Source organism: Haliotis asinina, chromosome 1, assembly GCF_037392515.1.
Source record: "Haliotis asinina isolate JCU_RB_2024 chromosome 1, JCU_Hal_asi_v2, whole genome shotgun sequence".
Classification (NCBI taxonomy): Eukaryota; Metazoa; Mollusca; class Gastropoda; order Lepetellida; family Haliotidae; genus Haliotis; species Haliotis asinina.
The window spans coordinates 100,406,215-100,471,582 of NC_090280.1; the positions used below are offsets into that span (position 1 = coordinate 100,406,215).

The 65,368-nt window shown below is 41.0% G+C and overlaps 2 protein-coding genes across 2 annotated transcripts; one reads left to right on the forward strand and one right to left on the reverse strand.

The window, feature by feature from the left end:
- The first annotated feature begins 11,624 nt into the window (after nt 1-11,624).
- On the forward strand, nt 11,625-15,017 carry LOC137277528 (oncoprotein-induced transcript 3 protein-like). Its single transcript, XM_067809305.1, is given in 5 exon segments — nt 11,625-11,673; nt 12,099-12,305; nt 13,001-13,135; nt 13,138-13,158; nt 14,953-15,017. Coding segments are annotated over 5 exon segments (477 nt in total).
- Nucleotides 15,018-26,208: 11,191 nt separating this feature from the next.
- On the reverse strand, nt 26,209-50,093 carry LOC137277537 (fibropellin-1-like). Its single transcript, XM_067809318.1, has 17 exons — nt 50,036-50,093; nt 43,884-43,955; nt 43,441-43,486; nt 42,081-42,145; nt 40,614-41,115; nt 38,682-38,719; nt 38,207-38,320; nt 36,046-36,159; nt 34,580-34,693; nt 33,923-34,036; nt 33,394-33,507; nt 32,764-32,877; nt 31,844-31,954; nt 31,452-31,565; nt 30,416-30,529; nt 28,038-28,151; nt 26,209-26,883 (listed from the first exon to the last, which is right to left on the reverse strand). Exons 1-17 carry the CDS (start codon nt 50,091-50,093, stop codon nt 26,309-26,311), a joined length of 2,493 nt encoding a protein of 830 aa, XP_067665419.1. The 3' UTR covers nt 26,209-26,308.
- Between the last annotated feature and the right edge of the window lie 15,275 nt (nt 50,094-65,368).

Sequence of the window (65,368 nt, forward strand, 5' to 3'; positions counted from 1 at the left end):
GGCAGATGATCTGCCGCCTTATATACATACCAGTAAGTGTGTTAGCGAAACACCTGGCGCTGTTGGGTATGTAGTACATTGTTGTAGTCTCCAGCGTCATCTAGCAGAGATCAGACACCTGGGCTACTGATTCTGTAGAGGCAATGCTCATGTTGTACATTGTTGTAGTCGTGTGCGTCAGCTAGCAGAAATCAGATACTAGGGGCAGTGATTATGTTGTACATTGTTGTAGTCTCGAACGTCAGCTAGCAGAGATCAGACAGACACTAGGGATAGTGATTATGTTGTACATGGTTGTAGTCGTGTGCGTCAGGTAGCAGAAATCAGACACTAGGGGTAGTGATTATGTTGTACATTGTTGCAGTCTTGTGCGTCAGAAATGAGACGCCTTGGGGGACGGAGGGTTTAGTGATGCCGTTGTACAGTTTTCTGGTCTGTTGTGTTTCGGCTATTGCTTCAGGAGAGATAAACCGTGTGGCGGCTCTTAGTCAGTCGTGTATTGTCATAGTCGCGCGATTCGGCTAGCAGATATCAAACACCTGCATCTCAGCGTTCCGTAGTACTATGCTGTATTTCAAGGTGTCAGTTTGCCTCCTCAGACATCGAACTCGTGGGACAAGTGCAAATACGCTGATATGACTGAATATCGTGTCCAAACTGGACTGAACTCTTATCAATCTAATATTTGTCTGATTTCTTGCTTGTCTGAGAGTTTACAGACCATCACCGTAAAAGCGAAATGATACCAAATGTGATGTTAACCTACAAAACAAAACGTCCCCAGAAAATACGAGCAACGCAAGGAACAAAACGAAATGCCATGAGCGAGTGAGTGATTGGACCATTGTGTCAATGGGGGAAAACGAACCCAGGTCCTCGGCGTTATTAACGAACGCTTTAACCACTAGGCAACCCCACCACCCGCGAAATGTCATGAAGGAATGGATGTTACCACAGAGGAACAGACTAAAATCACGTCGGTAGTTAGGTACAGATTAACTGTAAACAATGGACATTGCGATGTTCCTTGCCACAGAGTGACATATCTTCCTTGTCACTCAATATCGGCACCATCATGTATAGCAAATAAACAGAGGCTCTCTGATGACTGACTAGACACAACTAACAGCCCTTAATGGATGTTTCACAGAGACGATATCCGTTCTATTAACAATCCTTGTCGTGACAACTTCAGCTTGATATGAACATGCCTTATTAACCGTATCAGCCACACACCGAACAGCTGGCCCTAATGTATTCACACTTTGCAAGTATTATTATATAATATCGAATGAGTTTATTTTGTTTTAGTTGTCATAGCAACCGTTTATCGCATGTTGTTGGCCTGTTATAAAAATCGATATACTTCTATGTCTGAACAGAATAACATGATGTGTCAATATTCTGAATTCAGCTTGCAGGTGTTCAAAAACGAAAGGTCAGGGTGTCCTTTTCAGCAGCTGTTATTACAACTGGTCACTGGCTTTGCTGGCCGGACGGAGATGATTCCCACGTTCAGACATGGCCAGGTCAACCCTTTACGACACACAACTTTAAACCGCCGGAAAAATACAATATTTTTGAACGCCGCACTGAGCAATTTCCAGATATATATGACGGCAGTCTGTAAAAAAAACGATTGTGGACAGGCCTTCAGCAACCCAAGCATCTGCAGAATGCAGATAACATATGTCAAAATACGTAACTGAGCACCCCCTCATCACCCTCTCTCCATTCAACCCGTGAAGGTCCCGGGGTAGAATAGGCCTTCAGCAACCCATGCTTGCCATAAAAGGCGAAAATGCTTGTCTAACGACTAACGAGATCGGGTGGTCAGGCTCGCTGCCTTGGTTGACACGTCATCGGTTCCCAATTGCGCAGATCGATGCTCATGTTGTTGATCACTGGACTGTCTGGTCCAGACTCGATTATTTACAGACCGCAGCCATATAGCTGGAATATTGCTGAGTGCGGCGTAAAACTAAACTCACTCACTCACTCACTCGACATTCAATAATGGTCATGTGACGTGGCATTTTCGGGTCATGTCATGAAATTTCCATTTTCAAAAATCTTTCTTAACAAAAATAAAATACACCGTAACAGCAAATTGAACAGATGTTTATAAGTCCGGTGATCTAACATCTTGGGCTAAGCTAGAAAGTCAAGAAGAATTAACTAAAATGTCCCAACAACAAAACTACCGTCTAGTTTTCAGGTCTACCAATATTTGAAGAAATAATCAGGCCAAATGCATTACATACAGTCACAGAACGGTATCGTGGTTCAGGCTAAAGTTTACAGTGCTGTTTCAGAGACTATGTTAAGGATCTAATGTTCAGCCGTTTCCTTTGTTTTGCCCTGTTTCTCTATGTCCAAAGACTTGTTTCAGATATTTGTCAACACATTCAGAATGCCCAGTGAAGTTCATGTGGTATCAAAGGCGAAAAAACTCTCTGCCATTTTTTTAAGGAAAAACATTTTATACAATTCCAACCTCTGTACCCCTCTGTCAAACGTTCAGTCCCCAACACGTAGTTCTGCAGCTGCTGGCATTCCACAAGAAAATATGGCAAACCGTTACTAGACTTCTAACTTTAAAATGCAGAAATTTCAGTTAACCGACCAGTCGCCCGTTATTGTCAATGGCAATGTATACTCATGTATTACCGTTACCATCCCCATTCGTCTCAGCGTAGTGCGTATTAGTGTAATAATACCATTGATAATGTTTTGTTTGGAACCGTTAGTCTGTGAATGGTCGGACAATTCTCTACGTCTGTCGCACAATGCTCTATGTTATTGCCATGGTTATTACAATTAACTTAGCAAGAGAGTGAGTCATGTTTATCATTGTTGAACAAATTGGCGTTTGCAGATTTGTGATATAAAGTGTCTGATTACAGAAAAGTATGATAAAACAGTGAATAGATCAACCCATGGATGAGAGTTTAAATTCCGGAATGTGACAGTTATCGCTTTAAGCACGGGCTTGGATTCATGAACTGTCCGACCTTGTTCATAATTATCCAGCACAATAAACCATTTACAACCCTTAATGTTAAACATGTCACAAGAGAGATCATAACGCACGGTTCTATAAAGAGTGTGTTTTTAATGCGCCATTTCTATGACCACCAAGCTCAGCACAACGATGATTGTTTTTCAAGAATATTAACTCTGAATGAACCAAGGAACTCCATTATTCAACGTATTCCTAAACCTTTATAGGTGGGGTAGCCTGGTGGCTAAACGTCCGCTCGTCACGTCGAAGACGCGGGGTCGATTCCTCACACGGGTACAATATGTAAAGCCCATTACTGGGGTTCCCGTATGATATTGCTGGAATATTGCTAAGGCAGATTGAAACAACATCACACGCCTTCTAGTTCCGGTGTAGTTTTCGCATGGCCCCAAAGGGAAGATAACTGCGAGAATACGTAGTTGTGATGGGAAACGAGGACTACCGGTCAAGAGAATCAGCACAAAGTATAACTGACATAAAACTCGACTCGGCACCACTTCACCCCCGTCTGATAACGAGGAGATATCGGGTTGGGGACGACTGACAGACAACACAGGAAGCTTGTTTTAGATTGTGTATTGATTTGTCATTCAAGCTAATTATACAACCTGTTGCGTCAGTGCAGATGAAGAAACAGTTCGAGTGTTGAGTTAATCACCAGAATGTTTTCTAACATGTGACCTGTGCTCAGTCATTACGTCATCATATATTTTACTGCAGTATGCTATAGATCCCTGTGTTGTATTGTCTGGCAATATGGCGCTGGGTCCTCTACCTCTGCAGGAGTGGTAGGGCAGACTAGAGGTCAAGGCGTCCCTGCCGTGATATTGCTGGAATATTGCTGTAAAGTTGCTTAAAACTTAACTCACTCACTCACTCACTCAATTCCTCTGCGATGTGTTGGCCTCTGCACCACACTGCCCTCTGCATTGTATTGTCCTCTACACTGTATTGCCCTATTAACTGTGTTGTCCTTTGGCCTCTACACTGCAAAACCCAATGTACTGTATTGTCCCCTATACTGTATTGTCCCTATGAACTGTATTGGCCTCTACACTGCATTACCCTATGTTCTGTTTTGGTCTTTACATTGTATTACCCTATGTTCTGTTTTGGCATCTACACGGTTTTGCCCCATGTATTGCAGTGTCCTCTACACTGTATTGCCCTACGTTCTGTATTGTCCTCTACACCGTATTGCTCTATGTTCTGTATTGGCCACAACACTGTTTTGTCCTATGTTCTGTTTTGGCCTTTACACTGTATTACCCAATGTACTGTATTGTCCTCTAGTCTGTATTTCTTTATGCAGTATATTGTCCTCTACACTGTATTGCCATATGTACTGTATTGGCCTCTACACTGCATTGCCCTATGCACTATGTTATATTTGGGATTACAGTGTCTTAGTAAAGTACACATTCCAGTCCTTTTTTCACAATGATTACACAATGTCATTTAGAAAGTGTGGTCAAATGTAACATGTTTGTTTGGGATTACACTTTCCATTATTGTGGAAGTCGTGGTGGCTGAGGGGGTTAGGCGGCTGACTTTTTATGCCTGACTCTGAGGGTGCGGGTTCGAATCCCGGATGGGACACAACCAGAAAGGTTCTAGAATGTGTACTTTACTAAGAAAGTGTAATCCCAAATATAACACAGGTTACATGTGACCACTTTCTAAGTGGCATTGCGTCATTATATTGGAGTATTCTAGAACAGCGTATTCCTTATTGTCCTGTGTCGCAATAAGCTGTATTTTCCGGTGATTTATGGTCCATATGATGTATCTCGACGCTGTATTGTAACTTATCACAGATGAAATCTTCCAAACATGTTTAATCAGTCATTAACCTATTTCGCGATGCTTTCATTACACAGACATATAAACAATCAATGTGATATTATTCCGGATGTTTTTGAAGAAATTATCATTAGGCTACTGTTATATCCTTCATTTTATCGTCATTTGCTGGGCTGGTGAAGGCCTTATGTATGTCTGTGAAATATGTGGTAATAATTCGTACAGCCGCCTTGAGTAAACACGAGATGGTCAGGCACGGGACGGCCATTAGTCGTGATGTAACCCATATAACGCAAGTGCTTCCTGTCGTCATGGTTACTTGTCCTCATTGTTTAACAGTCATTATTTTGAAGTGACATTACCGCTATCAAGAGCTATTCTTTAGGTTGAAACTGTACTTTGTATTAGGAACAATGTTTAATTTAAATCCTCAATATACGGCTGGTGAGAGTACGGCAATATGTACAATACTGTCAGTATAAAGTCACAAGCTTCTTGTAAGACCGTGCTCGTGGAGCTTCTCCTGCGTCATGAACACGTGGAACATGCTTTTATTGAGTTTTAGATCTATTTTTAGAACCAAGCGTGTCTGTGTGAAGCGGTTGAATAGAGATATTATATACACACGCACACGCGCGCACACAGACACACGCGCGTATATATTCTTAATAACATGTAACTAAGTAACTCCACGTTCATATCAGCTGCAATTGTTACTAGGAACGCGATTTTCGATCATACTAAAATTAACTAGTCATATTCACAGCTTGTATCTGTAAAGCATTTGGAAGTTAAATCTGTAATTTATCGCACTTATCGCACAGTTTGTAATATGTAAAATTTGCAAATACTACGGTTAGTGGTTGCAATGAAATAAAGACTGATTTGAGGTGACACCGTTTTACATGAGTTGAGATAATCTAGGTTAGAGTTTGAAACTCACTGATATTTTGTGGGCAAGTTTGTTGTATGAAAAATATGTTAACTGAAATCGTTGGTTATATATTGGAATAGGCGTTCACCGGTGATTAAAGAGACAACGGTTGGAGATGGTACATTTCTGGTTATATCATGAGGTATTTCGATATACCATCTGGTGTTTTGAGTGTGGCACCACTGGGAACTGTTTCGTTAGAATACGGTACTTTTAAATAGCTGCAATACTGTTAACTAGCTACAGGATGTGAAAGAGCCCCCTTAATGGATAGATAATTTATAAAGAAAACGTACCTCTATTTCATCACTGTACGGATCATAGGTACAGTCGGGAATGTACAGATACTCCGAAGAGGTTCTCCTCAGTCTTTCGTGAACTCTAATTTTCCTTTGGACATCCATTAACCCCGGTGTTCGTCTTGTTTCCTGATTCTGGATATAAATGTTGTTCCTTTAGTTGACCACTGGTTGCTACCTGACACAGGTGTTGTCCCAACACTTGATCGCCATGTCGATGTGTTCAGAATGTGTTCACTGGCACGAAAAGCTTACTGACGTATGTGCTGTCTCAGCACCTGATCTCCAACTGGATGTATGCAGAATGCGTTCAATAACACAAGAAGTTCACTGACGTATGTGTTGTCTCAACATTTGATCGCCAAGCCGATGTGTTCACCATGTGTTCAGCTACATAGCTGGTTGCTCTCTGACAGATTATGTCACAAAAATATCTCCAAGTGTCAACTGTCAGAGGTGGCGGATCAGCGGCATATGTGTTGAAACAACACACTAGAAATGACATGTTCAGTCACAAAGCTGCTCGTCTGCAGTTACGCTTCGCTACCTGCAGGCCTCACAGTTTTAGCACCTTTAAAATTCTTTTGTCAACCGACAGAGTTCAAGGTTTCAAACCCTCACCAGCTCGTCCCCGTCACTGGAGAGATGTCCGAGATCGGTAATCCTAATCACCGACTAGTTGACCGCACACTGAACCTGAGCATCTACTAGCGAGTTAGGTGCCCGCTTGAAAAACGCGATATTTCATAGGACGAGGGAGCTGTCATGGGTCAAGAACTGTGGGAAGTGGCCCTGTGAATATCACAACCCCAGTCTCATAAATTCAATACTGGTGACATAAAGCTAGTAGATTCCTCAAGATAAGCTGGACGAATGAAATGGAACCTCTGGTGATCATTCAGTATTTCAGCTTGAGATAAACCCACAGTTAAACCCACAGTTAAACCCACAGTTAAACCCACAATAGAAATGATTCCAGGTTAGACACTAATGAAGCATGCCGCTTTATGGATGACGACTTTGTTTATTGCATCGAGAGACGATTGGATGTAGATCCGTACACCGTTATCACGCCAAACGCACTTTCAGTACGCTTCGTTACTGACACACCAACCACTAGAATGCCGATTATATGAGCAGGTTTTGTACCGCACTTGACTGCGCTTATGTTATGAAACCCACGCGCGACGAATAAAGTCTACAGTTCAGATTATTTTAGATGCATTTAGAATAGAGTGAACACTATGGCAGGTGTTTATTTGCAGAGGTGGTAATGAGATTTTACAAACGCTTCTCTTAGATCAAGTGGGATGTGTAACGAGTGTGATTCTTGATCGTTAACTCCATGCGGTGTTAGTGGGTTTCAACAAAGTGTTAATGGTCTGGGCCTTTACCGTCTAGCACTGTCCGTTCACGTCAATCGGAGATTACCGTACAGGTTCACCATTGTGCATGTAACGCACGATCGTTGTATGTGCGTGCGTGCCTGCGTGCCTGCGTGCGTGCCTGCTGCCTGCGTGCCTGCGTGCATGCGTGCCTGCGTGCGTGCCTGCTGCCTGCCTGCCTCCTGTGTGTTGTAACGTCCCTCACTGACAAACGACAACTTTCAGAGTTGGTCTGAAACGACCGACCAACCCTGGGCTATGGTATTGTCCCAAAACGCCAACACTGAAAGCGTTGTTTTAACTACCATAGGAGCTGGCTGAAGGCGGAAATATCCGCCTCTTATTTCAGGTGACATTTACAAACAGGAAGAGACAGATTGACCTCATTCACAGAAATCTACACAGAGGGCAAACTAGGATGTATGGTGGTATTACTATCTGGGAAATATTTGAACATTACTAATAAGCATAATTTGCCTCATGTTATACATTAGTCCCGTGATGTATGTAGAACGGGTGATGGGACAGATCAAGGTCGGGAGTCCCATCACCCGGAAACATCATATAACCCCTCTTAAATGATGGTACTCTTTGCCCGTCCTGTACTTGGTCTTAAATGATGAAACTGAGAATGGCCGTCTCTTAGTCCGTGCACTGTGTCCTGGTGCGTTTACGATTTAATTTGGCTCATAAATGTTTTTCTTTTTCATATAGGTAGATGTTCTATGCTGCCACCAAAAGGTTTTACAGGCGTTTCTCTGTGCCATTCTTTCGGTGGAGTAGCCCAGTGGATAAAGCGTCCGATCATTATCCTGAAACATACGGGTTCGTTTCCCACGTGGGTACAACGTGTGAAGCTCCTTTCTAGCAATCAGTAAACCTGACCACACACGTCAATTCGTTGCCTGTTACAACACACGTGGATTGCTGAAGTCCATTTCCAACCATTTATGAGTTACCATTTCTAAACCGGATAGTCTGGTTCAGACTCGATTGTTAGTGAGTGAGTTTCCTATGTGAGGAATCGAACCCGGGTTTTCGGCATGACGAGAGAACACGATACCACCAGGCTACCCCACCGGCCCGACTCGATTATTACCAGGTAGAAGGAACAGTACCGAGTGTGACGTAGACCAACCGACTAACCAACTGATACAAGTAATCATCATGCATTGCCAGGGTGTAAGTTTTGTTTAATTTGACGTGTCCTTTTGACAATTGGCTTTAGCTTACTCATATTAATGATACAAAGTCTCAGGCGAATACTGTGTTGACAACACGCACAACACGAACATGTAATAAGACATACTCACCACAGCAAGACTAAGTTGCTCAGGAATAGCGAATATCAAGACGTCCCGAGAAGCAAACACACTGCCTTTGTCCGACGTCCGGCGTTCCTCAGACGATGGACCGTACAGGAAGTCGACATAATCCACAAGAGAAATTTCAGCCATCTTGACATCTTCCTACAATATAGAATATATATTCAAATACATTTGTAACCTTTACTCGGTTGTCATGGATACTTAGATGTTTATAACACCGTCAACGCATATTTAGACGTTGACGTAACAGTTAACAATAGAAACTATCGCCTTCAATAAATTAACAATCACAAAATGAACCTAATACAAGCTCTGAAATCACAAGCAGGCAGTAAATGGTGTGTCGGGCTCATTCATACATGGAGTGAGCAAAGCTTCACCTCAGTCTCGGGCGTTTTCGAGACGGTCCGTATTTTCACAATTTCAGAATGTCATATATCCATCATTTTGTCGATTTAATCACTGTCAGTATTAATCATAGTTACTGCTGAAAGAAACAATTTTACAAATTGTTAAAACATTTATCAGCGGACGTCTATCATGTAATAAACAATGAAAAATCTTTTGTAAATATCATGTGACAGTACACACTTGTATTGTACTATAGGTCTGTGAGTACCCTCGATAAACAAAAGCCGGCAACAGGAATAGCTATATCATGGCCGTAACAAGTAGTTGAAACCCCAGACTGCCCAATGGAGGACTGTGTAGAAGAAGCCAACAATGACCGGACGAAGAGATAATAGACAGACAAATGGAGGGACGGAAAACAGACCAAGATCACAGAAACTCCGACCACCTGATGGTCTCCAAAGCTTTATCTAAGACATATTCTTGAAAAAAAAACACGACAGTAACCAGATCATTAAACCAAAACACACAAAGAGCTGAAGACGATAATACTGGTTTCTACTGGTTTCTTGCGAGACATTGGCCGCGCCGTGAGACACACGTTTTACCATGACCGTTGATCCTGATATGACTAATGTGTTCACCAAGCGAAAGAAGCTTCACAGTATTTTACAACTGTACCTGCTAACTGCCGTTATGCGTTTCCGGTATGTGGGCGAGGAGTGAAATCTGGTTGTCCGGTAACCATGGCTTGTATTTGACAAGAAGAGTACTCTGTATGGTAGCTTGTATTGAAAAATGATCCATGTGGAAACAATGACAGTATTCTGTAAACTATATAGATACAGAATACTCCAGGTCAACAATGCAACGAAGCAATGGGGTGCCAGAATCACTATCAACAAACCCAAGAAGATCGCAGTTAGATTCAGTAGACGTTTACTTCAGTAACCCATGCTTGTTGTAGGAAACGATTAATGGGATCAGGTGGTCAGAGGCACTGACTGGGTTGACATCGAATTAAAGTTGCGAAGATGGATGTCCATGCTATTGATCACTGAATTGTCTGGTCCAGACCCGATTATTTACAGACCGACGGCACATGGCTTGACTGTTGCTGAGTGCGACGTGCAACTAAACTCCCCCACTCACAAATATCAATAAGATACCTATATGATACCTATACCACACGAATGCATACCAGTACCAACACAATACCAGCACAAAATCAATACATATACTGTTCCCATAATGCATTATTTCGTGATGACCTTACAGTTTCTAATAGCAGATTATACGTATTTTCACGGGTTCATTATTCGAAAAGAGGAACTTGCTTTTTTGTGAGTGAGATACAATTCAATGTGTTTCTTCGACATTTTTTCAGCTTATTGTATTTTCAGTTTCATACAGGTTTGTATATTTGTCGCTAATACAACATTCTGCCATCAAAGGACAGCGCAGTATCAAAAGTCTCACCGATGTGGTTTTAAACTTTACAGTATCATGAATACAGTCTGTTTTTCGTATTGTGATGGGCAAATTAAGTCACACCTTTTAATAAATATTCCTAGGTGTATCTCCAACTGTGTTTGTATTAGATCACTAGTGTAACATCCAGTAGCAGGCTGTATTCGGTGAGGGGTGTGAGAAGTGATGTCACGCACATGTTGAGTGATACCTTTGATGCAGAATCACTTTCTGCCTTTCCAGAAATTCCAACATGGCTGGGTGACCCTTACAAATGATAAACATACCTCGAAGGATATGGAATTCGATGAGGGCTAACATCGCTAACAATGTCAGCTCTTCTGTTGGATGGTGACTCCGATTCCACCTCCTTCCTGAGCACTCTACAAGGTGTGAATTGGGTAGTAACTTCTTGTAAATCGTTGCTTTCTGGATTTATATTTTCCTCTTGATTTCCTTTCATCTTTTTCAACCACCAGGCGTGTTGGATTTGGTAACTGCACACTGATAAACCTTGATGTGCAAATACATTGAATGCACCGAATTTGACTAGTTTAAGTAAAAGCATTTCTAAAACACATAGATATTAACAAGCAATTCAGTGCATTCAATGTATTTCCACCATCAATGTTCATCAGTGATTATGTCTCAGGATAGCAGCGTTCATGAGTAATCCCATCCAAGAACTGATAGAGTGAATAAATCCCCCCTCGCTCCTTTCTGAAAAACGCAATCCCCTCATAGGATGGCACCAGTCCTTCATAATAATAAAAAATGAAAAACAGTGATATAGATGATCAGATTCCGTTCATCGCCTCTTGACCCGAGGAGTCCATGCCAAGGTAAGTCAATTACATGTGAATGCAAGTCAACATACATGGTAACACTAAACGTAATCGACTCTGGCTGTTTATTAAAACCCTTTGTTGAGAGAATACCGCGTGGCAAGGTGTCTCGGTCTGGTACACCGCGCCGTGAAGGAGGTTCCTAGATATGCGTAACACAGGTCCCTCCATGAACGTTACCGACATGGCACTGAAACTTATTGTTAATGTACCCATGACAGCGCCACTTACAGGTGAGGTAGTTAAGGTTTCACCACTCTTCAGTTACTATTTTATTAAATAACAAAACTTATTAATATAAACATCCGTACTACGTTGATTGATTCCACAGTCCCTTCTCGTTCTGAGTCGTGAGGATCCGGTTAGAATTGATCTTTAGCAACCAACGTTTGTCGTAAGAAGTCACTTACCTGGTCGCTAGGCTATCAGGCTATCTGACTTGAGCATTTCCTTACATCCCTTATTGCGTAGATCGATGTCCATGACATATCAGTCACTGGATTGTCCGGTCCAGACTGGACTATTTACAGACAGCCCTAAAATGACCGGAATATTGAGCGGCGTTTGAGACAGCATGCAGACAACCAAAACTATTATATACCATACCGTATATATAAGATATCGATTGTAGATATTTAGGTCCATTAATTTTTGTCAGCGTCAACATCAGACCCCTGCGTCGACCACAGGTACATCTACGACAACGGGGGCCCCAGTCCTAAATGTCCCTACCAGCCGGAGGAGTGTGACCGCTACATCACGGAGAACTGGTAGCAGGTGGTCAACTACCATGGATCTCTGGAGATGCCAACATCCCAGGTGGACATCAACAGCTGCGGTGCCAACTACCCAGGCTGGTTGAATGGTGAGTGAGTGACTGATTGATACAAGAATCACATCGCTAACATTTTAGCCATATTGTGATGAAACCATTTTTTCCTTAAAATTTAGAAAAGATGAATACAGCTATAATTCATAACTTCTAATATGTCATGGACACACAACTTTTGCTACCAGCATGGACCCTGGTATTTGCATCATTTCTTCAGGAGTTCTCGATCTCTGTGCAGATGAACCATATGTGATTAGTAAGAACATGTATTTTGTAATCAAAGTAACAGAAAATGGAATTGTGAATTAAATCCTTTCTGGAAGACAATTACTTTACCTCTTTGAAGATATAACCACAAGCAATCACATTTTATCTTTCATTTTTTCAACATAAAGTCTTACTTACTATCTACAATTATTATTCTTTTCAAATCATTTTTCAGCTAATTCAGTTTCTCTTAAAATTCCTCGTATTCGGGAAGATCCGAATTAGAATGCGTCTAACCTACGGTTGTCGCAAGAGGCGACAAAAGGGATCGGGTGGTCAGACTCGCTGACTTAACAGAAACAACATTTTCTGAAACATGTTTCCGCACAAGTCAGCAACGCATTAATTGTTTAAGGTTAGACGCATTCCACTTTGGTATTCTCTTCGATACTGACTGGATGTATTTTGTCTCTAGTCTGCTTATTGTAAACATACAAACTGCATCACTTCAGCTATTTCAGGGACACACCCGTCAATCAACGACGGCATCGTGAACAGAAGAGTGTGCATCAGCGGCTACAACGACCCATGCAGGAAACATGTAACAATCCTCGTGAAAAACTGTGTACGTTTCTATGTGTATTACCTAATGAAGATCCGAAGCAGAGATATTGCTTTGGTAAGCTACATATCTAATCCGTAGGTGTTGATGGTGTGATGAGCGCAATAGCAGAGAAGTGTAAGTTGCCAAACAAATTGCATAGCTTTAAGAATTAGGCTAATTTACAAAGTATCTTTACAAGGCAGTACTGTTGAGCTCAATAGTGCAGTTGTCTGCAGATCACGTTGAAGGCCAGGGCTTAGATTTTCGAAGCTCTCTTAGCGCTAAGACAGTCGTAAACTGTTAATGTATGGCACATATGACTATCATAGAGCTATGGGATCTTCGAAAATCCAGGTTTCGATCCCCGGTTGAGGCATCCAGTTTCCTGTTCCGAGGCGGGTACACTTGCGTAGTATTCGTGCACATTTTCTTAGACCCACATTGTCTCAGCTCACCCAGCTGTGAAGTGGATACCTGTCAGGCAGTGTGAGGTTTTAGTTCAACATGGCTGTATACCCCCAGGCAGTTGAAAAAGTAACGTGAAGTAAGATAGTGCCCTATGGCCGGGGCTGGTACTGTGCCGAGTGTCCGGAGTAGGCAGTGTGTTTGGACATGAGCGCCATGTAACTATTACTATTACTACTTTAACATTAACTACTTCAAAATCCGTTCCCTATCCATTTCCCACTTTATCCCGAACATGTGGGAGTGAATCATTATCGAATACTGATGTTGGAATGTGATCGTGAAGAGTTGAGCACACATAGGCGCGCGCGCACACACCGCCATCACTAAAACAAGGGAGACTATATAGAGTTGTAGATTATCCCTGATAAAACAACCACTGGCGTCAGCGCATTTAGCACTAACTCTTCTGATGTGTTCTCGCGTTACTCTTTGTAGTGTCAACTTATATCACGCAACACAGTTGCAACTTGAAAACACTCAAATCGTAACGATTCGATATCGAAGCCCTACTACAAGTCGCAAGCTCTCGACCAATGAAATCGTTTAGATGTGTGTCCGCCTCAGGGTGACTTCTGGTGTTTATGCTGACATCATGTCGACGACGCGACTTAAAAACTACCATACCAAAGAAGAAACCGAGAGGTTTATAGGTTTTTAACTGTCACAGTAATGTTTATGAAATGGAACGGGTATACCTTTTCTCGCGGGGTACTTTTCTATTCAATGTATTGTGAAAATCTCTCCAGTTACATGTCAAAATTTGAGAAATTTCTCTATGAAGTCGGATCTCCATGTTTATGTTCTCGAAGAAGTGAGTTATCCGCTCCAGCCTTGTTCCGGGTATGGACCAACTCGTATTTCGGCCTCCCCTTCTTGTTCTAGTGACTGCGATATGGAGACTGACATTAATGTAAACATTTCTTGTTCACTCGACAAATCCATGTTGCTGAGTCGTACGAGAGAATCTCTGCGATATAAACAGTACACCAGTACAAGTGACGTCAGATATTTTCTGTTACTACGACTCCTATGCTACAAGTCGCACGGTGAGAACGCACCTGCTACTGTCAAGACACTGCGACCGTTGCTGGTGTATTATAATTCTGCGCGGCAGGTGTGCTGTATAAAAATAAAACGGCAGAGCAAAACAACTCAGATCAGAATCTCGTTGACGATAAGTGCCACTAACCTGTGAAAATCAAAAGGGTTGGTCTTTCAAGGCCAAACACCAGGATCCAATTCTAAAGGTGATTCTTTACACGATCCCCTCACTGACTCACAACCTGTAAAATTTATGGACCAATGATGTCATTCTTGACGTTCGCTATTACTTGAAAGAAACGGTAAATGTATTTCACATGAAAGCTATGTAATAGTATGTGATTTCCTTAATTTTGACAGGTGACTGCTGCGGTTTTGAGGGCTTGCCTCGGAACGCTAATGGCTTCTACATTGAGATAATTTAAACAAGAATCGTACACCGTGTTTAAATTTTACGTTAGCACTTATGTGCGTTTTATTTTCATGATCGCTAAACAGCTATAGCATCTTTTCTCCTTTCCAAACATGAAATATATATTTCGAGCCAAATACACGACATAGAGAGATCTCAGCTGGTATAGTGTTTACATACGAGCACGTCAGAAAACACAGTCACTCTCAAGGCTATATATCATTGTGGACATTATTCACCTCTTTAACAGCAACCTAACTCTAATTTCACTGGGGCAGTGGGATAACCTATTGGTTAAAGCGTTCGCTTGTCACACCGAAAATCCGGGTTCGACTACCCACGTGCGTAAAATGTGTGGAGACCATTTCTGGTGCCCCCGAGGCGATATCGCTGGGATATTGCTAAAAGCGGCGTAAAACTAAACGTACTCACTAATTTCACTACGCTCAAGACTTTATTTTCTTTAGAAAAAATGTATATTGAAACATGACCAAGCAGACGTTATTTGTGTGTAAAGGCCAAGTTTGCTAATTACAAAAGTATCATTTGTTTGTGTTTTGTGTATTGTATAAACCATGGACCCGTTTCACAATGCTCTTGTAAGTCTAAGTCTAAGTCTAAGTCTAAGTCTAAGTCTAAGTCTATGTCTAAGTCTAAGTCTAAGTCTAAGTCTAAGTCTCGTAACCTATCTCGTAGCATCCATAGTTCCCGTGTTACAGTACAGGAGGTACAATGGCTACGAGAAAACTTACGAGATCTTAGCTTACGAGAGTTTTGTGAAAGGGGACCCATGATCGTACATTACTCCCTTTGAACAAGCACCATTTCTTTCAGTCTGCTTTTACCTGATCTGTGAGAGCTGTGTGATTTGACATTCAAAAGACAGCATATTTTCGTGGGGGGAGAACGTGTACGTTTAGTTCAAATATAAACTACTCATCAAAAGTTTAGACTCACTAGTGTACGTGTAACCACTCATTGAAGTCAACTGTTCTGTGCTAGGTTTTGCAAAATATTCCATAGTGTTAAAGTTACTGTTTGTGTTGTAAATGATGAATTGTAAAACAAATTCGCAACGTTGAAAAGATTATTGTCATAAGTTCAGTTAATGGTGAATTCGCGAATTCTTGACAAAACTTTACATCAAGCCGCAGCTGTTCACATGCAAAGTATTTGCACATTCTGTTAAGCTTTTGATGCATGGTTCTCGTGCAGGTCATCTGAATAAGGTTTGCAGCTGGTTTCCCCAATTCAGTGGAGAAAAAGATCTTCGAGGTTAGCACGCATACATAACATATAGTGAGTGCTTGAAGTGAGGCTTAACTTTTGACGGGTACCTTTAGTAGTATATGTTGTGATTGTGAAGAGGTTTCAAGTATCCCTGAATCTGTTGATAGCTTTTTTTCATGCTGCTTAATTAATGGTTTGAACAACTGCTAAATTTCTTTCACAACTGAGTTTACCCACAACACACACGCGCCGCGCACGCACACACACACACACACAGATGTGTGTCAGATGAACCATGGGGTATGATCCCTTTGTTTTGCGTTGTTGCACTACTCGCTCTGGACAATACTGACTGTCTGAAAGTATATGATCGAGCCTGGACTAAACAAACCAGTGCATGACGTCATCATACTCTACGTCAGTGAGTTGGACTACCCTGGATATGTCATCTGCTGCTTTACTGACGGTCAGTATTACAGATGTATTACATCGACACAAGAAACAGGTTCCACTCATTGTACTCGAGTCGGGAATCGAACCCCGACTTGCAACGGGATAAGCAAACACTTAGACAGTTTGTCTACCCCTGGATATGTCTTGACATCATAGTCTAAGCAAGTAGGAGACGATGGCATGCAAGAACCACGTCAGTGAGTTGGACTACCCTGGATATGTTATCGCATCTCCCAACAAGATGTGCAGATCAGGATTTTTCCAATCCGTTGGGTAATCTGTAACATCTAGCTTTAACTGAATTTGATCAAAGCTGAATTTGACTTGTAAGACAGTCGGCAGTGTGTCTCGTGTAGGTATTATCTGGGACAATTTATTGTTTTCGTTAAAGTTCTATGACAACATATATATATCGTAGGGAATTGAATACAAGTGGTTATGGGCGTTAATTCTCCGAAAAGATGTATTCACAACAAGTTAACATTTACTGTGATAGTTGGTCTTTAATACACCACACTTGCTGCCAACATGGCTACCGGCAAATCGTTATCTGGAATGGACACTCTGTAGGGAAATAGATGGAGAATTCTATATATAACAAAACTATTGGCATTTTAATACATCGCTTGGTTATCAATTTGCAATGCTTTGACGTAAGTTGAATCAACTTCTAGCATTACGTACTTATTACGTTTGTCACCTGAGAAAGAACGTATTCTACGTACGTGTAATATCTGACTTCGCTGACAATACACACACAGTGCCAACAGCACGGTATTCAAATCAATGACATTCTCATACTTTATTCATAATTACTGACTACGAAGAGAGGTAACTGTAGGCTTATCATTTCTGCCTGCGCTTCTGAAACTGTTGATGATGGAGTTGGTGCCTCTGTTGTAGTTGGTGCTTCTTTTGGACATTCACCATCAGTAACTGTAGCACATGATGATAACAACCATTGGAAACAGTCAGTACAACATTCATTTTATTTTCGTCATATTATATTTGTCGACGGAATATTATAAGTGAGGGAACAGGGTATAACGCCACGTTGAAGTGTGATCATTTATATAACGACTGTTAAGTGAATGTGGAAATAAGCCCGACTTAATACATGTTTCAGACTTCACGTTGGCGAAACCTACCAGTAGGAGTTTGTCGCAGACAGATGATTTATTATGAAGCAGATACACAATATAAGAAAAACTCTTCAACACAGCCAGTGAGTTGTGTATCTTCTATTGACACCCAGTTCATAATTCTAAGCGATACAAACATTGATCCTAACGTTCATCAAACGTTAATGGCCCTCAGACTCAGTTTGTGTTACTTCATTATTCAGATCATGTCCATACATCTTAGTGCAGCAAAGAAGGAGGGTTTCAGAGGTCAGAAGTTGTGTCCAGCGATTTGTGAGACGGAATCGGGTGGTCAGACAAGGTGGCTGTGTTGATGGTGTGTCATCGTACCGCATGGAGGATCGTTGCTACAATGTCTAGATAAAAGATCTGGGCATAGGGATGTCTTTGAACGTTTCTACGAGATTACCCCAACGTCGGCAAGAATGTTACAAATAAGAGTAATGATCACTATATTAAACGTGGTAAACTTTGATTAAGCATGAACACGACCATTTTGTTTAAGCAGTGTAGAAGCGGATGGACACGAAACCCACATTTATGTTGTTACAGCGTGTATGCGACTTTTATGTAAAACGTTATTACAACACGTTAGCTTTTAATATAGGTGTTAGATGTTAATTAAATGGTACAGAAATAGATGTGGTAACTGACCATCTCTTTCAAAATATACTTACCAAAGCAGTATCTCTCGGAAAAGCCGCCAGTCTTCACGGGGAGGTACACATAGAAATGACCACAGTTTTTCATCTGGATTGTAAGTTGTTTCTGCTGGATTCATTATAGACACAAATACAAGCAGTCATGTTCACGATGTCGCAGAAGAGGAAGGAAGAGTTCCTGAGTAAATCAAATATATCAGCGTAACATATTCAGAGCAATACTCAAAAACCGACACTGGTTGTTTTACTAGGTTTTTGATGTTAGGTTTTAGACAATGATGTTTAGTTGAATGCTGTGCACGGAACATCGTGAGATCAAACTGGAACAAGTCTCGCCGAAACTCCTTAACAACGATGAAGTTCACGATGTCAAAGTGTCCTCCAAACAATATGATTCAGTGAAAATTACAAATATTATATCCTGTGATTTCTATAGTGTGTTTCAGTTGTTTTACCTACATAAAATAGATATGCAAGTATTGAGCCTCAGAGACAAACCATTTGATATGTTGAGGGATAACTTATGACATATATTTTCCCAGAGACGCTTTAAAATACTTAATACTTCATGCTGCTGACACAAACGTAAATGATATGCCACAAAGTATATTCTGTCTCACTCGCATGATTCACGGACTCATAGATTACAAATGAATATTAAAGCACCAATCTATAATATGATTCCTACAGGTTGATATACATATATTTCATATATTTCTAGGTGCTTCATGTAAAAAATCATGAAGCAATCGTCCGGAATTATGGTTCTGAGTGTTGCTATGACACCTTGAAATGACGTCATATGTTTTTGCTCCCATCATTCCCGTGACGTGTATAAGTTCATTGTGCACAAAAAGCCGTGTCATTCTCTAATACGCGGTATCAACAATCAGTAAACGATTTATCACTAAGATTTCGGCACCACTAAAACCTTTTTGATATCATTGTTTCGTCCTGTCGAGTTATGTCTTCGTAACATCCCTGCTTTAAACCGACGTGTTTCTGCTCTTAAAACTCGTTGTCTGTAGTGCAACAGTGTTTGCTAGGAAATCGGGGTATTCACATCTAGTGAAAACAGGATTCACAATGGCCGATTGGAAATATATGTCGAGTGAAAATATGTAAAGGTACCATATATATATATGGGATGTTGGCTTCTCCAGAGATCCATGGTAGTTGACCACCTGGTACCAGTTCTCCGTCATGTAGCGGTCACACTCCTCCGGCTGGTAGGGACATTTAGGACTGCGGCCCTCGTTGTCGTAGATGTACTTGTAGTCGACGCAGGGGTCGGATGCTGAAGTTTGGCCATTAGGTCGCTGAAGTCTTAAACTAGATTCCATTGCTTTTCATGTACATTGTGTCAAAGAACGAATGGCATTAGCAATCACAGTTGTTGGTCCTGTCAACCGTTTCCAGAACATTCGGAGTAAAGATCAGGTGACATATGGTTGTTAATCTGGGCACTGTTTTCTTCGTAACGGTGTACACCAAGTCGTTGGTCAACACAAACATTCTCACTGTCTTTTGTTTTTATGAACGTTACGTATTCTTAAAAAACGAATTTTTAAAACAAATCGTTTTGCTATTGTCAGCACGATATAACTAGCGAATACACACAGCACGAAATACATACGGTATACTACTTACACACAGCACGAAATACATACAGCGTACTACTTACACACAGCACGAAATACATACAGCATACTACTTACACACAGCACGAAATACATACAGCATACTACTTACACACAGCACGAAATACATACAGCATACCACTTACACACAGCACGAAATACATACAGTGTACTACTTACACACAGCACGAAATACATACAGCGTACTACTTACACACAGCGCGAAATACATACAGTATACTACTTACACACAGCACGAAATACATACAGCGTACTACTTACACACAGCACGAAATACATACAGCATACTACTTACACACAGCAAGGAACAGAACGTTGATATTCTCGCTGACATGGTTGCTGGGAAGCTATTGTCCATTGTATCTACTGAATCAGGTACCTCCAAATGGCGGCCATGTATACTGTTGTCTGGTGTCCACCCACGTGGAACGCGGGGAGCAGTGCAATTGCAGGCTGTACTCAGGGGTCGGTATTGGGTACCCGTGCTGCAAAGCTTACATTTAAGGCAGACAGCAATGCTGCCCGGTGGAGCCAGCCAGTGCCAGCCAGTGTGGTATGTTATTGTGAAAAAAAACGTAAATAGTAATACATAGAGATGGCATGACTACTGTTAGATTTAATCTGTCTAAAATATATATATGTGAAAGAAGGATAGTTCTATGTATAAGACATAATCCATACATACAGGTTCAGTGGTTCGACATAACATGACAATGCCACTATCTGGATGTGCACACAACGACATAATGTACACTACATTTACTCCATTGACATGGATGAGATCGGAGATGGGGTGTGATATGAGAAGGATGGGAGATAGACCCCCACAGATTCTCTTTAGAAGTCACACCTATCACAAACAGGACGCAGGAGGTATATCTCGTGACAACAAGAGATTTAACTCAAGATTGTGGAAGATCGTTATTTAATTGACATGTGAACCCTGACTTGTACATTATGGAACGATTTTGTCTTTTCGGCGTACAATGCGTAACACGTGCGTGAGTGAAGAAAAAACGTAGCTTAATGTACGTAAGCAACATAATTATATATGGAACCCGGAAACTTCACACACCGACTCTGCACATACTTCTGTCATGTGAGGTCAACTTGTAAACAAACCAGATAACCAAGTGATCATGGAATACGAATATCACCCCAGATGTTAATTTTTGATTACTTTGTGCAGAATTTCAAAGATTCCGCTTTGCGCAAGTGAGTTCAATAAAGGAAGTAAGAAAACAATCATTTATTTATGTTAATATTTCATTTTCCCTCAGATGATTACGTTTAATGAGAACCTTTGTGAAGATGTACCTTCAAAAATAATGTTAACATGCACAGATTCTTCTAAGAACGTACAAAATATTAAAATATATAATAACCTTACGAGGTAAATTTATGTAACGTTATACGAATTCAGCTTATAAACCAATGCTAAGTCAATGCGCAGTTTTCTGCAAAGTGAAAGTAGGCATTATAAACATTACCGGCAGGACCTGTAGTAGCAGAAGTAGAAACAACAGCAGCAGCACGTGCATTAGCATTAGTAATAGTGTAAATAACAGGTGTAAATATAGCAGCACCGAGGACATAAATATTGCAGGAAGCAGTATATTATAGGTTAACACACAACACATGCAATCTTGCACACACATCAATATGCACACACACACACACACACACACACACACATGTATATATAATGTAAATATACATCCATCAGCTACAGTAAATCAAAACGTATGATAGCATGCTTGTATATACAAGTAAATACGGTTGTATTGAACTCCAAGGCACTGCTAATTTCATGTCGTGCTATCCTTAGTTTCTTTCAACAGAAATAAACAGTACAATAAGCGGTGACGACAAAACAAACAATTATTCCTTTCATGCATATAGTCGAGGTAGTGTACTGTCATATTGCCATCAGTTTTTGTTCAACTGATGCATATTTCTTTGGCAGGACAACATAGATTTGACACCTTTTGCCTGCAGATAAAAAGCGACCAAACATTCAGAAACTATAATTGCTAAAACTAAAGTCGATTCACTATTCCAATTTCATTAGGAGCATTTGTTTTTAAAACACCATCAGACAGAAGTGTTATCTGGCGTTATACTGCCCCATCGACACTGGAGTGAACATACTCCAGAGTACTGGATACACAGCGCCGAAATCTAGCTTCCACGTACATGGCGCTGGTACAAAACTTCATCATCTTCTCTATATTCATACTTGCACACTTACCAACGCAGTAAACAGTGTTATCGGACGGCGGCTTGGTCAGTCTGTATATTGTTTGGTTTTCACATAACATCGCATCGATTTTCCATGTCTTGTAGCAGATGTCCGATGAATGTTGCATGCACATGGTCAGCTGATGTTGACCTCCAGAGTCACTACCATGGTCACCTGGAGTGAGTTTTCACTGTTAAGCCTCTTTTAAGTATAGCTATGCACAGGAATCATGTAACCCAATACAGTAACTTCTGTTGCATCGATGTTTAAGTGGACATTCTTCGAGTTATCCAAGGTAGGATGCACAGAGACTGTTCTCACTTTGAGACAACGGCGTTTGATTCACAACTGAAAGGTTGCTTGAATTACACACTGACAGACGTTCCTGGGTAGACTATTCTTCCTCTAGTATATGTTAAAGTATTCTTCCTCTAGTATATGTTAAAGAAGAGGTTATCGATATGTCCATATGTCTGGTTAGTTCTGTGTAACAATGCACATGTTTATTCATATAGCAGACAGCAGACTGATGAAGACCATGAATAAAACACCTTTCTGTTAAATGCTCGTTGATGCTGTCATTATGGTAATTTGGCAGTACTTTACTGGGTTTTATTAACCTAATTGGCTTCATGAAAGAACTGATAATTTCATCATATTTCTTAGGTTTTCTTTTCACTGTCTTCATTTGAATATACATGTAGATATCTGGGCCCAGATTTTCGAAGCTCTCTTAGCGCTAAGACAGTCGTATGTTAATGTTAATGTATGGCACTTACGACTATCTTAGCGCTAAGAGAGCTTCGCAAATCTAGGACCTCGGATGAGTCAGTTCGACAATGTACCCGAAACAACATTAGTAGGGGAACAACATCCAGGTATTTATTACTTCAGCTCAAAACGGAGGACCGGTGACCTAAGTATGTAAAACATGGCAGACATTGCCAGTACTAAAATTATGAAAGACAAAGGACTCTTTCTGGGAATAAATATGGAACTGACTGTATTACATCACGTCATTTTAGGGTACTGATTGCACATGATCAAACCTTGAACCCAGGCAGGGTACCTCCCTCCACAGCGCTGTATTCCAGGGGCGAAGTTCAGCAGCCTGTATCCCAGCTCCCCAAACCACGCCCCCTCAGAACTCATGGAGTAGTCATCCAGAACTTCCCCTTGGAACGTGGCCATCCTCCGGGAAGGACTTGTATTCAACACCACCGCATGTCATGGCTACAATGGAACTTACGAGTGAGTGAGTGAGTGAGTGAGTTAAGTTTACGCCGCACTTTTTATAGCAATATCCCAGCTATATAGTGGCGGTCTTTAAATAATCGAGCCTGGACCAGATAATCCAGTGTTTAACAGTATGAGCATAGATCTGCGCAAATGGGAACCGACATGTGTCAACCAAGTCAGCGAGCCTGAACTCGCCTCGAATGACAAGCTTCGGTTACTGAAAGCCAAAACTATAACCCGGACTTTAACGGATGGAAACTTACAATGATGTCTGTGTACAAGACATATATGTATGAAAACCAGGGCTCATACTTAATCGTAGAAATGTAAAGGAAATTTCGAAATTTGATGCACGGTTCACAAAATGACATCAGGTGCTCTCTGCCTTGGCATGTAGGATGTATTCATTTTTCTTGTGAGTCAGGTGAGGACTTTGCCTTTGCTTGTACTTGTGACGTGTGACATGTTATCATCACTGTGTGATAATGATGCTAAGCATCTGTCTGTCATATCGCTGCATGGATTCTGCATGGAAAGACCGCTTGCACTGTGTAGTGTTTAGAGTGAGAGAGAGAGGGGAAGGTCGCTGGTTCGATCCCCAGCCAAAATCGTATCAAAGAGGGTAAAGTGCGGTACATGTTGGCCCCTTACTGGCGCTCGGTATTAATGGATACAATAAGGAATGTTAGCTCGGAGTGAGCATAATGTTTCTGAGTGAGGTATTCATGCTTAACTGTAGCATGGTATCTCTGTGAACTGGCACTGTAAACCCAGCTACGTCTCGGCTGGTACAAACAGCCACACATACACAAGCACGTCGTCATATGAGCGAAACATTCTCAAGTGCGACTTTCATTCCTATTTCACCACATCCCTGTTGGGAAAATGTTTTGCTTTTTTTACAATCATGGAAACAGGTTGTAAATCTTGTCTCCTGTTTACCGATTATACACCATGTTTGTAATTACCCTACAACAGAATCAGTACATCTTTGTATTAGTTTCACTAAAATCTGCCACATCAGAAACTGACACAATACGGTTTGGCCATGCTCAGGGTAAGAGACGCTACCTGGGAGAGCAACAGACGAGACGTGAACAGCAATGCGTTATTTGAGATCAATACAGTCAACAAAACAAACAATATTAATACTCACTGCCACAAGAGTTCCGTTTGACGTGTAATAAAAGCATAAGCAACGTGAGATATCTATATGTACTGAACACAGACTTGTGCGTTTTATGCCGCGCCATATTCGTTCACAGCATGGTACATTCGACGACCAAAACACGTATTCCGTTCCGTGCGGGTGTCTTTTACGGCTGTATGTTGTGTATGTGAAGTGAACTGTTACGTTACTATCAGAGCTGCTGATAACTTGGGACTTGTCACAAAGAATCAGCTTTATTCTTACGCTAACTGGTCACGCAAGTGCGGTGTGTGGTTTCGATGTCGTACGAGCAATGAGGAAGTTCGTATTTGTGTTCTTCGGGCTCGACAGCCGCAAAACGTAGCATGATAGAAAGTCAGATATTTATGTTGCGGTCTCGAATCCCGGATGGAACTCAACGCAACTATACACTAGAAATACTGGACTCTTTACTTTACTGACAAAGTGTAATCACAAATGTAACATGTGCAACGTGTTTGCATTTACGCTGTGTCCTTTTCTCGTATGGCTTTCCCGTCGTCGTTCATCAGTGAATTGTAGACTTAATGGGGCGATGAGATGGCCTATTGGTGAAAGCGTTGACTCGTCACGCCGAAGACCCTGGTTCGTTTCCCCAAATGTGTGAAGCCCATTTCTTATGTCCCCTGAAGGGTTAAAGCGCCCGTTCGTCATGCTGAAGAGCCGTGTTTGATGATGCAATGTGTAAAACCTATTTCTGGTGTCCCACGTCCTGACGTTGCTAGAATATTGCACAAAGCGGCGTAAAATCATATTTACCCAATCTTGTTGGTAGGCCTCAAGTTAGTATCTGTAATGGATGTGCAGTGAGTGAGGTTATTCCACCGCCCAAATTGTGAAGTACATGCTCGTACGCAGTTAGACGGGACCGAACTGGTAATTCATCACAACTGCACTCTCACTACCCAAGTATTCTCCTCAGTGTGAGTAAGTATGGTTTTTACCGCTTCTAGCAATGTACCAGCAATATCACGGCGGGGGTAACCAGAAATTGTCTTTGAACATTGCGCCCAAACGGCCAAATAAGACAATACTTGGGAATTACAACTTCTTCAATATTTACATTCACTTGATGAAACGGCAAGAAGTAGCCCAGAAACGCCATGTTGTAAACACTGTAGAGCCACACTATTCCTTGTCATTAATATTATAATTCCTACAGCTTCACCTCCATGCAGATGACGGATGTAAATATTAAAGAAGTGATAAATCCAGACTATTCGTTGTCTACCAATTTCTAAATGCCACTCAAGCATCTGACTCAAATTGGGAATCAAACCCGGATCACTGTCATGACGAGCGACCGATTTCCCCGCCATGCTACCTCCCATGCTACCAGCAGCTGTCCGTACATTATTTCCCCAATCTCGTGCAAAACAAAAACACTTTATGGTATATCCTCAAATATGCAATATTTATTTACTTATAGTTGGACTGCCCCAAACATTGTGTCACAATTTCACCACTAGCTAGCGTCGAACACGCGCTATTTGCCCCTGCAAGTGACGGTTGAAATCTTCTTCTTTAACCGGTCTATTAGATTCTTATCATCAATGTGGAACAAGTGAGTCCTCACAGGTGGAGTGACAACCCTCCTGGCAGTATCCATATCGACATTGTCGGAGGTAAGAACCATCATCACTTCAGCTTTGGATTGGACATCTTTGACAACAGCGGTGATGTCCATCGTTCCGGTGCGGCGTCCATCAGTGTAAATAATTACAACGTTCTTGGCATCAGGTCGGTCACCATTACTTTCAGCGAAGACTTCATTTGCTGCCATTTCCAAAGCCAGGGCCAGGTATGTTTTTCCACCTCGCCATGTCTGCATGTTCATCGTCCGTAGCATTCCTGTTTTGTTGTATCTGTAATCATTCAGATGGAAGTCCACTTTTACACGGCCCGAGAACACAGACAGAGCTACGTTGACGCCATCTGGTCTGATATCAAGTTCATTCAGTAAGCCATTCATGAAAGCAACCATTTTGTTATAGTAAGGAGTCGTGATGGTGCTTGACACGTCTTTCATAAAGAGAAGGTCCACTTTGTCCGGCGTGCAAACTGCAACAGAGAATAGGTTAGTTCCAGTCCAACTTGCATATAGGCAATAGAATGTTCTAAAGGTGCAAGTATGTAAACGATCTTGTGGCAATTTGTCTCGATGTGTAGGAGCCACGGAACACAGGAATCCAAACAGACAGATGTTGATTTACTACCGTGTAACAACGCAGACTTCGAAACTAAATCATAGGTTATGTAATTCATTTTATTATGCAGTGGATAGTGTTCTCGGCAGGATGAAGCCAACGGATTTTTCTGTATCCGTTGGGGTCATATAGGGTGTGGATGCAAATTAGAGAGGTCATATGGAAAGTTTAGGGACTGCTTTCACAGTGTAAACAAACATGACAAGCGTCAAGTGTAGGCAATCATGTTCGGATTGACGGCCGTGGTTACGATACTGTCGGTTCTTTGATTCCAGAAGATTCATGCCTGGTTATGATAGATGGAGTAGGTTACAAAGCGAAGATAGAAAGATACCAACACCAGTTTCCCGACCGACTCTCAGTGTTAGCCAAAGAGCGGCATAGGATGTCACTCGAACATATAGAGAATTGTTTGTTCTGAAGGTTAATGGAACGTTTCTGAACTTCCACGCGAGTTTGTTGCTATTTATCAAAGGTAAGCTAACATAAAAGCTTACCGGCAACTAGATTACGTAACGCAGTCAAATGGGTGATCAATAAGAAATTGTCACCGAGCTTGTGACGTCATGTATTACTATGTACATCTGTATGACGTCATAGGTATGCGATATGCGGGCACATCCCACGAAGTTTAGTTTCATGATCTGTGGCAAATGAAATCGCATTTATTTTTACATTATAACGTAAGAATGACATTGCAGGATAAATAGCTTTTGCTTTCCCTCCATCATTGGTTGTCCATCACAACATCCTATTTTCAATCTCAACTCCTTAGGGTCAGTCAACCCTTCCTGGCTTCTAGTTATAGTTGCTGTTCCGCAACTAGGTGTTTGCACATACTGATGTGGCCTCCACCTGGTCACATACCAACGTGGGTTCTTTTAAGTGCACCTCTACGGTCGCTGGAATACTAGCCTGGAGCTTTAGCCAGCTCGCCTCCCTAAGGATATAATGGATATCCAGGATAAAACAGATATAATACTACATGGTGATAGCTTTAACTACTACCTGATTCGCAGTATATTCCGGAAAAGCCTTCCGCACAAGCACAGATGAAGTCGCCAAGTCCGTCTGTACACGTGGCCCCGTTAAGGCATGGGTGCTTGTCGCAATGGCGTGTATCTGCAACGTATAGGTGTGAGAAGCATAATTTAGCATTGTCTCAATAGAAAACGCACAGCCTGTTTCTTCCGTAGAATAAACATTGGTTCATGGAATCTATCTCGTCGGGCAATCCCCGATACTGAGTATCCCCTTATGTCGAGTGTCGTGGATGAGTTATCTCTCTTAGTTGCTCACAACCAAGTCTAGACCATTCTAGAAATTTTGGGATCGGATATTTTCTAATAGTTTCGATGTGTCAGTATAACAGGCGAGGTAGGTGCAACACTTCTTGTATCCATTTGCCAATTTTGAACGGGATACACCTTCCAGGACACCGAAGTCCTGCCAATGTCCAGTACTATTCCCTTTAAAAAAGTAGGGGAAATGTACTTTCAATGTACGATTGTTGAATCTGGGACATGTGTGGGATTGAATCAATGTTGATACAAAAATAATGAATGTTTTTGAGAATGCATCACCATGTGGATTTCATTCAAAGCAAAGCTGTTCGTTCAGTTATCCCCCCTTGATATCAAAACGTTTTGAGCCTCGCCCTGAAAAAACATGATTTCGGAATTCAAACTGCTTTATTTTTCAGCATAGTCCCCTTCCAACTTCACACACTTCTCCCATCTGGTTTGCCAATTGCTGATTCCTGATCTGAAGAACTCCACATCTTGGTCCCTTAAAAAGACCTCCACAGCAGCGATAAGCTTATCATCATCCTGAATTATCTGGCCCCGGATGTGTTTTTTCAATCGAAGAAAGAGGTGGGAGTCGCTAGGGGCTAGGTCTGGTGAATAGGGAGGGTGAGGTAAAATTTCGTACCCGCACTCGCGCGCAGTTTCCATTGCAGCTCGACTGGTGGGGACTGGTGCATTGTCCAGGTGAAGAAGAATCCCTCGTCGGATCTTTCCTCGCCTCTTCTCTTTAATGGACTGGCGTACCTGTTTCAGAAGGTGAGCATAGTACTCTCCATTCATTGTCGTACCATGAAGCAAGTAGTCGATGTGGATAACAGCTTTACTGTCCCAAAAAATAGTTGCCATAACCTTCTTTGGGGACCTGGTCGATTCGAACTTCTTTGTCCTTGGAGAGGTGACATGTTTCCATTCCATTGATTCCTGCTTGCTCTCAGGGTCATAATGAGAAGCCAGATTTCACCACAGGTTACAATTCGAAACTGAAAATCTTCTAGGTTGGCATGGTAACGAGTCAGCATCGCGCCACTGATGTTGGCCCGAGAAAGCTTTATGTCATCAGAAAGCATTCTTGGGACCCATCTTGCACACACCTTGGACACGTGGACATTGTCATGGAGCATGCTGTGAATGGATCCATACGAGAGCCCGGTTGCATCTTCCAGCTCGTGCAGGGTGATACGACGATTTCCCATCACTAGTTGATGCACAGTATCAATGTTTGCTTGGGTGGTACTGGTTGAGGGTCGTCCTGGACGGGGTTCATCATCTAAGCTCTCTTTTCCTCGCTGAAACTCTTTCACCCAACGTTTGATGGTCAAATGTGATATATAAACCTATCAAAATATTCTAAACCGTCACACATTTACCAATCAAAATATGCTAAATGGCCACACATTTTTACACACATATACATCACATCTGATTTCTTTGTTAATTACAAAGCAGCATACAACCACCCTGATCCCACGGACAGCGCCTATGCATTTCTAAATCCCATCTCTGTGCAAGAGGCAGGTAGGACGTTCCTGGCTTTTTTACACAAGAATAGACTTGTGTCAATGAGATGCATTTAGAAATGACGCCAGTGCAGCTAATAAAACACAATGTTTCCAAATCCGTGCTGACATTTGATTTACAAACTGATTCTTCATTCGATCAATATATGTCTGTTGACCCTTGGGCAGATATTGATATGAACGTGTAGATGTAAAGCCATCGAGCCAACGTTTTCATCTGTGGCATTGTCTAGTAATGTACCAAACGCACACAGTGTTCGTCAGAACGTTTCCACTCTAGGTCAGGTGATCAAGGTTCTGCTCGAAACTCTCTGGAATAGGTGTGCAGTTGTGCTCTTACAAGCAATGTCTTCGGAGTTTTTCCTTCAGATTGTTTTAATCTGGTGTACAATATTTGAAATCCACATTCATATGTCACTGTATATTTCATCTAATGTTTGTATCGACTCGTGTGTAGATTTGTACTTGGAAAGTTTAGCACAGCCCCAGAGGTAAATATGTTTCACGGAGCAAAATAGCATGGTACTGAATAAATACAATAGGTTAACAGGAGTTTACCAACCTGCTTCACACGTCTGCCCTGTAAAACCTGGGCTGCAGATGCACGTGTAGGTGTCATTTCCATCAACGCACGTGCTACCATGGAGACAGGGCTGACTGTCACAATTACGTTTATCTGGGGAATAAAGATTCTTCGTGACCTAGACTACATATCTCCTATAAAAGAGTTTCTTATGAGAGTACAATATCACCTTTGATAAATACTGCATCAGTTAAACTTGTGAATGGGTTACCGTTTAACTTAACTGAAGGTTTCCATAGCCCAGTGGGTGTGTCCGTCAAGAAACCGGACGGTATTTCCGACCATTATATCAGAAGAGGTCAGTTTAAACGATTACTGCAACGTACACGGTTTCCATGTTGAAAAAACACTTTTTAACCCCTCCTTACGCAAAGTAGGACAGTTATTACTGCCACGCCAACCTACAAATGATATCAGTTAGACAAATATCAAGTCACTGATAGGTTGGTTAGATACGCTCTATGTGAGAGTACACCTTCTCAGTAAAGTAACCGATTTTAGTACTTTTGTCAGGATGAGTCCGATACAGAATTCAAACTTGATCTCGTCACTGTATGGCGGGAATAATATCGATGTGAGTAAAGCCCAACTCAACTCAACTCAACTCAACTCAACTCAACTCATCTCGACACCACACTCTTAGAACAGCCAGAGTCCGAGATTTAATCCACCGTGGCTTCCACAAACATGGAAGCCGGAAACTGCTAGTTTAGATCATGTAATTTATGTATCATTCTGACGAGTGTAAGTTGGCATTGTTCCCATGGCCGAAAGCAATGAATATACCAAAAACACCATATGTTACTACTTGACCACGTTCTGGAAGGCATTGTGTATGCCTAACTTTAACGTGTTATACCTTCAGAGAACAGGGGCATGATTTAGTGTCGGCCTTCAAGTAGGTGAAAAAAGAAGCGAATCTTGAGAAGTTAATAGTCATTATTGCTGATTCTACGAGTAACCCAAACTTTCGACTACATGCTTGAGTCGTGAACATCAGTGACGCTGGGCTTACCCTCCACGCAGTTCGGTCCGGAGAAGCCTGCTTTACATACACAGTTGTACGTCCCGACTAGATCTTTACAAGTGGCTCCATTGTGGCAAGGGCTGCTCTCACACTCGTTGATATCTGGTTTTGGAAAATGAATACGTGAATGTTGGACGTATAACGCAGTAGTATGTGAGCTACGTGTCGGCACGCTGTAAACAAATAATGTTTTACTGCGTAAATGTTTCATTTACTTTCTCCTGCCCACTTGTGTAGCCTTCTACTAACCATCTGTATCACTTAAGAGCTGGAGAGAAAACCCCAGGTCATGCAGTGTTGTTAAAGAGCGTCAGGTCAAGATCGTTTTCTATGGAGTCACTGCTCAAAGACAACCAGGTCTACCAGGAAGAACGTTTCACCTGTTTCACATGTTCCTCCAGTAAAGCCTGTGATGCAGGTGCAGGAATAGGTCTCATCTCTTGGCACACAAGTGCCGTTGAGGCAAGGGTGGTCTTCACACGTGCGTATATCTAGGTAAAACAGACGTTCGTGTGAACCTATATGTTCAGTAATCAGGAACCACAGTAGCCCAGTATTTTCTGAGAATAGTTGAGACTGGCTATTCTTTAACACTGATGTTCCATATTTAATGTAAGGTGAAAAACAGACTCGCCGGATCACGTTTGTTAAAATAGGAATATTCATGGATTATTAAAGTCAGTGAGTGTGTATGACTTTACGCCGCTTTTAGCAATATTCCAGCAATATTCCAGCAGGGGACACCGGAAATGGGATTCACACATTGGATTACTAAATGTAATGTCAGTGGGGATTTTGGTAGTGATGAAATACATCGACACTATTGTCGTCAGCTTTATGAAGTTAGTCAAGAAGTGTGATTGCATTAAAGGCAACTCTGTTTAAGTCACCTCTTGTCACCATGATCGGATATCTTCTTTAAGTCTGAGACATTAAGAAGTTGGTGCGATGAACACTGAAGAGAGTTCTATGGATATGCACTTTCTTTAATATGGCTTCACGTTTCAGTGTAGCTACTAACACTTGCTTGATAACGGTGTTTGTAGCTACAATGAATTTTTTGCTGATATTATGTTAAACAATTTGTATACCCATAGAACTCTCCTCGTTGTTCATGATCGAACATTGTTACCCTTGCCAACAGCATCGCGATATCCTGCCCAGTGGGTGATGTGGAAACGTGAATGACCTATGTAAACGCTGAACTCATACACAAAGTTGATAATGCGCTAGTTATGTCTCGATCTGTCTTCACTGTATTATTGTTTACGCACACCAGCAAAGAGGAGTGTTTCCCCACCCGTTTGACACCTGGGTCCTGTAAAGCCTTCCCTGCAGATACAAGTATATGTGTCATCTTTGTCGACACATACGGTGTCTTGGTCACACGGCTGGTCCCTACAGCTGCGTATGTCTGAGAAAAAGAGAAGTGCTGTAAAATATATCGTTTAACCTTGAACTATGTGAAAATTTAAACAACTGTCCCTCTCTAAATATAGACCACAACATGTTCTAATATAGAACGTCTCCAACAAGTCCACTGTCTGTAAATAACATAACCTGATTCCCAGATGTGGTGCTTAATAACATAGTTACAATCATGAATTTCTCCAAAGTTACAGCTTGTCCACTATCTGCTTACTGTACAAATTTACCACTTAACATTTCTAACATTTATCATCTAAAGAAATCAACAATATATTCTATGATCTATATCGGATTATAAAGTTATCGTCACGCTCCGTTTGCCAAAGGAAGCTTTATTGGGAGCTGTTCTTTGTATTTTTTTCATTAGACAGAAGACACTTAAAATAGGACGCTTACGTGGGTATGCTGTCTCACGATTCCTCAAACGTGACGGGTATATACCTGGACGGCTCAAGGCGGAATGAAGCGTGAAAAGTGCTAGGGAATAACATGGATGTCCTACCTGATTCGCAGTACAGTCCAGAAAATCCCTTCATACAGGCACAGTGGAAGTCTCCAATTCCGTCTGTACACGTGGCCCCATTCATACATGGCACTTTATCACAGTGACGTGTATCTACAACATACTCATGACGTCACTGGGATTCTTTACCGTTTATGTAAATTCCAACCCATACAAGAAAAAAAACGTTATAAAGTACACGAATGTATTACTTCATACTACATTTTCAAAAGTATCAGCAAAATATCACAAGTGAAGAAGTACGAAACATGAATTGATAATAACTGACGATGTTGATTAACTGGATTGTCTGGTCCATACTCAATTTTCCACCGCCAAGTACTGTAGCATTACAGAACAGTAAGGAACAATGAAGAACATAATATATGAGTACAGATATGTGCGTGATCAAATGTCAAATAATATATTGCATTGCCGTTCAAACTGACTGTAAATGTTCTGCTTAGTACATGGCCTACATATCTAGTCTGATACAACGGGTTTCAGGGAATGGCGGGAGGAAACCAACCTGCCTCACACGTGGAGCCTGTAAAGCCTGGGCTGCAGATGCATGAGTAGGTACCATTTTCATCAACACACGTGCCACCATGGAGACAGGGATTGAGGTCACAGTGACGTACATCTGAAGAAAAACAAGTGTTATATTTCTTTATTACTTTTCACATTTAGCTATGTCTAATGAAAAATAGTTGAATTTTATTACAGGCATCAGTGTCCTCAAGTCCTTGAAATAGGCACGTGTCACTCCAGTCGACAAGGTGTGACCCAGGTAGGACGCTGTGACCATCCTACAACGTGTCACACGTTCGCAAGGTTACCCAGATCTAGGCTGTTACACAGATCTAGACACACGCACGCCTAGCCACACGTGTTACGACCTATGAAATCTAATCATAGTCACACTGGTAATGCCAGCCTAGATTGCACACATGCGTCTTATATTCCTACACAATGTTACAGAGACATCTGAGCCAGGAAAACACTTTGTGGTGTCACAACAATGTCACGCAAGTCAAAAACGTGTCGTCAGAATTTATCAACAAAATACAAGGACACTCTTCTTCCTACCTTTGGTGCTTGTTAGATGATACTAGGCGTTGCAAATAGAACACAGTTATGACGCTCCTTCTGGGGATATTTCAAGACATCCCCTGACTGGTCTTACCTTGCAGACAGGTTTCTCCGACGAATCCTTGTTTACAGACACATTTGTAGGTTCCAGTCCCGTCCACACAAGTAGCGCCATGATGGCAAGGGTTGCTTTCACACTCGTCAATGTCTGGTACATAAATGTAAAATGGTGGCTTCATTATAACTCTTCGATCAGCCATAGACACGATGCACATCAAGGTATCCTTTAAGATATGGAATTCATGACAAAAACAATCGGCTGTTTATATCACAAGAAATGTCGCCCTTCACGCAAACCACGTGTTACTTGAAAAGATTTTACCGGAATCCCAAAGGTTAAATTATTAAATATATGACATTTTGCAGATATTAGCACTGTAACTTAACATGTTTGGATGCGTAAGTATGATGGCACTTATTAGATGTTCTCGGCTATGTGGTAGCAGTTAGTGTGGAAGATCGTTATTGTCGAGAGGTTCCGAATGTTAGGTTATATTCGGATGGTCTGTATGCCACTGATCGATTATAACTGACTATGTCAAAAGCTCTGTGTACGCGAACTGCATCACCTTCCATTCCCTCTCTGTACGACGTCTTCAACACCTTGTAGCGTTTCCCCCTCGTTGACCCTTCGTACCACCTTCTAGCCTAACATAGCCCAACTACATTGCACCCCAGTTTTCTACCACTCTATACCGTCTCCCTCCACCTCTTTGTAAAGGTCACGAACGTTGTTCTGGACCGTGGGGATTAACGTAGTAAACCATCGTTTGATCGTAGTGCCAAGTTACCATGGTGAACTACGGTCACAACAACGGTGCAGTAGGGTCAGTTACGGTCTACAAGGGAGAACTACGGTCAAAACACGTAAACACTACTGCAGCGGTAGGGTATTGGCATTGATGCTGTATCATAGCTTGATATTGTCACCGTCACAGTGAAAATGTTGAATTTCGAGCTGGTCTAAACACAGCTAAATCATGGGTTTGCGGAAGTATGGTCAAACCTTCGGTGATCTAGGTTGTAGTACGGTCAGCAACATTGACCTAATATCAAACACGGTCCGCAACGTTCATCCCCCACTACGGTCAACTACGGGCTTGTCAGAAAGATGTAACCGCCGCTTTCTGATACACATTGTTGCCCCGTCTAAAATCTAGGCGTACCACAACTTGTACTAGCTTCCGCCATCACCCAATTTCAGCTTTACGCCACCTCACCATATTGTTTCCTTCTACTAATTTGTATCGCCCCCTCTACTTCCTTGATCCACCCTCCTTCAAATAGTGTTGAATCACCTTATTCTAGCCACGCCCACTGTTTCCTTGTACAAACGCCTCTCTCTGTGTAATTGTTCTCCCAAGTGAAAAACGTGTCTTTGTAAAGCTATTAATGTATTATTAGTGACATGTTTTTGAAAGTCCTTTGTAATTTTGCAGATACATGTTCATGCAGTAACGATGAAGACAAACGCCTGATAAAGAAGGAGATGTTTCCCACCTGTTTTACAAGTTCGTCCTGTAAATCCAATTCTGCAGCTGCAGCTGTAGGAGTCAGTGGTGTCTGTACACGTAGCGTCGTTGAGGCAGGGCTGGTCCTCACACGTGCGTATATCTGATCAATCAGACGTGTATTTAGACGTTCAGTGCGAGAGGGAACCAGGGTTGAAAAGTGTTCACAAGTCATCTTAGTCTCACTCAGTAAGTTTGTCGTGGCATATTCAATGACACCCATCTATCGCCATGTTTATGATGCATAAACGCATACTTTGAAAATGCAAGCTCATTTCTATACTGATTTGTCATTTCAACTATATCTGCATGTGTGAGGCAGAGCAGGACAACCTAGGGGTGCCCAGCAGTCCTAATTTGACCAACAGAAGGGATCAATATGCATTGATTACAACCCACAAATGACATCAAAAATGCATTTCTGCAGAAATGTTTGCATCATTTGTTTTTACTGCTGAAATTTTAGCAAGTTGTTTTTTTCGGTCAGACATTTCTGGTTGAAATTGTTTTATTTCAAACTGTTCATACCGATGTAAATATTTGTCATGGAAATATAACATCAAACGAACTGAAGTGTTTGTATTCATGCAAAACTGAACGAGCGACTTTCAAATTACAGTAAGAAAGATCATTATGCTGACGTTGCTCAGCACCGGTGCCACAGTTCTGTCAAATGTAATTGTTTATAATTCAATCTTCAGTAAAGGTTTCGAATCATTTCATGGTAGACATAAGGACGATATAACCAAATCATTGGTGGCAATGAGGTCTGATGCATTCTGTTTACATGTTTACCATTCTGGCTGCGACAAATATGAGATGCGGAAGATAAAGGCGCTAACGATGAATTCACCCACTGAGATATTATGAAGGGTGAACCAAAAGTATTCGGCCTCACTATATTCTCCATGTCTAGAGTTCTACTAGTCATCACAACATGTTAGGGCATTACATTTCTTTAAAACGTGCAAAAATGAAACACGATCTGTCATTTGGTACCCACTGGATAATAGTATGGCCTCAGATAATATCATATAAAATATGCCCTCTCTATCTGATGTCTTATGTGGTCTGCCTGAGGGTTTCCGATTCTTTACGTCGTTAGTTTGTGCATGTTTTCGAACCAAACGGCTTATTGGTGTGTACTGCCATCCGGTTCTTCTGGCAATCTCTTTGAAGGACAGACCTGCTCTGTAAAGGCCACGTGGCTGCTTCTGACATTCGTCTACCCGATATTGTGTGTTACAGTGGACGTGACGGCCAGGAAAGAACTTTTATAGGCGATACTCACCATAAGAAGATGCCGCATGTTCTTCATGTGCAGATTGATGCATTTTCGCATTTTCCCAATGAAAACAACACCACTAAAACATCACATCCTACCTGGATAACTACCAGCAACTGTTCATTTGGGTGTTTGGATCTTGTAATGCAGCAAGGGTTTTAATGTGGGGGTGCAACAGTTGTTTTACTGTGTTTGTAAAAGGACAACCCCCGCTTCTATCTTTCAAAAACATCGTGTCCAGATATTCAAGGTGGCAGTATTTACAGTATATTGAGGGCTGATATGGGTGGCCAATCAGTGTTTTGTTTGGCATAATGCGTGCGTTAGTGAAAGCATGAGAATAAGTTATGTCCTTATGATGGAATTGAAGGTGTTGAGTAGTGTCTCCAAAACAAGGTCTTTCAGTAGCATCATGGGGAACTCATTTTAACAAGCGGCTATAGTTTCACGTTGCATTTATATGCACTTGAATATCTACGTTTGTTTCTAAGGGACTTCTGTCTATCTCAAACACATAATATGCCTCTTTCAGGTTTTGTTCCCAGAAGTTTGTGATTCATTTATTGCAGATTTTCTGCAGATTTATTTGCGTTTTGGGGTTACCAAGATAAAAGTCGACCAAAACGGGGATTGTGAGGTTGGAACAAGGCAAAAGCAATTTGCTTGAGATTGACAGATAATATGTAGATTGGCTATCGTACACATAGCTGCATTTGTTTATTTTCTATGTGAGACTATCAACGATTGTGACGCCCCTCGTATGTGAAAGCTGGCCACTACACTGTGTGAGTCATAAGCTATGTCATCACTGATGTCCATAAGTCCAGACAGTGATGTCCATAAGTCCAGACAAAAGCACTCCTACCTGAAGCGCACCTTACTCCAGCATAGCCTGGACTGCAGATACAAGTAAAGGTGTCGTTGTTCTGTAAACACCTGGCACCGTTCATACAGGGGTGACTCGCACAGTTTGGAACATCTGGAGGGACACACATTCTAGCATTAGTCATACCGACGGTCTGTAGATAACCAAGACTAGCCAGACTTGCTGAAGTACGGTCAAACCTAACGGTGATTTAGGTTAAAGTACGATGGTGTGCAATCAACCAATACACCGAGACCTCTGTCCATATTGTCGCTTTTAGCAAGACTTGGGTTACATTCCTACCCAAACTTATCTCAGTTGGGTAGGTTAATGACCATGTGTGTGGCAGCTTATGCCTCTTCCCAATACCTCATCAAACACTGGCCGATTCTAGACAAGAACGGAAAGATGTTCTGATATACTCACGCAATACTTTCCACTGAAGACTTCTGTTAACCTAAAAGACAGTACTTACCATTTTTCTCTGTGGTGTCCTCAGCAACCGTACCGTTTCTGCAAACATAATCATTATGTAAGTGTTCAAAAGGTTTGCCTGACAAACATATGTGGAGGCATAGCATACCGGCGACTGTCTGGTTTTACTTCACCGTTTAGTCAGTGAAAACATTTTGCTTCCATCTGCAAAATGACCTGTTACTATGGTGATACACACTGCAAGTAAGTATTATTCTCTGCTAACAACATCCAGTATGGTGTATTTCACATGGAAAATGGCGGTAATTATCGAATTATATACAAGCAACCTTTCTTTTCTGTGTAGCACATCAACTGACCTACACCACCTGCCTTAAACATCCCATAACCAATGACTGAATGTACAATCATGTATCTGCAGTGGCCGCAATAATATTCCATTGGGCTACACTGGCTGTTTTATTAAAGGACTTTGTTCAAGTCACATTTCAAACAACGCTGTATCGACACCTACTATGTTAACTGATGCAGGAAAGTGGCAAAACAACGCATCAGTACTATGAACATGTAACTTGCCTCTAAAGACATTCTGTTCTTCGTTTAAACTTGACCTAAATGACGAATGTATACAGATACAAATACATTGTGAGTTCCAGCAAATGCACCACCAAATCACTATCTCGAAGCTTAATTATTATCATTTTACTTTAAAAATGGGCATATATTGATGCACATATTCACAAACAGGATTTGAGGCACATAGAAATGATACTTCTTGGCTTCAATGGCGCTTTATCATTTTTCGCTTTCTCTTAATTTTCACGATTTGTTTGTTTGATCCAGTTAACCGGACGTCTCGCTATCCGGGGTGAAACCAAAACGTCCGAATAAAATGGATTCGACTGTATATCTTAGAGAAATATGTTGGCAGTGTTTGAATTTTCAGCGTTTTACTTGACTAATCCACACGGCAAATAGAATAGATCACGTTTCCTTGAACCGTTAGACATTTGTCGCTAAGTGTGGTCACCACTATCTTCTAAAATTCAGGAAGGTTTGTGGAAATAGAACGCGAATATCTTCAGAAGTTCCATGACTTCATTACCTTGTCCAGAGACTTCGGAATAAGAGGGATTGATTTATTCAGTTCTTAACATTCCAATTTTCAACATTTAAGTCAAACAGTATACTAACAATGCCAGCATTTGGTGTCAGTATTTCATGTCCCAGATAAAATCCATCTTTCTCCTTCTAAAAAGATTTCGTTAACGACTTTCGTTCAAATTCTTCTTGCCAGCACTGCACCATTCAGTAATTATTACACATTTTAAATAGCGTTATTGTAGATTTATGCATCAGTGGCCAAATGATGTTCCGGTGAATCCCGTGTTCCTTCCGATCCGTATTTGGCATGGGTGTTGAGGTAAAACCTTAGCTCACATGTGTCTGTGTTTGTGACCCACATTTGTATGTATTTGAGGCACATTTGTATGTGTTTTTGACTCACGTGTGTGTGTTTGTTTGAGACACATGTGTGTTTTTGACTCACATGTGTATGTATGTCTGACAATTGTATGGTTTTTTGACTCACATGTGTGTGTGCGTGTGTGTGTTTGCGTTTGAGATGTGTGCCATAGCGGGAGTAGGATGCGCTCACCTGGAATCAAACACAGGCATCATTACTATTTGATCAGTGGAGTGCCATACGTTTAAGATGGTCGGAACTGTAAAATGAAGTCTGCTTTCTGCAGAATTTTCTGCACACGTGGAGGCCTTTTCTCTCTCTCCCCTCCGTCTTCACTACCCTTATGTTTTTTTAAGGTACAGATAGAGATTGTGATGGCATGGAGTCACAAGTCTAGATTGTGTAGATAACTCTTATAACACCAATACGATAAAGCAATGGCTCGGGAAATTATGCACTACATTATCTTTAATGACTTTGAAAGAACTTTGATGAGGGGGAACTTACAAATCCGATGCGTTCGTCTTTCTTGCAACCTTCTCTTTTGTTCTGTCAGACCTATGCGTGACCTTACTACCAGACTTTGTTGTTTTTGGTTGGGAGTCGTTTACGTCAGGCTGAGTGGTAACTTTTCTTGCAGGGAGAGGCTTTCTGCCGCCTGTACCCTGTGACGGCTGTTGTGGTCTGTTAGCAGTATTTCCTTTTGTAGTTTTTCTGACATGTGTATCCGTTGTTTGTTTTGGTTTCTGTCGCCCATTCAGAACGCCCATCATGTTCACAGCACCGGGTGGGGCGGTTCGTGGTTTCCCAGGAGGCTCACTGGCGCTACCACTAACATCGTGTTTCCTGCTTGGTTGTGAGGTTGTCTCCTTTTTGTTGTTTTTGTTGGTGCCTCTGTTGGAGTTACCCTTAGGTTTAGGTGCAGGTTTCTTTCCCAATCGGCGGTGATCAGCATTTGTTTTTCTTGTCGTGGAGTCACCGGGTGTGGACCCTTGTACGTGGTCTTCCTCTGTAAGAAACCAAACCGGTTTATTGTTGTTTACATGGAATCTAATGTGTGAGTGAGTACTGTTTGACGCCGCTTTTTGCAACATTCAAACTATATCAGGAGTGATCTCAACGCAATGTACCAAGGTGTGGAAGCGCAACGAGCGAACACCTTGACGATATGCACATTTGAATCACATATTTCATGTAACTAGCAAAAAGAAAACACGTAGGAAAATCGTGCACTTGCTCCTTGATAGTGTTTATATGAAGATCTAATGTAATAATGACCATTGATCGCTTTCCTATAGCTAGGACTTGGTATACAGTTTGTCGGTTCGAATCCAGAATATGATCTGATCATGACTGTTGTTGTTCTCGTGTTCCAGGTTTAACTACAATATTATGTATCCATACGTCTCAACGAATGATGGTTTAAAGTTGATGCTAAGATGTCAATAGGAAGGCCAACCAAACAAACTGACCTGGTTGTTCTGTTACTGCTCTCGCGTTATATTAACTATATAACTGGTGTCTATCGTCCTCTTGAGGTCATACCTTACAAACATCTATTACGTTAGAATGATGACAAATGCATTTGGTTGTTCACATTTGGTTGTTCACATTTGGTTGTTCACATTTGGTTGTTCGACAAAGTTGATGAGTTAGTCTCAGATATATCATACACTATATGGACCCAGTTCTTATGACTGCATGTTTGCTCTTCAAAACTGCATTCAACCATGTTTCTTGTATATAGCGGTCTGCAGATGACCGAGTTTGGACCAGACAATCCTCTGACGGGCATAATCACCATCGATCTCTGTTGTTTTAGTACGATACATCAGTCAGTGAGTTTGGTGATGAACATCCGGTAATCGCCTCGTACTACTAGCATGAGATGCAGAAGACCAATTCTAACCCAGAGTTATCAAACAGGCGTATGACATTTACGTCCTTCGTTACAGATCAATAATTCTAACTTACCATCGACTGTACCGTCGATATAATCTTCCAGTATCTCAAAAACAGCATGGTTCACGTTGGAAATTCTGCAATAAATGAAATACATGTTAGAACGGTGGATTTTAGTATGGAGTGAGACACTGGATGAAGACCGGGGCCATGAACAGTCACGTGGGTGTTCACAATGGATCAGAGATTATATGACAACCTCGTGTATCATTACTAACTTTTCATAAATTGTAAGACTTTCGATTGGTTAATAGCCAGTGCATATGAAACCGTACTCAAACGCTTGATCTGTTGTTTGAACAGTGTGCAAAATAGTCAGCGGCCAGCTAGCCCGTGGCTAGTAAAAATCCAGTCGGTCCAGTAAATCTCCACAGTCGCTGGCCCGACTGGCTAGTGGATTTTCCTAGGGTCATTTTGTAAATATATCACTTTCTCCGACTTGTTAGGTTGTAACACACATTTTTAAATCAAGTTGTTGGAGAGTATCAGATATGTGTTGTCTTGTATGTTTTAATGGTATTTTGCCTTTTTGTTACATTAAATTCATATTACATTCGGATTTCGGGCTAGTGAATTATTTTGCAGTACCTTTCAGGCATAGCTAGCCCGATTAGGTTGCAAAATTTGGAAACTATGCGGAACATTGTTGCTGAGAAAGTTTGGACAAGTTTGGACAAATATTAACTAAAGCGTTACATACACGCACGCACGCACGTACACACACCGGCTGCTGGCTGACCCGGAGTACTCTTAGCCTGTTTCAACGGGTAACATGGACGAACTTTGACATTCAGTGACACCCAGCTCCCTTGGATATATCAAATATTATCATAGCGAAAAGTTGTTTTTACAAATGTTTTGGTTTTGCTTTGGTTTTGTCTTTTAACTGCCTGGACCTAATGATATCTATCTTAAAGTGTACCGTCTCTTGAAATCACACGAGTCCCGTGGGACATTGTTTCTAATCCCGCAAGAGTTATGTCCCTTTGAATATCGTTCGATGAAATGTTCGCTACGATGTCAAAGATGGCGAAAAGGATGAAATCGATTCTGGAAAAAGCACAAAGGCACTAAAAATGTCGCCTAATAATAAATTCTATACAAGTGCACTTGCCAGTAATTTAAAAAGGTACAGCATTTTTTAATTCCTTGACGGATCCACCCGGGCCATACTATATGACAAACAGTCGTGTAACTAATAGTATTTATGTCAATACTACACAGAAAAGTGGTCGCAAGAGTTCAAATATGAGTAAACGTATGTAAATAAGTATATAAGTAATGGAGGGCTTCAGTGTGTGCTTGGGTGAGATCGGATGGGTGGGATCAAGCACGGACATGCTTCATGACAGTGGCATAACATCATACATACCCTTCTGCCTCAACAGGCAGAACTGCATCGGAGACTTGGTCATAATCTGCAGAAGCAAATGGAAAACTTTCGTCAACGACACATATTGTAAATTCACAATCCTCCTCCTCAACGTCATAAATATATTGTGACATGAAACTGCAGAGAGTGAGTTTGGTTACACGCACTTTATCCAGCAATTTTACGGCGGGTTACACCTGAAATGGGCTTCACACACTGTACCCATGTGGGGAATTGAACACCACTCACTCACCCACTCATTGCGTTTCTCATAACGGCTACACATTCCCGAGCCAAGAGATACTCTGTATGATTAGATACATAGCTGTTGTGAGCAGTCGTAAATAGTTTAGATAATAAGTCGCGAGGTATGGCACTGTTTGTGTTGGTGCCGGAATCAGTTGAGTACGCCAAAGTAGCATAATCCTGCAGGTTGCATTTACCTCCAAACGGAATAACATAAAAGTCTACATCTTTGTGCTCCTGTCCATCAGGAACATGAGTTGTTGGAATCTCTGAAATGACAACAACATGTCCGTTATTTACAATCAATTTACCAGAATAACGTAATGAAGCTATAGGCTTATAACGAGGGATATGTGATCTCGAATCCACAATCATTACAGGCACCACAATGGAAAGGCGGACATATACTTTTGTGCTAAGTAATTTATTTATACTTAAGCTGCTTTAGGTTTGATCATTGATGATAAAAATTAAATTTAATCAATAACATGTCTGTGGCACTGCCTCTCTTGTTGTTTAGGACTGACAAGTCTACATGTTGTGTGTAACTTCCAGAATGCTTCTCAAACTAGCGGGCCAGTGGGTTCAGCATAAATCAATATCGTCTTGACTTACACATTCTACTGTGAATGTCATAGTTGGTCGCTTCGACCTGAAATGACTGATAGACCATCACGAAACAGCTTGGACTAAAATTTCCAATGACACCATGAGCATCGATCTCTGCAACAAGTGCACGGTGACATTCATTAACCATTTCAGCGAGACTCTTGCAAACATAGGCTGCTGCCGACTCTATGAGTGGTCCCTAAACAGTTGGTTGCTGGGCATCTGTTCTAGGCCGGACAACCACAGGGATGTTGACCAGAGGCATTACAACAAGCAGCTGTCCAAATAGAGATGAAATATCCAATCCCCAAGGCACGTCAAACCAGTACCCGAATGTACACCTTAGAAAACCATGATCTATAATTGTGCACCCATGGACGTTTCCAGTAGCTTAAAGAGTCTGTTCGCCGTGAACAAAGGCAATATTTTCAATATATCCAGTGTCAGGTCCTTTCCAGACATTACGCAGCCCTGTGATCAAACTGGCCATGTGACAAGCTATAATAGCGTGGACGTCTTCGGCTGATAACGTTGCGAAAATATATTAAACTTTATACCAAATGTTACAGAAGTATTTCTGATATCAATGTTATAAACACAGTGGTTAAAATTACACAATTTCATTTTTTTTCTGTTAAACGTTCCGTAAATATCCCATTGAATTTCCATTCCCAATGAAGTCATCGAAATAGTTTCTTTGCTTCTCAACAAATATATTTTCACAATATTTCAATGAAACAATTTCGATCTAATTATCTGTAAATCCTGACATTTTAGGGTAGAGATATGCTAAAAGCCATATTCGTGTGGTTTCTTTTTAAGGTAAAAGTTGTATAATTAGAATATATCAGTGAATTTTTAACGCAATAAGTATCTGGAAATTACCTAACCTGACCAACGGTCACAAAGATGGATATGACAGTGTGAGGAGAGTGGGTATTTGAGTAATTCATATAATCATTGATTAGGTGATAGTTGCTATGGGTCACATTTTGCATGATGTATGTTCAATGTCAATAGTATGTTAGCAGCACTCTTTGTTTGATAGCGCCCAAGAATGGCCTCCTTTGACTGGCTGTTTATGTTGTTGGCTTCATGAGGTTCTAATTGAATGGCGATACAGCCACGATTTGCTCGAATGTTCCTGACACTGTGTCAGAATATATACAGGCAGGTTGTTGTGTTGATGGACACACGCGGACTTACATCCAATATTATATTGTGGTTGTGTGCCTCTGCCCATCACCGCCAGTCTGTCTAAACGTCATCTGCATTCAAGATTAGCACTTCGTGCCTGACCACTGCCATTGCAAATACGCTCCATTCAGTATATGAGGTCTCACTATAAATGAAAGGACACTGGTGACATTTGTGACCAATTACCTTATATGTGTGGCCCAATTGCATTGTGCTAGAAATCTGTATTGTGTCGAATTGTAACTTGCTCATCGTTTGCTCAATATATTACTGAACGTTTTAGACTTGTCTGTGTTATATTTGGTTAGTTCAAAGGGGATTTTTTACACTTTTTGTCACGGCAATTTATTAAGCGTAACAACAGGGATGTGATAGGGACATCTATCTATCTATCTATCTATCTATCTATCTATCTATCTATCTATCTATCTATCTATCTATCTATCTATCTATCTATCTATCTATCTATCTATCTATCTATCTGTCTGTCTATCTATCTATCTATCTATCTATGGACACACACATAACATGTAGCGAGTTAGTCTACACTTTTGATGGGTAGTATAGTTAAGACTTTCTTCTCCATACTTGGTTTCTTCTCACAGAGTGTTAATAGTCATCCCGACTCGTCATTAAATTCTTGTGTCCAATGTTTTGTGAATGATGAATTTGTACAAAACGTTTCAAACGCAATCTGGCAACACATTCACATGTGGGTCTATTCAGTTAGTCCCAGGCGTGTCTGTATGTTTAATACGATCTTGATAGAGCGAATGAGTTGTACGGACGTACTATCATAACGTTCTCATAACGTAGAATACAGCGTTGTGACGACGTAAAATGCAATGTTGTGATACCGCAGAATACAACGTACAATACAACGTTTTGACACCGTAGAATACAATGTTGTGACACCGTGCAATACAACGCTGTGACACCTTAGAATACAAGGTTGTGTCGACGTACAATACAACGTAGTAAAAACGTAGAATACAATGTTGTGATACTGTAGAATCATGTTGTAACACCGTAAAATACAACGTAGAATACAATGTTTCTACACCGTAGAATACAACGTTGTGACAACGTAGAATACAACGTTGTGACGAAGTGCAATACAACGTTGTGCTACCGTAGAATACAACGTTGTGACAACGCACTTATGACGTTCCAATAACATTGTGACAACGTGAAAATGATGTCTGAATGTTGTGACGAGATAGATGGGACTCCACTGAATAACGTGGACCGGACATATTATCATATTAGTTCAACAACGCAAGCATGAATTTGTGGCAAAGTGAAAATGTTGGTTTGGACAGTTCTCAGACAAAACTCATTACCCCTTCCCAACCCATCCCTTAAAGGTCACATGCAACCAAAAAATCAAACATAATTAAAACACATTTATCACTTATTCATGTCATATAATATACATTGCTGCTTTTAAAAAAACAAATAAACAAAATTATAAGCGTACAATCGCGATTCAAAAGTGCAATATTTTGTACTTCGGCTTACTTGCCCCGAAACGAAGCCCTCGGGAGACCGAACCCAGTCATAACGGGTGGATATGCACTCAAGTGTAACGACGGCTTCCGATTGGCTGTTTCAATTGCTGATATGCTGAGGGTTCATTGTACAGAAAGATGATCCGTTTGATGGGCATTTTAGAAGTATAGCCGGTCACAAGAAAGTAAGATTCTTTATGGATAACAACTTCTTTTTGTGTACTTGATGCGTCGTTTCAGTATGGATTCATATACTGTTGTCAAACAAAATCATATACACGAAAAGAAGTCGTTATCCATGAAGAATGTATATAGAGATGTTGGGTTTGGAAAATACATGTTCTCTGAATTTGCGCTCGATCCACTAAAAAATCATCTCAGTAGAGATGGTAAACTACTGCGTAACTGGAATCTGTCATTCGTCCAAGTACAAAGCAGGACTTGAAACTGACAAGAGTTTGCACCAGTTTCCGTCAGATCCAGTCATCCGAAAACAATGAATGTAGTTTGTTTGCAACCCACAGACATAAAACATGTCATGTGTATCACACGTGCCTAATTACATAATGTGGCAGACACGGGACTCGGGTGCACGAGTCATAAATCAACTTGTTTTCTTTACGTCGTATAGTCTGATAGGTGTTAAGTTTAAATTGCACGTGGTCAATGATTAAAGCTGTGTATTGCATGTTGTCTTTAGCAGACAGGCAGGCAGGCAGAATATAGGTGTGAATAAACCAGACACTGAGCTTTCTCTGAGACAGCGACTGCTTACCACAATCAACAAGTTGTTTTACGTAACGAGTAGATTATTTACCTGTTTGTGTGTGTACACAAGATTAGACTACTGCTCACGACCTCAGACCTCAGCATGCATACTGTTTCAAGCTCCGCGAACCTGTTCACTGCGCATGCGTTATGGACACAGCGCAGCACAGTTGTTGAAACCAGTTTCCCACCCAGCGCTGGGGGGAATTTAGTAAAACGTTTGAACTCCGATTTCGCGGGCTTTTTTTTCATCGCGTTTTTTTTTCAACTTTATAGGTTGAATTGGCATTTTTTATGATTTGTTTCGGTAAGTGCATACCGAAAGGTACCAGAATCTGCAAAGTTGTGTTTTACGTTGCATGTGACCTTTAAGTATATGAAAAATCCTTTGCATTGATATTGGAATGTTTTTCATTTCATGCATCGTAGATGTTACATGACTCAAGGATACAATATTACCAAATCATAGGAGACAACGGCCATCTGCATACAAGACCTTGAATGACTTTTGAAATTTGGTTTTGAAAGGTTGATAACATAACGACTGTAGTTCACTCAAGAGAACTGCATCCTGCCAGGGCTGTGCAGGTAGCTAAAGTACTGTACGTACTTAGAGTGGCGATTTACCTTCAGTTATTGGCGATCTTCTGCCTTCTCTTATATTGTATTGTCCTCATTTGCAATCCTATTGCTAGTTGCTGGTTTTATTTGTTATTAGTGTGATATGCTAGTTGGTTGTACTACTTTTCATTGACGGGTTTTCACAATTCACCATTAATTTTTATGTATGAAATTAATTGGCTGAAATATTGCCTATGTGACGATACATTTAACTCACTCACTCACTCACTCAACTGATAACTGATATCGGAAACTGTACTACATGAATGAGCAAAGGTAATAGTGACACCAATCGTAGTATCTCTAACATAACTACTGCGTTTAATGGTGTGGCCGTCTCTGATGATGATCACTGTGAAAATGGCAACGATGATGACGATCCTAGGTATCGTCTAGCACGGACTCCTTTCAGATTTGTATCTTCACTGTATAACAGCACATGTCCAATGCCCCATGTTTACCTTCGTTTCTCTCAGTTTGCGCATCATGGATGCAGCACTGGATTGCATTAAAGTACGAAAAGGAAACACAATACTTCTCAACTCATGACGTGTATCTGGAACATTGTCATGTCATCCCTCAGATCGATCTTTGGGTGAAACATTATTGTCTCTGTAACATCCCTCATCCTTGTAGTATGCTTCATGTCCAACACACATTGTCTCAGGAGCATCCGTTACATTCATAGCATGTTGCAACTGAAGTTAGTCAATACATTATGTGATTTTATGTGAAAAATATATATATACACAAACCCTCCCTCTCAGTGCCATAGCAATCTAATATCCAGCGGTGTTGCCAATGTTTCGTTCAGTGCGCAGGTTGGAGTGAACATTTATGCATGGCAAATGTCAGTTTAACAGTCAGGTCTGGATTGAACATTGCAGTTTGGATTGAACGTCACGATTCATGACGTGACTCTTGTAGATTAGATTGAACAATCAGGTCTGTGATGTAACCTTTTGCAATTTGGGTTGAACAGTCACCAGTTAGGTCCTTTAAGTGACTCTTACAGCATGTTTTGAACATTTAGATCTTCAACATGTCCTCTTGGCAGTTTGCCGCCCAAGTGATGCTGATTTGAACATATTTCATTGCGAATAAAGACATGGACTTGGCACAGCTGCAGCATGCTTGATGTACTGTTCTGTGCATTATCTGGACTCTGTGTATTCCGTGTACAATCCCGTCGGTATACTGTCCGTCTTCACATACCACTGACTAACTAAATCATACGGTAGCGAACCTTTATAACTTGTAACCGGCATCATCGAACTTCTAATGGTCAAATGTTGCTGAAGACATCCTTATCTCCTGTTGAATAACAGTTGCTGAGACCAGCAGCGTTCCTTACCGGGGACATCAAACTAGACATCAGGGTGGATGGTCTGATTGTGATTGTCTCTTTTCCCCTCAGTGGGAGGCAACAATATATCGGATCAGCCTTACGAATGATAATTATACGAACGTGATATACGAACGTGATATGTAGAAACCCCTAACGTGGAACTTTCTTGATGTGCCCGACAGGACAAAACATATGTGAATCCGTGTGGAGAGGTCGTTCATCGCCCACAGTCGAATTAACCATGTATGTAGCATGATCGTAGAGATGACGTCATGGACGTTATTTCCAAACGTACCTTTACTGAGCACACTGCCGATTGTCGCCAGCAGGAGGACCGATCTCAGCAGGGTCATGGTGGTTGTCAATAGAAAAAAAGAAAGAAAAGAAGCATTATCGAAAAGCCTCAGACATTATCTTAAAGTTAAACTCTGGATGTTAATACTTCCGTTACAAACATATTTGATGTCATCACACCCACAAGACTTCACAAACTGTCAAAGACTGTCAAGTACTGTCAAGTACTGTAAGTGTCGATCGTAGCGAAGTGAGAGCACGGTCCCTCCGTATTCGTTTCAGTTATGTTGCGAGTTTTGTAATCTTCAATAATGAACGTCCCTTCTACGGCGTTTCAATGAATTATACTTTATTCTCAGTAGTGATGACATTTAAATCTTTCGTTTTCCCGTCGTACAACTGTCAATCATGATGACTGAAAGAGGATTGCGTCCGATAATTAATAGGACTTTGTATCAATATTATAATTTGGATAAGATAATTACCTGTTTGGGATTTGGAAATTTCTATTCGCACATATTCAGAAATACTAATGGAATACCTAAATGACAATATCTTTGTCAAATTGAGGGATAGGACATTTAGATAGGTCGTGACACAGGCACTATACGTGCCCATCTCTTCACTGATAAGAGTTAATGCTACATTCGTCAAATCAAAGAAGGGGCAATTTAGTTTAAATCCCAATCCCAGATCTAACACTGACAAGACAAAGGAGTTCTCCCATCCATCCACCAGGCCTGGACACGGAAAGATAAAACTAGAGAACTACATTCTCCGTCAATACGCCCACACAATTTCGAAATGGTGGGGCGCCGTCTCACAAGCTCTATGAAGGATAATTACAATGTTTCCCCTCACGTCGAGCAACGCATTTGTAACTACGCCTCAAGACTTGACTATTACAATTCAGTCAAAAACGGATGCGGCAATATTCATAGTTCTGAACCGTGCAGCCAGATCTGAAGGAAGTTGTTTGTTCCGTATTCCTCAGACCGAAACCACAACTGGCAGCGCGGCCCTCTCAGCGACGGCCTCATTTCATTGGTTCAGTCTCCGTTGCATCGACAACGTCTCATCCTTTCGAAGTCACTTACAACCTTCCTTTTCTCTGTAATCTGTCCACCCTAGATTTGTTTTAGCGCCACTGAACAGTTGCAAGCTGCTGGAAAGCAGGTACGTTATAAATGCATCATCGTTATGTTTTAAAGACTGAAATAAATGTTCACCAGAGAGGGTTTGGGTGATCGTGGCACAGTCAGGCCGGTAAGGCTCATCATCAGCTCAGGGCCCTCGCCCCTTATACACGCAGCCCAGACAGCGAATGGGACTTCTATCAGTTAACACTTTCAAGTCGAACCCACTAAGAACTTTCCGCAGAATATGCCGATTCCCCAGTATTGCAGCCATCTGCATTACCCAGAGTGACAGGTAGGACTTTTTCCCGGTGGAGAACCCTAAGGCTTGCACTCTTCCTATCTGTGCCAAGACATCAGGAGGTAACAGACTATGGGCACCGATACCAATGGGGGGCTTGACGACAGTGTAGTTGAGATACAAGCGAGACATTTCAAAGGTAAATGTCCGCATATTTAGAACGCTTCTCCTGAATCTTGCTAATCATGTCGTAAGAGGCGACTAACGGGATCGGGTGGTCAGGCTCGCTGACTTGGTTGACACATGTTATCGGTTCCCAATTGCGCAGATCGATGCTCATGTTGTTGATCACTGGATTGTCTGGTCCAGACTCGATTATTTACAGACCGCCGCCATATAGCTGGAATATTGCTGAGTGCGGCGTAAAACTAAACTCACTCACTCACTCACTCTTGCTAATCACACTGCGCTTAAAAGGGACAGAAACTTCAATGGAATAAATATATGCATTGGCTTTATTAAGAAGGACAAGATCAGGTTTGTCAGCATGAATTCTTCCGAAGCTGTACATGGGCCTATTCCAGAAAAGTATACAAGCACCATTTTCCATGACGCTCTGGACATGTTCGGGGTCGTACCATGGATGGACCTCAGGTCAAAGCCACGGGTGTGGCGGAGACGGTAGTGCAAATAGCGAGCCATGTCATCGTATATTTCAAGATATGATGTTTATACCAAAGAAGGACATCCACTGTCAAAGTGTTGGACAGTCTCTGCAATGCAATTCATTGCATAATCGACATTTCATGGAAGTACTTTCTCTTAGAATCACATTCTGGCGATTGCGGGTGGAAAGTGACTGGTCCTGAGCAACAAAAACGAAACCCCCCAGTTTCACATTTGAGACCAGCCGACTGGAGTCGGAGTCTATCGGACTGCTATTCTGTTCCACACTCTGCAGTACACAGTACAGTGACTTCTCAGAAAACTTCTCCACAAATATACGACTCTGAGCGGACTTGCCCATGGAATGTTTCAGCAGATATTCGAAGTGAATTTCTCTAGCGTCTCTAACGCTGTTATGTATTGTTGTTTTCCAAGTGTAATTACTGAAGGTCAACTTTCCTTTCACGGCTGTACTCAGCGATAGCAGTCTGTAAATATTCGTCTGGATCAGTCAGTCTAGTGATTGACGTTATGAACATCGACCCCCAGGGTTACGATGGCATGTGTCAACTAAGTCAGCAAGTCTGACCACCCGATCCTGTTAAACACCTGTTACGACAAGCATGATTTTCTGAGGACCATTCCTAACCCTGATCTTCCCGGATGCCTTTAAAGAATTACTACCTTCAACGTAGAGTCACTGGTAGACCACGGTGGTTTTAACCTGTCTGGGTCCTTTGTTGGTCAGAATATAAATGTAAGTACCCGCATAAGCACCATCAGTGTGGACAACAGAGGTCAAGGCGAACGAGGCACCTTCAGTTACCCAAAGACATGGCCGTCATTTTTGTACAGAATATGAAGAGTCCAGGACTGTTGAAGTATACAATGGAGAACAATACCTGTCATGGTACCGTTACCGATAAACTGGTGTGATGACTATATAGTGTTGTAAATTATTTGATATAGATTTAAAAGCTATGAAATAATACATTTAGTACAACAAGCGATGGAACACTTACCACGCAGACAGTGTAATTCCTGACGAAGCGGGTACTTAATAGCGGAATGATATAACAAGTTATAACGGCTGGAGGAAATGTTGATGTAACATGTGGATGATGCAGTGTCCGATATCTACTAGGTATAGTCTCACGTGATGGGTTCTGTTGTCACCGTATACCGGTCCCAAGGACAAACAAACTGAACACTCTATACTGCCTGACACAGGTTTCGCTGTGTGTCAATCACCCTATTGTACATGTGCCACACGCGGTGTCTTTACTGACGTGTCTACTATTCTGATACTGAATAAGCTGAATCAGCAGATGAGTACACAATACTCAGGTATTTAGAAAAACGGAGCTTTTTGAAGCAGCATTAATCAACTGAGTGAGACTGTACAAAAATTATCAGTCAAAGTGCGTTTAGTGCTATGCGTTGTGTAGTCACATTCACCTGCACATAGATTGTACCCTGATATGTGAAAGGGTGAGTTCATGTAAATGGATGAGACTGCACAACAGTTATCAATCTAAAGTAAACGTATGTGAATGGATGAGACTGCACAACAGTTATCAATCTAAGTGTATGTGAATGGACAAGAGAGCACAACAGTTGTCAGTCTAAGTGTATGTGAATGGATGAGACTGCACAACAGTTACCAGTCTAAGTGTATGTAAATGGATGAGACAGCAACACAGTTATCAGTCTAAGTGTATGTGAATGGATGAGACTGCACAACATTTATCAATCTAAGTGTATGTGGATGGATGAGACTGCACAACAGTTATTAATCTAAGTGTATGTGAATGGACGAGACAGCAACACAGTTATCAGTCCAAGTGTATGTGAATGGATGAGACAGCACAACATTTATCAATCTAAGTGTATGTGGATGGATGAGACAGCAACACAGTTATCAGTCTAAGTGTATGTGGATGGATGAGACAGCACAACATTTATCAATCTAAGTGTATGTGAATGGGTGAGACTGCACAACAGTTATCAGTTTAAGTGTATGTGAATGGATGAGACAGCACAACAGTTATCAGTCTAAGTGTATGTGAATGGGTGAGACAGCACAACATTTATCAATCTAAGTGTATGTGAATGGATGAGACTGCACAACAGTTATCAGTCTAAGTGTATGTGAATGGGTGAGACTGCACAACAGTTATCAATCTAAGTGTATGTGAATGGATGAGACTGCACAACAGTTATCAGTCTAAGTGTATGTGAATGGGTGAGACAGCACAACATTTATCAATCTAAGTGTATGTGAATGGATGAGACTGCACAACAGTGATCAGTCTAAGTGTATGTGAATGGGTGAGACAGCACAACAGTTATCAGTCTAAGTGTATGTGAATGGATGAGACTGCACAACAGTTATCAATCTAAGTGTATGTGAATGGATGAGACTGCACAACATTTATAAGTCTAAGTGTTTGTGAATGGATGAGACTGCACAACAGTTATCAGTCTAAGTGTATGTGAATGGGTGAGACTGCACAACAGTAATCAATCTAAGTGTATGTGGATGGATGAGACTGCACAACATTTATCAGTCTAAGTGTATGTGAATGGGTGAGACAGCACAACATTTATCAATCTAAGTGTATATGAATTGGTGAGACTGCACAACAGTTATCAGTCTAAGTGTATGCGGATGGGTGAGACTGCACAACAGTTATCAGTCTAAGTGTATGTGAATGGATGAGACTGCACAACAGTTATCAATCCAAGTGTATGTGAATGGATGAGACAGCAACACAGTTATCAGTCTAAGTGTATGTGGATGGATGAGACAGCACAACATTTATCAATCTAAGTGTATGTGAATGGGTGAGACTGCACAACAGTTATCAGTCTAAGTGTATGTGAATGGATGAGACTGCACAACAGTTATCAATCTAAGTGTATGTGAATGGATGAGACAGCAACACAGTTATCAGTCTAAGTGTATGTGGATGGATGAGACAGCAAAACATTTATCAATCTAAGTGTATGTGAATGGATGAGACTGCACAACAGTTATCAGTCTAAGTGTATGTGAATGGGTGAGACTGCACAACAGTTATCAATCTAAGTGTATGTGAATGGATGAGACTGCACAACAGTTATCAGTCTAAGTGTATGTGAATGGGTGAGACAGCACAACATTTATCAATCTAAGTGTATGTGAATGGGTGAGACTGCACAACAGTTATCAGTCTAAGTGTATGTGAATGGATGAGACTGCACAACAGTTATCAATCTAAGTGTATGTGAATGGATGAGACAGCAACACAGTTATCAGTCTAAGTGTATGTGAATGGGTGAGACAGCACAACATTTATCAATCTAAGTGTATGTGAATGGATGAGACTGCACAACAGTGATCAGTCTAAGTGTATGTGAATGGGTGAGACAGCACAACAGTTATCAGTCTAAGTGTATGTGAATGGATGAGACTGCACAACAGTTATCAATCTAAGTGTATGTGAATGGATGAGACAGCACAACATTTATCAATCTAAGTGTATGTGGATGGATGAGACAGCAACACAGTTGTCAGTCTAAGTGTATGTGAATGGGTGAGACTGCACAACAGTTATCAGTCTAAGTGTATGTGAATGGATGAGACTGCACAACAGTTATCAATCTAAGTGTATGTGAATGGATGAGACAGCAACACAGTTATCAGTCTAAGTGTATGTGAATGGGTGAGACTGCACAACAGTTATCAGTCTAAGTGTATGTGAATGGATGAGACTGCACAACAGTTATCAATCTAAGTGTATGTGAATGGATGAGACAGCAACACAGTTATCAGTCTAAGTGTATGTGAATGGGTGAGACAGCACAACATTTATCAATCTAAGTGTATGTGGATGGATGAGACAGCAACACAGTTATCAGTCTAAGTGTATGTGAATGGATGAGACTGCACAACAGTAATCAGTCTAAGTGTATGTGGATGAATGAGACAGCAACACAGTTATCAGTCTAAGTGTATGTGAATGGATGAGACTGCACAACAGTTATCAGTCTAAGTGTATGTGAGTGGGTGAGACTGCACAACAGTTATCAATCTAAGTGTATGTGAATGGATGAGACTGCACAACATTTGTCAGTCTAAGTGTATGTGAATGGGGGAAACTGCACAACATTTATCAATCTAAGTGTATGTGAATGGATGAGACTGCACAACATTTATCAATCTAAGTGTATGTGGATGGATGAGACAGCAACACAGTTGTCAGTCTAAGTGTATGTGAATGGGTGACACTGCACAACAGTTATCAGTCTAAGTGTATGTGAATGGATGAGACTGCACAACAGTTATCAATCTAAGTGTATGTGAATGGATGAGACAGCAACACAGTTATCAGTCTAAGTGTATGTGGATGGATGAGACAGCACAACATTTATCAATCTAAGTGTATGTGAATGGGTGAGACTGCACAACAGTTATCAGTTTAAGTGTATGTGAATGGATGAGACTGCACAACAGTTATCAATCTAAGTGTATGTGAATGGGTGAGACAGCAACACAGTTATCAGTCTATGTGTATGTGAATGGGTGAGACAGCACAACATTTATCAATCTAAGTGTATGTGGATGGATGAGACTGCACAACAGTTATCAGTCTAAGTGTATGTGAATGGGTGAGACTGCACTACAGTTATCAATCTAAGTGTATGTGAATGGATGAGACAGCAACACAGTTATCAGTCTAAGTGTATGTGAATGGGTGAGACTGCCCAACAGTTATCAGTCTAAGTGTATGTGAATGGATGAGAAAGCACAACAGTTATCAATCTAAGTGTATGTGAATGGATGAGACAGCAACACAGTTATCAGTCTAAGTGTATGTGAATGGGTGAGACAGCACAACAGTTATCAATCTAAGTGTATGTGGATGGATGAGACAGCAACACAGTTATCAGTCTAAGTGTTTGTTAATGGATGAGACTGCACAACAGTTATCAATCTAAGTGTATGTGGATGGATGAGACAGCCACACAGTCATCAGTCTAAGTGTATGTGGATGGATGAGACAGCACAACATTTATCAATCTAAGTGTATGTGGATGGATGAGACAGCAACACAGTTGTCAGTCTAAGTGTATGTGAATGGGTGAGACTGCACAACAGTTATCAGTCTAAGTGTATGTGAATGGATGAGACTGCACAACAGTTATCAATCTAAGTGTATGTGAATGGATGAGACAGCAACACAGTTATCAGTCTAAGTGTATGTGAATGGGTGAGACAGCACAACATTTATCAATCTATGTGTATGTGGATGGATGAGACAGCAACACAGTTATCAGTCTAAGTGTATGTGAATGGATGAGACTGCACAACAGTTATCAGTCTAAGTGTATGTGGATGAATGAGACAGCAACACAGCTATCAGTCTAAGTGTATGTGAATGGGTGAGACAGCACAACATTTATCAATCTAAGTGTATGTGGATGGATGAGACAGCAACACAGTTATCAGTCTAAGTGCATGTGAATGGATGAGACTGCACAACAGTTATCAGTCTAAGTGTATGTGAGTGGGTGAGACTGCACAACAGTTATCAATCTAAGTGTATGTGAATGGATGAGACTGCACAACAATTGTCAGTCTAAGTGTATGTGAATGGGGGAAACTGCACAACATTTATCAATCTAAGTGTATGTGAATGGATGAGACTGCACAACATTTATCAATCTAAGTGTATGTGGATGGATGAGACAGCAACACAGTTGTCAGTCTAAGTGTATGTGAATGGGTGACACTGCACAACAGTTATCAGTCTAAGTGTATGTGAATGGATGAGACTGCACAACAGTTATCAATCTAAGTGTATGTGAATGGACGAGACAGCAACACAGTTATCAGTCTAAGTGTATGTGGATGGATGTGACAGCACAACATTTATCAATCTAAGTGTATGTGAATGGGTGAGACTGCACAACAGTTATCAGTTTAAGTGTATGTGAATGGATGAGACTGCACAACAGTTATCAATCTAAGTGTATGTGAATGGGTGAGACAGCAACACAGTTATCAGTCTATGTGTATGTGAATGGGTGAGACAGCACAACATTTATCAATCTAAGTGTATGTGGATGGATGAGACTGCACAACAGTTATCAGTCTAAGTGTATGTGAATGGGTGAGACTGCACTACAGTCATCAATCTAAGTGTATGTGAATGGATGAGACAGCAACACAGTTATCAGTCTAAGTGTATGTGAATGGGTGAGACTGCCCAACAGTTATCAGTCTAAGTGTATGTGAATGGATGAGAAAGCACAACAGTTATCAATCTAAGTGTATGTGAATAGATGAGACAGCAACACAGTTATCAGTCTAAGTGTATGTGAATGGGTGAGACAGCACAACAGTTATCAATCTAAGTGTATGTGGATGGATGAGACAGCAACACAGTTATCAGTCTAAGTGTATGTGAGTGGATGAGACTGCACAACAGTTATCAATCTAAGTGTATGTGGATGGATGAGACAGCAACACAGTTATCAGTCTAAGTGTATGTGAATGGGTGAGACAGCACAACATTTATCAATCTAAGTGTATATGGATGGATGAGATAGCAACACAGTTATCAGTCTAAGTGTATGTGAATGGATGAGACTGCACAGCAGTTATCAATCTAAGTGTATGTGGATGGATGAGACAGCAACACAGTTATCAGTCTTAGTGTATGTGGATGGATGAGACAGCACAACATTTATCAATCTAAGTGTATGTGGATGGATGAGAGAGCAACCCAGTCATCAGTCTAAGTGTATGTGAATCGATGAGACAGCACAACAGTTATTAATCTAAGTGTATGTGAATGGACGAGACAGCAACACAGTTATCAGTCTAAGTGTATGTGAATGGATGAGACTGCACAACAGTTTTCAGTCTAAGTGTATGTGAATGGACAAGAGAGCACAACAGTTATCAATCTAAGTGTATGTGAATGGATGAGACAGTACAACAGTTTTCAGTCTAAGTGTATGTGAATGGATGAGACTGCACAACAGTTTTCAATCTAAGTGTATGTGAATGGATGAGACAGCAACACAGTTATCAGTCTAAGTGTATGTGAATGGGTGAGACTGCACAACAGTTATCAGTCTAAGTGTATGTGAATGTATGAGAAAGCACAACAGTTATCAATCTAAGTGTATGTGAATGGATGAGACAGCAACACAGTTATCAGTCTAAGTGTATGTGAATGGGTGAGACAGCACAACAGTTATCAATCTAAGTGTATGTGGATGGATGAGACAGCTACACAGTTATCAGTCTAAGTGTATGTGAATGGATGAGACTGCACAACATTTGTCAGTCTAAGTGTATGTGGATGGATGACACAGCAACACAGTTATCAGTCTAAGTGTATGTGAATGGATGAGAGAGCACAACATTTATCAGTCTAAGTGTATGTGGATGGATGAGACAGCAACACAGTTATCAGTCTAAGTGTATGTGAATGGATGAGACTGCACAACAGTTATCAATCTAAGTGTATGTGAATGGATGAGACAGCAACACAGTTATCAGTCTAAGTGTATGTGGATGGATGAGACAGCACAACATTTATCAATCTAAGTGTATGTGGATGGATGAGACAGCAACCCAGTTATCAGTCTAAGTGTATGTGAATCGATGAGACTGCACAACAGTTATCAATCTAAGTGTATGTGGATGGATGAGACTGCACAACAGTTATCAGTCTAAGTGTATGTGAATGGGTGAGACTGCACTACAGTCATCAATCTAAGTGTATGTGAATGGATGAGACAGCAACACAGTTATCAGTCTAAGTGTATGTGAATGGGTGAGACTGCCCAACAGTTATCAGTCTAAGTGTATGTGAATGGATGAGAAAGCACAACAGTTATCAATCTAAGTGTATGTAAAAAAATAGATGAGACAGCAACACAGTTATCAGTCTAAGTGTATGTGAATGGGTGAGACAGCACAACAGTTATCAATCTAAGTGTATGTGGATGGATGAGACAGCAACACAGTTATCAGTCTAAGTGTATGTGAGTGGATGAGACTGCACAACAGTTATCAATCTAAGTGTATGTGGATGGATGAGACAGCAACACAGTTATCAGTCTAAGTGTATGTGAATGGGTGAGACAGCACAACATTTATCAATCTAAGTGTATGTGGATGGATGAGATAGCAACACAGTTATCAGTCTAAGTGTATGTGAATGGATGAGACTGCACAACAGTTATCAATCTAAGTGTATGTGGATGGATGAGACAGCAACACAGTTATCAGTCTTAGTGTATGTGGATGGATGAGACAGCACAACATTTATCAATCTAAGTGTATGTGGATGGATGAGAGAGCAACCCAGTCATCAGTCTAAGTGTATGTGAATCGATGAGACAGCACAACAGTTATTAATCTAAGTGTATGTGAATGGACGAGACAGCAACACAGTTATCAGTCTAAGTGTATGTGAATGGATGAGACTGCACAACAGTTTTCAGTCTAAGTGTATGTGAATGGACAAGAGAGCACAACAGTTATCAATCTAAGTGTATGTGAATGGATGAGACAGTACAACAGTTTTCAGTCTAAGTGTATGTGAATGGATGAGACTGCACAACAGTTTTCAATCTAAGTGTATGTGAATGGATGAGACAGCAACACAGTTATCAGTCTAAGTGTATGTGAATGGGTGAGACTGCACAACAGTTATCAGTCTAAGTGTATGTGAATGTATGAGAAAGCACAACAGTTATCAATCTAAGTGTATGTGAATGGATGAGACAGCAACACAGTTATCAGTCTAAGTGTATGTGAATGGGTGAGACAGCACAACAGTTATCAATCTAAGTGTATGTGGATGGATGAGACAGCTACACAGTTATCAGTCTAAGTGTATGTGAATGGATGAGACTGCACAACATTTGTCAGTCTAAGTGTATGTGGATGGATGACACAGCAACACAGTTATCAGTCTAAGTGTATGTGAATGGATGAGAGAGCACAACATTTATCAGTCTAAGTGTATGTGGATGGATGAGACAGCAACACAGTTATCAGTCTAAGTGTATGTGGATGGATGAGACAGCACAACATTTATCAATCTAAGTGTATGTGGATGGATGAGACAGCAACCCAGTTATCAGTCTAAGTGTATGTGAATCGATGAGACTGCACAACAGTTATCAATCTAAGTGTATGTGGATGGATGAGACAGCACAACAGTTATTAATCTAAGTGTATGTGAATGGACGAGTCAGCAACACAGTTATCAGACTAAGTGTATGTGAATGGATGAGACTGCACAACAGTTATCAGTCTAAGTGTATGTGAATGGACAAGAGAGCACAACAGTTATCAATCTAAGTGTATGTGAATGGATGAGACAGCACAACAGTTTTCAGTCTAAGTGTATGTGAATGGATGAGACTGCACAACAGTTACCAGTCTAAGTGTATGTGAATGGATGAGACAGCACAACAGTTATCAATCTGAGTGTATGTGAGTGGATGAGACAGCACAACAGTTTTCAGTCTAAGTGTATGTGAATGGATGAGACTGCACATCAGTTATCAGTCTAAGTGTATGTGAATTGGTGAGACAGCAACACAGTTATCAGTCTAAGTGTATGTGAATGGGTGAGACAGCACAACATTTATCAATCTGAGTGTATGTGGATGGATGAGACTGCACAACAGTTATCAGTCTATGTGTATGTGAATGGATGAGACTGCACTACAGTTATCAATCTAAATGTATGTGAATGGATGAGACAGCAACACAGTTATCAGTCTAAGTGTATGTGAATGGGTGAGACAGCACAACAGTTATCAATCTAAGTGTATGTGGATGGATGAGACAGCAACACAGTTATCAGTGTAAGTGTATGTGAATGGATGAGACTGCACAACAGTTATCAGTCTAAGTGTATGTGGATGGATGAGACAGCAACACAGTTATCAGTCTAAGTGTATGTGAATGGATGAGACTGCACAACAGTTATCAATCTAAGTGTATGTGGATGGATGAGACAGCACAACATTTATCAATCTAAGTGTATGTGGATGGATGAGACTGCACAACAGTTATCAGTCTAAGTGTATGTGAATGCGTGAGACTGCACTACAGTTATCAATCTAAGTGTATGTGAATGGATGAGACAGCAACACAGTTATCAGTCTAAGTGTATATGAATGGTTGAGACTGCACAACAGTTATCAGTCTAAGTGTATGTGAATGGATGAGACAGCACAACAGTTATCAATCCAAGTGTATGTGAATGGATGAGACAGCAACACAGTTATCAGTCTAAGTGTATGTGAATGGGTGAGACAGCACAACAGTTTTCAATCTATGTGTATGTGGATGGATGAGACAGCAACACAGTTATCAGTCTAAGTGTATGTGAATGGATGAGACTGCACAACAGTTATCAATCTAAGTGTATGTGGATGGATGAGACAGCAACCCAGTTATCAGTCTAAGTGTATGTGAATCGATGAGACTGCACAACAGTTATCAATCTAAGTGTATGTGGATGGATGAGACAGCACAACAGTTATTAATCTAAGTGTATGTGAATGGACGAGACAGCAACACAGTTATCAGTCTAAGTGTATGTGAATGGATGAGACTGCACAACAGTTATCAGTCTAAGTGTATGTGAATGGACAACAGAGCACAACATTTATCAATCTAAGTGTATGTGAATGGATGAGACAGCACAACAATTTTCAGTCTAAGTGTATGTGAATGGATGAGACTGCACAACAGTTACCAGTCTAAGTGTATGTGAATGGATGAGACAGCACAACAGTTATCAATCTGAGTGTATGTGAATGGATGAGACTGCACAACAGTTATCAATCTAAGTGTATGTGAATGGATGAGACAGCAACACAGTTATCAGTCTAAGTGTATGTGGATGGATGAGACAGCACAACATTTATCAATCTAAGTGTATGTGAATGGGTGAGACTGCACAACAGTTATCAGTCTAAGTGTATGTGAATGGATGAGACTGCACAACAGTTATCAATCTAAGTGTATGTGAATGGGTGAGACAGCAACACAGTTATCAGTCTAAGTGTATGTGAATGGGTGAGACAGCACAACATTTATCAATCTAAGTGTATGTGGATGGATGAGACTGCACAACAGTTATCAGTCTAAGTGTATGTGAATGCGTGAGACTGCACTACAGTTATCAATCTAAGTGTATGTGAATGGATGAGACAGCAACACAGTTATCAGTCTAAGTGTATATGAATGGGTGAGACTGCACAACAGTTATCAGTCTAAGTGTATGTGAATGGATGAGACAGCACAACAGTTATCAATCCAAGTGTATGTGAATGGATGAGACAGCAACACAGTTATCAGTCTAAGTGTATGTGAAGGAGTGAGACAGCACAACAGTTTTCAATCTATGTGTATGTGGATGGATGAGACAGCAACACAGTTATCAGTCTAAGTGTATGTGAATGGATGAGACTGCACAACAGTTATCAATCTAAGTGTATGTGGATGGATGAGACAGCAACCCAGTTATCAGTCTAAGTGTATGTGAATCGATGAGACTGCACAACAGTTATCAATCTAAGTGTATGTGGATGGATGAGACAGCACAACAGTTATTAATCTAAGTGTATGTGAATGGACGAGACAGCAACACAGTTATCAGTCTAAGTGTATGTGAATGGATGAGACTGCACAACAGTTTTCAGTCTAAGTGTATGTGAATGGACAAGAGAGCACAACAGTTATCAATCTAAGTGTATGTGAATGGATGAGACAGCACAACAATTTTCAGTCTAAGTGTATGTGAATGGATGAGACTGCACAACAGTTACCAGTCTAAGTGTATGTGAATGGATGAGACAGCACAACAGTTATCAATCTGAGTGTATGTGAATGGATGAGACAGCACAACAGTTTTCAGTCTAAGTGTATGTGAATGGATGAGACTGCACAACAGTTATCAATCTAAGTGTAAGTGAATGGGTGAGACAGCAACACAGTTATCAGTCTAAGTGTATGTGAATGTTTGAGATAGCACAACATTTATCAATCTAAGTGTATGTGAATGGATGAGACTGCACAACAGTTACCAGTCTAAGTGTATGTGAATGGATGAGACAGCACAACAGTTATCAATCTGAGTGTATGTGAATGGATGAGACAGCACAACAGTTTTCAGTCTAAGTGTATGTGAATGGATGAGACTGCACAACAGTTATCAATCTAAGTGTATGTGAATGGGTGAGACAGCAACACAGTTATCAGTCTAAGTGTATGTGAATGTTTGAGATAGCACAACATTTATCAATCTAAGTGTATGTGGATGGATGAGACTGCACAACAGTTATCAGTCTAAGTGTATGTGAATGGATGAGACTGCACAACAGTTATCAATCTAAGTGTATGTGAATGGATGAGACAGCAACACAGTTATCAGTCTAAGTGTATGTGGATGGATGAGACAGCACAACATTTATCAATCTAAGTGTATGTGAATGGGTGAGACTGCACAACAGTTATCAGTCTAAGTGTATGTGAATGGATGAGACTGCACAACAGTTATCAATCTAAGTGTATGTGAATGGGTGAGACAGCAACACAGTTATCAGTCTAAGTGTATGTGAATGGGTGAGACAGCACAACATTTATCAATCTAAGTGTATGTGGATGGATGAGACTGCACAACAGTTATCAGTCTAAGTGTATGTGAATGCGTGAGACTGCACTACAGTTATCAATCTAAGTGTATGTGAATGGATGAGACAGCAACACAGTTATCAGTCTAAGTGTATATGAATGGGTGAGACTGCACAACAGTTATCAGTCTAAGTGTATGTGAATGGATGAGACAGCACAACAGTTATCAATCCAAGTGTATGTGAATGGATGAGACAGCAACACAGTTATCAGTCTAAGTGTATGTGAATGGGTGAGACAGCACAACAGTTTTCAATCTATGTGTATGTGGATGGATGAGACAGCAACACAGTTATCAGTCTAAGTGTATGTGAATGGATGAGACTGCACAACAGTTATCAATCTAAGTGTATGTGGATGGATGAGACAGCAACCCAGTTATCAGTCTAAGTGTATGTGAATCGATGAGACTGCACAACAGTTATCAATCTAAGTGTATGTGGATGGATGAGACAGCACAACAGTTATTAATCTAAGTGTATGTGAATGGACGAGACAGCAACACAGTTATCAGTCTAAGTGTATGTGAATGGATGAGACAGCACAACAGTTATCAATCCAAGTGTA

What these genes read in the sequence shown, in the direction of transcription:
- LOC137277537 (XM_067809318.1), bottom strand. Translation starts at nt 50,093, where the DNA reads ATGACCCTGCTGAGATCGGTCCTCCTGCTGGCGACAATCGGCAGTGTG. An exon ending in TGGACTGTACTGCGAATCAG is followed by an intron (nt 32,878 to 33,393) that starts GTAGGACATCCA and finishes TCTTTTTCTCAG; the next exon opens with ACATACGCAGCTGTAGGGAC. An exon ending in TGGAGGAACATGTGAAACAG is followed by an intron (nt 31,566 to 31,843) that starts GTGAAACGTTCT and finishes TTCCAAAACCAG; the next exon opens with ATATCAACGAGTGTGAGAGC.